The sequence below is a fragment of the Physcomitrium patens genome, chromosome 8, assembly GCF_059467195.1.
Source record: "Physcomitrium patens ecotype Gransden chromosome 8, ASM5946719v1, whole genome shotgun sequence".
Classification (NCBI taxonomy): domain Eukaryota; kingdom Viridiplantae; phylum Streptophyta; class Bryopsida; order Funariales; family Funariaceae; genus Physcomitrium; species Physcomitrium patens.
Genome location: NC_143417.1, coordinates 623115 through 684062, shown reverse-complemented (window position 1 = coordinate 684062; position 60948 = coordinate 623115). Strand labels below are relative to the sequence as shown.

Here is a 60948-nt window from a genome sequence, read left to right as displayed (position 1 = left end):
AGCTTCTTAATTGATTAAATGGCACACTTTCATATTTACAACATTGCAATACAATTAATAAAATAACTCAAAAAATCTCATACTTGAAAAAAAAATTATATGATTTTTATTTTTATTTTTTAGTATTAATTATCATCCAAATTTAAAATTTCATTTAAGAATAATTTTTCATCTATAAATCTAAGAATAATTTTTTATTTGTATATAAAAACTCATCTATTTAAAATAATTTTTTGTTTATTAAAACTCATATAATTTGACCTAGCTTCATTTATATAATATTTTATTTAATGGAATTCAATTTTATTATTAACTTCCATCCAAATAATTCATCCACAATAGATAACTAATAGACTTACAATATTATCTAAGTAAGAATCAAAGGTGGTTGGTACTTCTAAACCTATAGCTGCATCCACTTTTATAATTTAACATACCACGGTTGATTGCAAACTTCAAATTGAATTCAAGAAGTCTTATTAAAAAGAAGACTTGAAGATGCATCCATCTTCTAAATTTTGCCTTCAAATTTGGTTGTATGATTCTAATATTGCCTCTCAAAGTTAATGCTTTAATTTAGCAAGGTAGTAGACTTCTTTTTACAAAATTGAGTGCCATGACTTGTATTGTTCTCGTTGTGTTCAAGCTTCAATATACCAAAGCAATTGAACTAATAGAGGTGGGTTGGAACACGGGGAAAGACTGGTTATATGAATTGGGTCTATTAGTATCACAATTAACTGTACTTTAGCTATCTGAAATCAATTATCAAACTACAAAACACCAAGGCTTATTACTTCCATCTTAATTCAAATCATAATCCATTCTACGACTATCAGTTCAACAATACTTCCATATTCTTATCCGTTCATCTTCCACTTACTCTCTTTGTGGTTTATATATATTCAATTGCTGATCTCCAGCTTACATATTGTATTCAGTTTCTCAATTCATCACACAGAATTTAATATCTCGGCTTACGACTATCACAGTCTGGCACTCCAGACTAACTTTTCAGTATTCAGAAACTATCCATTACTCGTTAATAACAAAGAAACAAAAAGAGGTAGCACCAAGCTTGCCCTGGCTTACGACTATCTTAGTCTGGCCCTGATTTCTCTTTCCTCAACCTTTTTATCCTATCAAAAGATGGACCATCAGCCAGCGGATTTCAAAGGTTATGACCCTTTAAATTCTTAACCAATTATTCCACTAACAACCTACTGTTATCAACTAAACTGCCTAACCATCAATCTAATTCTTAAGGTTATCAATAACCAACTAGTAACTTACCAAAAAGTTTATTTATCTATTTTACAGCTTGGTTCTTAATTTTCGTTTAGTAAATCTAAGCTTGTTAGAATCCTAACTTTAAATGGCACCTTCTTTCAAAATCCCTTGGCTACTTGAATTGAGAGGTAATAGATCTTGTACCATAAGAATCAACACTCATACCATGCCATGGCTTTAATATAGTAGATTCTTATTTTTTTAGAAATTATACTTCATCAATTTTTTAGTAAAATAATTCTTATTGCCTTAAAACTTATAAAAAATGAAAAAGAGCCTTCTAAAATAGAACTACCAAATTATGAAGGCAAAATACCACCTTTCATTAAATTAGGAACTTTTTCTTCATATAAATTTTAAATTTTAAGATTTTTATGTCAAAAATATTGTAATAAAAATTAATACTTATAATTTAAATTTTAAAATTGATTCTAAAAATTAAAAAAAAAAAAAAAAAACTAAAACAACCATGCTGCTTACAAAATCTAAGAAAAATTTGGCATGGCTTTGCCCATCAATAAAAAGAAGAAGTAGAGAGACAATTTGACTACTCAATCCTATTATATAAGTATTTGAGGTTCTAAGAATGGTGTCTATATCTTCATTATTGAAATTCCATGAACTTAATTAAGATCTATAGTTTACAAGGCTTCCTAAATATAAATCCGAATTTAGGTATGGAAGTCTTTATAACTATCCAATAAATATGGTTTTAACAAAACTAACCCCACTTTTGTATTCAAAATACATTTTTATCTCAAGATTTCTTCCTTACTTGTCTTAATCGATTCCAAAATATGATACTTATGTAGTTTTTAAAAAATTATGACATAAAGCTAATTGAATATTTAAGTGCTAGAAGTTAATTATCAAATCGTATTATGATTTTATCAAAGAACTTATGGAAGTTGTACCACCAAATTAAACTTGAAATTTTCTAAAGAATCATGGCTTTTAAAAAATTATGATTCTACTAATCTTTCGAGATTCTAATAAATCTAAGAAGTTAGAAGAATACCAAAAGTTAATATTTTCCTTTGAGAATACAAGCTTGAACCTCGTCAATAGAAGAAGGGAGAAAAAAGAAGGAAGAAGAAAAATAATCAATAGAAATAAATAAAATAAGAAAGAATAAAAAATTAATATCAATGTAGTCATTCTCTAATAAAAAAGAATTTAATTTAAAGCCTTTAGGATTTACATATCTTCTAGGTTATTATAATTTCTAATTTCTTGTATTAATATTAATTTTCTTTTATTTAGAATTTTTTAAATTAAAATTCATTTAATATTTATAATTTGGCACTCTAAATACATCATTTTATTTTTAAAAAATTAATAAATTGATTTAATGATTTACAACCAATTTCAAAATCTTTGATCCTTTAAGACAATCTCAAGCATTGTTGATTAAATACATCCCAAGAACTCTTGTATTGGACCTTAAACTATAGAAGATCCTAGTGATACATATGATTAACTAAATTCAACTATACCAGAATAATAACTAGAATAAGGATGCAAGATGGCTCTTTTCAGTCTTTCATATAAAACTCTAAGGTTCTGGATTATAGAAAGTGATTTAGACTATATGGAGAATAGTAAGACATGGCGTTAGTAAAACCTTGATATAATCACCAATAGAAATACATAGACAATCCTTATACCTAATTACAAAGATAAAAACATCCAAATAATAATATTTGGACATGAAAATCAATTCAAAATATAAGAATTAGTTAAAGAAAGGAATCACAAGGATAAGAGACCTATAATACAAGGAATACAATACCTATGATAAAACACAAAGTATTTGGTAATAAACAATATCACAAAGAATAACTACAATGGTTGCACAAGTACAAGAGGTTGTAAAGTAAAACATGGCTGAATCTACTACACCGTCGATAGGAATATGAACCTCTATTGATCCATAAAAAAAAACTTCTACATCACCAATAAGTTTGTTAAGGATTGGATCAACATATGCTATAGTCATAGAAGACAAAAAATTTAATGTAAGTACACAATCAATAGATTAATATATCAAACAATATATTCTATGAAATCTACATAATTATAAAATTTGCTTTAAGAGGATTCATGGATTTTAATCTAAAAAATATCCTAGATCTAATTTATACAATCAAGGCATATAAAAAGAGAAATATAAGAATCTTAAAAATCCCTAAAAAAAGGGATCATATCTAATCCCTAAAAATGGACATTTACAAAATAAAGTTCATTTCAGGAAATATTATTGTTCAATTATATAATAAAAAAAGGACATAGATTATTTTTTCAAAAATAAGATTGCTATCTTAGTTTTAAAAAATCTATGTAGCAGCAATGGTATCCATACGGACAATGCAAGTCCTACTTTGTAAGATTATAGCACTTGTGGATATTGAAGAAAATATCTATAATGATTTAGGTAATAAAAATAAAAAGGCTTTATATAAATATATAGCAAAGAAAGATAAATCAACAAAGATATGATTCATTATATGAAGAACAACCATAGGAAATAAAAATAAATATGCCTTCTATATATGCCAATACATTACAAAAGCATGGAACAACTATACAATACTAAGGTTCAAGGTAGAACCAAATGGTTCTAATTACACATAAAAATTAATATTTCAAAGAAACATGCTTCAACTTGTTCCACAACAAGATCAATGCACAAACAATACCTACTAAAAAGACGGTAGCCTGTGCATGGTTTCATGGCATACCTTCTAGGACATTCTCTAATGGTTGATTATTTGATACATTTGGTGCCAAAATTATGAATACAACCTTAGATATGGCTAGTTTTACATTTGAGTGTATTATATTAAGCATAAAAGACCATGCTACAAGTGAAGATGGATGCTTAGGCTGAAGTAAAAAAATAAAAGAATAAGTATTCTTCCAAAAAATAAAATAATATGATATCTAAATTTCTCTCAATATGGATGTAAGAAATATAATTTTGCTTTGGCATATACTATCTATTTTGGAAACAAATCCCTCACTTAGAGTTCTTACTTCAATCATTAGCTAATAGCCTTCAAGAGATATAAAATATTCTATTAATAAGAATCACAAATCAAGGATCCAAAGCACAAAATTTATAGCCTTTGTAGGCTCTTTCTACACCCTGTTCTATGTCACAAGCATCAATATCATTATTAAGTTTCTCTACAGCAAGACCAATAGCTATTTCCCAAAAAGAGCTTTGGTCCAAATCAACGTATACAAAACAAGAAGTTGACCAACAAACCAAAGAATTAGCAAAAGATATCTTAATATAGATTATATAAGAAATAAACGAGGACTCGATAACTAGCATCTTGTCAAACCAAATTAATCTAAGGCATATTCCAACAAGCCCCATAGATGCCCTCAAGAGAAACAAAATCATACAAATTTCTTCTAACTTAAGCAAAGGAGTATACCAAAAAATCCATTCCAATAGAGAGATGATTCTATTAGGAATAAGAAGTAATCAAATCCTAAAGCATCTTAGATCCATTACTTCAAGGTAATAAGTAATTTTTAATCCCACATTGTGGTTAAAAAAGAATAGATACAAATCCCAAAGGACATGACAAAGGATCAGCCAAGAGGCCAATCTACATGGCGAATTTTCATTAGAAGACTAGAAAGATTATTAAATACAAGTTATAAGGGCATTAAAGTCAGGTTGATCTTGTTTGTAAAATTAAACACATAGACAAGGAATAGAAAATAAATTACATATGTAAGAGAAAAATGAAAGAAAAAAGAGTATATCTACTTAAACAAAATCTAGAGACTATCAATCAAAATCCTAAAAAGGTGAGTAGAGATTCTATTGGTATAGGAAGACAAGGGTGACAGAAGAAAGTAATAGGTAACAAAGAAGAAATGAAAGCTTTCAAACCTTGGACAGATGACAGAGCAAGAAGTAGGTATTAGCTAGTACTTTGGACCTACTATATTAGGTTAAGATTGTAAGCGCTTGTTAAGTTGGAAAGAGATACATTAAAGAAGTTGGAGGGAAGCATGCATAATAAATTTTTGCAGTGATGGAATCAACAACAAAAGATAAGGCTAGACTCTTGAGATGGCTAACAAAGATGCATTAGATTGAAGAGCAAAGGAGTTTACTTTTACTAGATATACCATGCTTGGATTTGATATTGAATATATCAAATCAATTTTTATAGAATGAAGGCTATTAGATTGAAGTTGTCATGTTGGAGTCTGAATCTAGATTAAACTTTTAAGCTTATTTCTAGAAGTTCCCAATTCATGTACAATAGGTCAAAAATTATCTTGTTAATCATATTGGGATAGAGTTTGATGAGTTGGTAGAATTTAAGTATGTTGTCGACAGAAGAACCAAAGTTGAATATGGAGGGAAAATAGAAACTAAGAACTAAGAGGTAGAAGAGGTGGAGGTGGGAGAAAACATGGATGCTACTGAATCTTTTGCCAAGTCTTCTAAGGAAGAGCCGAAGTCCTCGAATGAAACTATGACAAGTTTAGAATTCCTAGCATCTTGCTATTAGATGCAACCAGAGTATTGAGAGCAATTATAGTATTGGGACACTTACCTTGTCAACATAGTACCTTCTTTGAGATCATGACCAATTACCTAATAAATAATCAAAGTTCAAGTCTTGACAATAGAAGCTCGAAAGTTAAAAACAAACTATATATATTTTTTATATTTTCTTTTATTCTTTGTCTTCTCTACCAAGTTTAGGACTTAACAACTAAATTCTAATATTAAATATAATAGATAATAATTATTAATATATTTATTATAATAATTAATTAAATAAATTTATTTAAAATTATTTAAAATTTTTAACAATAATATGATATTTTTAGATAACTTAGAATATTTGATGTTAATATGTACTATTATTACTAATAATACAATAAAAAAAATTTACTTTTATAGAGACTAATAAAATAAAATAAAAATATTTTAAAGTAAAAAATATTTTTAATATTTTAAAGTAAATAATATTTTTAATATTTTAAAGTAAAAAATATTTTTAATATTTTAAAGTAAAAAATATTTTTAATATTTTAAAGTAAAAAATATTTTTAATATTTTATTATCATTAATAATATGACTTTTACTTTAAATTACATATATTAATTATTTATTGGTTTTTAAACTTACAAAGTATTACAAATTTAATGATATAAAAAAAGTAGTTGATTTGATTAAATTCTTTTGTACTTTTTTACCATCATCTTTAGAATGATAATGTAGATGGTAATAGGCATGTGGTAGAAAATCAAATGCCTTATATAAATGAGATCTAGGTATTAGATGATTTAACTAATTAATTATTTTAACCAACTATTGCTAATGAAAGTATTGCATATGTCTATGCTCTTAAAAAGAATCCACCTAGTAAAATAATTGATATTATTAGTTGATAAATCAATTGATATAAAATATATATAGTTTTGTTTTAAATCAATATAGATTATATTAATATCTTTGCTATATAGATTTCATCAAAAGAAACAAATAGTCAAGAGATTAGATGTTTTATATATTTTAATATTGTAGCAATCTTAGTGTATATATTTTTTAAGCAAAATTCTTGTTGTCAATCTTAACTAAAAATTCTTAAGTATCATGGAATTTAAATCTGAATTTACATGGATGTAATACATCTTTTAAATTTTTTAGAAAAATATTCTAATAAGGTTAATAATTAGATTATAAAAAAGGTGACATAATTGTATTGCTGACCTATAAAAAAAGATTGATCATTTTTTTACTAAATAAAAAATACAAATAAATATCATAGTTACGTGATTTGTATCACAAATTAACATTAAAAACTTGTTTAGTTGCTATTGAATGGTTTGTTGGACATTACAATTTTTACTTTGGTTTTGTTTTGATAAGGAAAATTTTGATTTGAAGTTAATTCTTAAACACATTATTTCTTCAAGTGTCAAAAAACATTAATGGCAATATGTTATTTTTGTTCCTTCTTTCCAATTTGTCCAACCTTCTACAACCATCTTGACGGTTGGTAAACCAATCCAATGTTGCCCACATTCACCATCCATCCAAAATCGACCTCATCAACCATTCATCCATCAAATTATATATCCATTCGACCTCCACTTAATTCAACCGATTCAACGCTGCCACTGCCGCCGCCTCGGTTGCGTTAGTCGCGCTTCACGAGATTCACACCTTCTTGCAAATTTTTTAGCCCAATTTTTATCGAGACAAGAGCTTGACAGCTAAAAAGCAAATATCTCCATCGACGGCAAAGAAAAGCATCGGAGAGTTTTGTTGAATGTAACACACTAAATCTCATGCAAAGATAGTCACCTTTGTAAAAGGTATCTAGTAAATCATCGTTTCTACAAGTAACCTGCAGATTAACTGATAGTGCCGCTTGACTCTTCGGGTCTCACAAGCGGCACACCGTAACAAACACAGTTATTCTCTTGTACTTAAGTTAATCAATGTTCAGTAAAAAAACATCTCTTGATCAAGTATCAGAGCGGAATTAACATCCCACAAGTGAGGATTGCTCCTAGGTTAGAATATTTCTAGTTTTTGCAGACTATAACAAAACGTGGTGACGCTCTACTTGCGTAGGAAATCGAGAGTATCTGTATCTCTTCATTCGAACCGGACAGCATGTCGAGTGATCAGTCTCCCATGATCACCATTAATGAGAGCAACAAATTAGAGGGCTCTGCAAATTATAGTGTGTGGAAATTGAGGATGAAGACATTGTTGAAAAGAGAGAATATGTGGGACTTAGTAGAAAGCAAAATGACACCAGTATCATTTCCAACAACCGTAGGCGCGTCAACATTTACTGCAGAGCAGTTTAAAATCCACAAACTTAAAGCTCACGCTCTACTAGTGATGGCTGTGAAGGATGAGTTCGTAGAAACCGTCTCCAAAACTGAAGACCCTTCTGATACATGGCAATCTTTGAAGAACATATTTGAGGCTGGAGATTCTTTTCAAAAATTACTTCTAATTACTCGCCTTCATAACATGCGTATGGAAGAGGGAGGCTCAGTCGAAGAGCACTTACGCAATGCTAGAGATTTAAGAGTAACCTAGTAGCCATAGGACACAGTTGCAGACGAAACTTTGGTATAATTGAATTTGAACGGACTTCCCCCCAACTATGAGGGAATAATTCAAAGTCTTACCATACTGGACAAACTACCCACTTTTTCATTGATTAGCTCGAAGTTATTGAACGAGTCACATCATCTTGCTCTGCGCAGAAATCGCTTAGGAGAAGAGCATGCACTGATCACATAATTCCAGGGTTATCCGAATCAAATTTTTGATCGTGAAAAACAACAGAGTCAAGAGAGAAGAGACCACAATACACACGGTTGCAGCAACCAATCATCAGGATTTCAGCATCGAACTGACAATCACGGATTTCGAGAGGAACCTCTCGTATTAGTCACCGAAAAACTTTTCAATGCTTTGTATGCGGGTCACCAGATCACCCAGCTCGAACCTATCCAAACAGGTATATAATGCGCAAAGAAGAAAATAACATCAATCTACTTACCAGCAAAGAACAAGAGATCTCTGATGCGGCTAAAGACATCAACGTTGCACTTACAGAAATAACTCATGAAATCAAAAAGAACCAACCTTGGTATCTTTATTCTAGAGCAACAAGGCACGTAACAGGCAACAAGGAGTTTCTGGAGCTTTACACACCAAACAAACAGGGCTCTGTAACAATGGCAGGAGGAAAAAAACATTGTGTAGAAGGATCAGGCAGTACTAAAATTTGTACGAAAGATGGAGAAATAAAGCTTAGAGAAGTTCTTTACGTGCCCAGTTTCAAGAAAAACCTAATTTCCTTACGTTGTTTAGCACAAATTGAGAAACTTATCGCTTTTTCTAATAATCAATGTTGGATTATGAGTAAACACAATAAACTAACACTAGCAAGTCACCAAGACGAAATGAATGGATTGTATAGAATCAAACTGTGCTTCCTTTGCACCAAATGACAACAAAGTATACATCACTGAAACGGCATCTATAATTATGATTAACACAAAACAGGCTGAATTGTGGCATCAGAGGCTTGGTCATTTGAGTTATGACAGCCTCCGACACATCTCATAGAAAGGATTGGTCGAAGATATACCACCAATCCCTATAATAAAAACAATTTGTGAACAATGTTTAACCGAGAAGCAGCATTATGAAAGATTCCCGAAGAAGTCAAATACTAGGACAGAAAGAATTCTTCAATTGCTGCACGCCGACTTGGTCGGACCTATGAAAACTCCATCACTGAATGACTTTAGGTAATGTGCAATCTTCACTGACGGCTTTTCACGATCTTGGGTATTTTTTATACGAGAGAAATCAGATATACTACGAGTATTCCATCAACTGAAACAGCTCACAGAAAACCAAACCGGACTGAAAATCAGTGGTTTGCGAACCGACCGCGTAGGAGAATTCATATCCTCCGCATTTTAATACTGTGAATCGCACGGTATTAAACGGAATTCTCCTCAACCTCATTCTCCAACACAGAATGGCATCGCCAATAGACAAAATCATAGTCTTTGAGCTGGCACGTAGCATACTCGCAGGTTGCAATCTTTGTGGCTACCTATGGAGTGAAGCCGTTAATACTACGAATTTTCTGATCAATCGGAGTCTGACCGTCGCCAACCATGGAGTCACATCAATTCGAAACGTACTATAAATCTAAACTGAACATTGATTTCTTAAAAGTCTTCGGCTGCCTTATCTACGTACATGTGCCAAAGACGGACGGAAGCAAACTCAGGACAAAGAAATGTTTGCTTATGGATTTCAATGAGCAAACAAAAGCATATCGCTTGTTTGATCCTTCAACTAGCAAAATTATACTATCTCGGGACATAGTGTGTGACTAATCAAAGGTTGGTTATGAGTATGCTATAAAAACTGCCAAAGCAACGGAACAAGTAATGTAACTGCTTACAAAGATCAGCGATCAGACTGAATCTTCAAACCAGAAAGCTGATCACAATTATCATCAGATAGAAGTACCAATATATGAAGATGAACTACCCCTTAGCGAAACTTTCCATCACAAAGACATTCCTAAATCAGAAGTTGTAAATTGACAATTCTAGACTTTGTACTTGATATCAGCGACCCTAGTCTAGAATCAAGAGTCACAAGCTAAAAACAAGAATAATGGTAAAACAAACAAGTTGAAAGCACGTCTTGTAGCAAGGGGATTTGAACAAACACAGAGAGTGGACTATTTTGACACTTATGCACCAGTTGTTAGATGGAGCACTATGAGAACAATTTTTACACTAGCATCACAAAAGAAGTGGAGTCTACAACAACTAGATGTGAAAACTGCATTCTTAAATGGAAAGAAAGATGAAGAGGTATATATGCACATCCCTCCTGGTTTTCAAAGTGCTACACAACGAGGTAAAGTTTGCAGATTAGTTCGTGCCTTATGCCGATTAAAGCAAGCACCATGAGCGTGGTATTCTTGAATTGACTCCCACTTCATGAATGAAGGATTAGTCAAAGCTTAGCAGATTATAATCTATACTACTCCATCAACAACAACTTATATACAATTGTACTTCTATATGTCAATGATTTTATTATTACTGGAGACAAAAATATTGAAATACAGAAGCTAACTACTCAACTACTACAAACTATTGAAATGACTGAACTTGGAGAGGCTACCATGTACCTTGGAGCAGAACTAAAGCAAAACAATTCTGGGATATGGTTCGATCAAGAAAATTATATTAACAAACTACTTCACAGATTTGATATGATCAATTGTAATCCAGCAAGGACACCAATGAGCTCTAGCCTTCATCTACAAGCTGACATGAATCAACCACTGATTGAGGAAACAAATTATCGATCTCTGATTGGTGGTCTCTTATATACATCCATGATCTCTAGACCGGATATCTGCTTCGCAGAGAACACACTTAGCCGTTATACTCAGCATCCACAAGTAGCTCACCTAACTGCTGCTAAACGGGTTCTGCGATACCTCAAGGGAACTGCAAATTCTGGAATCTTCTATCCGTATGATAACTACCTTACTCTTGTAAGTTATGCTGATGCAGATTATGGGAGAGACATCGATACTAGAAGACCGATTTCAGGTCTCATACACAAGCTTGGCAAATCACCCATAGAATGGTCAAGTAAAAGGCAAGCCACAGTTGCTCTCAGCACTACCGAAGCTGAATACCGGGTGCTCTCTGAAGCAGCAAAAGATGCCATTCACCTCAGACGTATGTTGCAGGAATTGAAAATCCTCTGTTCAAATCCATCACTTATACTAAGTGATAGTCAGAGTTGTATAAGGCTGGTTGACAACCCTATACTACACTCTCGTACTAAACACATAGAAATTCAGTTTCACTTCATTCGAGAAAGAAGTCTTGCAGGTGATATTGTTGTTGACTACGTACCGACCTCTGAACAGCAGGCTGACATAATAACGAACCCATTGGACACATTTACATATGGTTGTATGCGTGAAGCAATTAATATTACTCCTGTACCATCCTCAAACTAGGACCCAAAGTTAACCTCTCATGTATCGCTCTGCAGAACAACGAACTCTGAAACTTTTGAATTGTGCTCCTCTGAAGCCTATCACCTGTGACTTGCACTCTTCCCACGACGCATAAATTCCAGGTTGAAACCCTACCCAGACAGCGTAGAACTTCTGCAACCTTGACTCAAATCTGAACTCATTTCTTGTTTTTCGACTGCTTACAGATCCAGAGGGAGCCTCATCCATAGACTCATATCTTATCACAGAATTATGTACGTTTTCTAGTAAAATGGCGACAGAGGAGAAGACACTTGCGCAAGCTCGACGTACAGCCACCGCCACCATCCATAAGCCTAGTATGAACAGTTCACACTGCTACAAATGTCAACGATTTACTCCATCAAAAGAACTAATAACAGAAGACTGATAATGAACGAAGAAGACTTACAGCCTGCATATCTTCGAATTCTCGACGCCAATGATCCATAGTTGTTAGACGCAATGAGCTCTAGTGTGAGAAGGGAGTGTTGAATGTAACACACTAAATCTCATGCAAAGATAGTCACCTTAGTAAAAGGTATCTAGTAAATCATCGTTTCTACAAGTAACCTGCAGATTAACTGATAGTGCCGCTTGTGAGACCCGCTTGACTCTTCGGGTCTCACAAGCGGCACACCGTAACAGACACAGTTACTCTCTTGTACTTAAGTTGATCAATGTTCAGTAAAACACATCTCTTGATCAAGTAGTTTTATCAAGTTTGACAACGTCCAGCACACACAGACAAGATCTTGGTCTCAGTAAGCCAGTTTCCACCACGCAGGTCGCAACCACCTCGCCGGCGATGGGGTCGCCTCCGAGATCTTCCGATCATGCGCACCTTCGCCCTTGTTAGCTCATGAATGTAGACCTCATGGGACACTGCAGTATCGATGTGGGCGGAGCCGAACCCAAGGGCCGCAGCTTTTCGTGTGGTTCCTTCACCGACTTAACCACGCTGAGAATGTCTTCTTCCTTGCTTGCGGTTCCGACTGATTGACATTGCTGCATGCAAACAAGTCGAGAGCAACTCGTTGTTATCCACGCTTTGAGTGTTCTCCACCACTCGCAGCTTTGGTAGACTTGCACCATTTTCATCGCAAGCGAATTCTGCTGGAACGCTGGAGGGAGTAATACAACTATCAACAGCAATTGGTCTAGTTCGGCCTGAATCAATTGTGCGGAGTCGTCGATACAATTCGATCATGCCGCGACCGTTGTCTTCACTGGCGATGTGGTGAAGGAGACCGCGTTCATATCTGCAGTCGCACCCCATCTTCTGAATGGCTTTGATACTCATGTGCTTTCTGATTTATGGTGCTTATAAATCAGATGTTTATATCGAGGTGAAGATCCAAATTACATAATATCAATCTCACCCTTGGTCCATGTTGAATAGAATTAGATATATATATGTAAGGGTATATATATATATATATATATATATACTCACACTCACACATAATATACATGCTTCTAAATAAAAAAAAATTATCAGTACTCTAGTTTTTTGTAATAATCATCATTTTAAAATACTTTTACAAAACATTCAAAAAGGTAGATGGAATCACCAAGTCTATATTAAATAATTATATAAAATTATAAAGTGTCTTAATATTCATTTCATGTACATTGTTTCATATATGTAACAAGAATGTTTGGTAAAATACACACTTGAATTGCAATGGTAGATTACATCACAAAATTTCTAATACAGTTAGAGTCTCAGCAGATAAAAATTAAATACTTGATTTAAATTTTGATCCACCAAAACTGTCAAAATCCCTTGGATTTTGTTTACATAAAATTTGAATCTTATTGAATACCACAAGGATTACAAAGAAATATTTGAAATTAGAATGCCATTCTTATGAATCCTTTAAAATGAAATGCTATTTCTTACTTCAACATAAAAGTGTAACATCAAATCCATTTACAAAAAGATGTGCTTAGAACTACAAAGAAAAAAATAAAATATTGGAATGAGTTGCAAGATTTGAAGCATGATTAACGAAGTATGCAACTAATCAAATTATCTAATAATTTTTTGTTAATGTATTAAATTGCATACACATCTATTATTTTAACAATTCAAATTTTAAAAAATAATTATGTATACCCACACTTTTTGCAAGTACTAAAATAACTATCTTATATAACTGTGATAAGCTTTTAATCTCTTTCTTTAAAACAAATAATGTTTTATGTATGAAGTACTTAAATTGTTCAAGATTAAAATAATTTCTTTGACTTATTTCTCTAAATAACATGAGAGTATTACCAATACAATATTACTTGAACTTAAGCTTGCATCCACAGTTTTTTTTTTTTTTTTTTTTTTTTGTCATGTTATCTTAATTCAATAAAAGCACTGTTCTTCCTGAAAATTTTAAATTAACTGTTGAGAGTAATGAAATAAAATTTCAAACTATACAGCTTTTACATACATACACACACACACATATATACATTTTAAAATATAACAAGAAGAAAACAACCAACAAAGAAACTAACAAAGAAACTAACAAAGGAACACTAATCAAAATTCACAAGAACTATTTCCTTTCTCAACTATTCTTTACTATATATACACATATATATATATATATATACACACTCACGCATTTCCCTCATGGATTTGCAGAGGTGATGGATATAGCAAACATTGAAGAGGCAGTCAGAGGGGGATGGGGCTTCAATTTGAATATAAAATCCAGGGGTTGTCCTCGTGAGTTGCTCCCAGCGTCGACGATTCTTCACTATGTGGGTAGTTTTTTCTTTCTTCCAGCTTTGGCGGTAGGACCTGGAGATCGTGCAGTGCGAGCAGACAGTAGCAATGGCGATGCACGATCGCCCACGACGGCAGGAAACGGAGACCCACTGCAATACTGCAAGGCGAGATCACCGCAGGGCACGACACATGAGAGAGCTAGCTAGCTAGTGTCATTGGCATCGCTAGCGTGCGGCAACCAGCTGGTGCTGCTGCTGCTGGTGCAGTCGGAGGTGTGTGACCGATCCACTGCGGCACATTGGCTTACAACGATATGACCTGAACCTTGTCAGAGACAATGCTACCTCCTCTCAGGACCAGGACCAGGATCAGGACAACCACAAAAAAGGATATAATACTCGGGAGATGCCTGTTGTCAGTTCATGGTGCAGGACCCCGCACATGACTGCCCCGCTGCGACGAAGCCCTTTTCCAACACCTCCAACTCTCTGTGTAGTTTTTGAACGGTTCCAAGGGAGAGGGCTTTACAATCATGAGCTCGGATAAGGAACATGCTGCCTCATCGTCTTCTTCTTCGGCATGAAACTGGTGAAGTGGCTTTGTTGTTACGAGAGGCGGCAGCATCAGAGCGCCTGCTGGGGCAGGGATCAGTATCCGGCACGATGTTGGCCACCAAGAGCTTGAGGCCCTGAAGTGTCAGAAACTGACAGGAACCTGAAATGACACGGGGTGGTTTTTTGCTTGCTGTTGAGGCTCCCGTTCATCATGATGTGGAGGGAAGACTAGTGTATGGTGTCCAAGCGGAGTTAAGTTGTTAGAGAACAGTACTCACAGGAAATTGGTTACGAGAACGATGCGTGGGGTTGGTGTTAATGTTGGAGGTATCGGCTGTTGATTGTCAAAGGAATAAATGGCGACGTCCTACTCCGGTGTGGGACAGGGATCCACATCAGCACATGATCGGCTCGAACGAGTAGATGTGACTGCCAAGAAGGGATCACTTCTCGGTGTCAGAGACGCCTGAGGATGGGTGCAAGATTCTTACCGATGTGAAGAGCAGCTCAGCGGTGACATCTTGAAATTTGATGTGGAACGGGTTCTTGATACCAGAAAGAAACAAGAATTGTGCAAGCAAGCAAACGACAGACCGCACACTGTTTGGATCGTTGAAGCAGGCACTGTGTTGACCATAATCATGGCAGTTAGTGCATCAACGTGATGAAACAGAGATCTTTTGAAAAGGGTCGTGGAGATTCTTGAGGTGACGATAAATAGATGGAAACATGCAAAAACGTAGTTTAGATGGCGAGATCAACAGCCGCATAAACATCTCCATTGCTCTCTCTCTCTCTCTCGGACCCAGATTATATGTTTATTAAAGCATAGGTCCGAAGCTCAAAATCTATCAATTGCGCCATTCTTTTTCCGGGTGTTGGATGCAGAATAAAACCGACGTCGGAAGGTTTATCAATCAAAGAATGAGTTCGCACAGAGCAAAATCATCGCACGCTTGTGAATTGCTCAAAGAAATTTATTCTATTAGAAGTGATCACGGCGCGGGTGGCGGACCAGCAAACGAAGTCTTCAATCCACCTCGGCACCGACTGGACACCAAACGATTTCCGAAAAGAGAAGCTCTCACTCTTAATAGATTTAACGATCACAAAGCTAAAATACATTGAAGGAGCGGGCGAAATGCATTGACGATCGTCACACCTCCGCCACCTTTTCCCACTCCCTACTACGACTTGATGAAATTCCAGGGAAATTCCGGGGGGCTATAAATAATAATGGATCTTCTGGAGCGTCACTCGATAAACTCCCGTATGAACAGTCTTGGTGATCAAAAATTGCTGCCTTCGAAAGTCTGCGAGAATGCCCAATTCGCCGGCACTGCGTCGAAAGAGGCCACTTCTGCACGGTCGCTAGTGACAACCCTGAAGGACAGCGCCTGTCCCATGAGCGCAGCGTTGCGGATCTCCCATAGCTGTCCCCAGTTGCGCGACATGGCATTCCAGCCCGTGGAAGAACCCTTTATGTAGAGCTGCTGGACATCCCCGGCGCCGCCAACGTTCGTAACGAGAACCAGAATGAAGTAGGGATTCCCGGTGATGGTGAAGCGGATACCCCCACTCTTCTGGCATCGCACTCTGTGAGCAATTTCGCAAGTCAGCATTTGGTGCTTCACTTCGTTGTATCAAGGAGGAGATGAAGAATCTTACCGTGAGAATTCTTAGCAAACGTTTTTCAGATTCATACGTGGTGAATTTCTGGAGGTATGTAGATACCTCTATGACATGATAACATCGTTCCCCCATCAAAACCTTCCTGTGCATAGCTACCGGTTTCGTGTGCTAGAGAAATTTGCAAAGAGGGGATGATCACAGGAATAAAAGGCGAAAGTTTACCTCCTGTATTTTAGGGTGACGACGCCGCCCACTGGTTGAGCGATTCTGGTGAAGACGGGCTGGGAGAGGTCGAAGTGCTGCCTGGGGTAATCGCACCATCCTCCAGTCGAGCCAGTGGGGCAGAAGTTGGTGGCAGTGACAACCACAGACGAGCTGGTGACACAGTACCTGGAGCCACTGGAGTCGCAGACGAGTTCGAAGCAGGCGCCGCAAGTGAGGCCCGAGTTGAAAAGCGCCTGGCTCAATGCTGCCGTGTTAGTGCCGTAGCCTGTGCTGTAAAGATTGCCAAATCCGCAAGCTCCACCTGTGCATCAAATTGCGTGAGGAGATACGTCGTCAATGGAAAAAAGGAATCGGATCACAAATCATGGACGACCAGGAGACGGAATTGTCTACTCGAGCGGCAGAGTCTATATGCGCGAAGCAGCAAAGGTCGTGAATGCGCTAGGCAAAATATATCAATGGCTACAAGCTAAGCATCGGCCTTGCTCTTCAAGAATGTAGCGCTTCAACCTGAGGGAACACCTCACACTTGACATAGAAGTCGACGCATTGCATTCCAGACGAATCATCAAGCAACAAAGTTTTCTTCCTCAATCAATTTTTCTGCCATGAACAAACTCAGACCAACCACTCGCAAGATTATTCACAACACCCAAAGATACAATGTACGACGTCCCCAACCTGACAGCAGAAAGCTTCCCGAATTGACCGCCTTCCTCATGAGTTGTAGCAAAAAAAACTACAGATACGAGCGAGGCGAAATCCACGACACACCATAGTGTCGAAACACAAAACCACAAGACGACGACATTCAATTCCCGGGACTCAGCAATGCCCGCACATCCACCTTGAGTTCCAGATGCATCTGCGCCGCCATAGAAAGTCGCGTGGGCATCAGTCCAGTCCGTGGGCCCATAAAATGCCTTCACGCCTGGCATCCACATACACCATTGTAGCATAACTAGCAGCAGTAGCAACGGGACACCACCCTCACCAGCTTGGACAGCCATGATTTCTGCTGTGTCTGCGACCTGACCCCTTACCTGCAGACCATAATCCCCGAAAGAGATTCAGGAGAAAATAGATGCGTTTTTTCTCCTGTAAGCAGGAGCGAGAGGTTAGTAAAGTGTGATTCCGAGACACTGCGGAGAAGAGAAGCGGACTCTTGAAGCTGATTGTGCACACACACAGACAAGAGAGAGAGATTGATGCGTAGTGGCTGCACCTCGCCTCACTGCGAGTCTAATTAAGAAGCCTCTCCGCGCGGGCCCTGCCTGGCCCAGGGCAGCCGACGACGACGGCTGCGTGAATGGAAGAATGAACAGATGAATAGATGAATGTCGTCCACATCTCTGCGATGCAGTGCGGCTTCATTCGTTCATCCTTTGGGTCTCACCTGCTCTGGGGGACTTCGGGGGAATTCTTCTTCCGCTGAAGTTGTCTCTCTCTTTCACTCTATGAAAACTGTCTTTGGGGTTGAGTGTTGTTTATTACATGAGCCTTTGATGTCATACTTCTTTCCAAAAAATTTGCTACAATGTACACAAATTGAAGATATCTATATACCCACACATCAAAAATTACTTTTTCCCACTATTTTTGGAAGATGAAAATTATGTTTAGTAAAATATACTTGTGTGTGTAAGTATGTATTTATATGTATGTGTACACACAAAAATACATACACATGTTCACAAAGATATGTACAATAAATGCAAAGTCTTTAAAAAGGAATATTCTTCTTTAAACTTGGTTATCAACTTGATATGGAGTAATATTATTATATCAAAGACATGAATCTCAAAGAACTAAAAGATCAATAAACTCTTTTTTCACTCAAAAATACTAGAAATTCACTCAAAAATGGCATAATATTAAACTAAAATATTTATTATCAAAGACAAAAAGATTAAAAAGTGGTTAATAAGTATGAAATAGTATCTAACTAGGAACTATATGGCAACATTTTATCATGGACATACATATTTATTCCAATAATTATATATAAAATTAGGTAGAATTAAGTAAAATTAGATTAATTTTATAATATCTTCCAAAGAAGTTTTTTTAGACACTTTGTAAATGCTTCTTTGACTTTATACATATTTGTAGTTAATTGATAGGTTAGAAACTTGGTTACATATTAACTATATTAAAATTTTAATTATATGGCATACATATAAAAAACTTACCTTGCAATTTAAGACATGTATCTAAAAAAGTCAATACATATTGAAGGTCATATAGAACATCATTATATAGCTCTTAATTAGATAGTATATATAGAAGCAAGAAGGAAGACTTTTTCACTCTTGTCAATGTCTTTCTAGTCTTTAATCTTGTTTTAAGACTTTTTAGTCTTCTTGTCTTTGAAAATAGCCATTTTAGTTTAATATATTACCATCTTTGAGTGACTTTTTAATCTTTTTGAGTGACATAAAAGTATATTGAATTTTCTTTCTTTGAAATTCATATCTTTGACAATATGAGAAGAGTACTACTTCATTATTTTTGTCTTGTTTAGAAGTGAGTGAATTACTTCTTTTCTATTGTTGTGTTTTAAAGGTTGTGGACTATCGACCTTTAAACAAACAATTTAGTATTATAACATTGATTTTCTTTAAAGAAAGCAGATCACCTTTCTTTATGAAAATTTTTATTTGACATTAGAGATTTGGATTACTCTCTTCTAGTTTGATTTGTGAATTTATTAAATTATTTGAAATGACATGAAAAATCATGGAAGCTACATTTCGTAGAAGTGAGAATAAATTTGTAATTATTACAAATCTTCATGAACTTGTCAACGTTCTTAAGGTAGAAATTTTATGCATCATCAATGCCAACTAGAGAAGAACTATTCTTACACTTATGGACAAAGTCCAAAGTCTATACCAAAAAATCATGTGATTAAAAGAAGCAAGTAGATCAACCTCACAACCAAGTTTAAGAAATCTTGTTCTTCCAAGTACAAGAGAAGCAAGAATTAATATACTCAAGAAGCTTAATAGAATAAGATCAAAATTTTAAGGATTTTTACAACAAGTTAAGCTCTATTTAAACTTGCATCTTTTCCAATATTTCAATGGATTTATATCTCAAATTGGATTCATATATGAACTTCTTTCTAGAAATGCTATCATTTGATTTACATCTTTGATAGAAAAGAACTCTTGACTTTTTTATGATTTGAATTCATTCTTAGAAGTGTTTACAGCTAGATTTGAAAAAAGTGATTAAAAAAGATTAGTAGAGACTAAGCTCTTATCTTTATAACAAGAATCATGATTAGTCACAATATATATTACTAAATTCCAAAATCTTTCTTGCAACGTGGATTGCAATGATAAAGACTTTTTGAATCAACTTGAATAAAGATTGAAGGATAACATTAAAGATTTATTATTAGCAATATTAAAAGAATATTTTTTGAAATAATTTATTGCTCCAGTTATTACATGCAATAATCAAATATTTGAAAGGCATCAAGAATAAAGATTTGGTTAGAGAGCAACAAGTCTAGTATTGATGTCAACTTCTAAGCTTTCAAAAACCTATTCATCAAGGTCGAAACCAATAAAAATTCATATAATACATTTTAAACCTTTCATTGAGCAAGTCTTTAGAGTTTGTCATTATATCATAAAAAAGTTAACTACATTACTTAAAATTATCTAATAAAACAACACAATTACAAAATTAAGAGCGCAATTACCAAAGAAGACAATGTATTGGAAAAGAGATTTTTCTAGTTACAATAGAAACCATGTAATTGGAATCATGTACAATACCTAGTAAAGGTCATATTCTCACTTCAAATCTCTTATCTTCTTTTACAATAGATATGTATTTAGGATCCAAAAATCATAAATTCTTTATTTTATTAGATTTAGAAGCCTTGGCTTCTTTTATAGATGAAGACTTTGTTAAAAAACAAGAAATATTATTACTCAAGAAAACTAAATTTATACATGTAGAAGCCATAGACGGTTATTTTTTTGTCTTTTAGAGATATTATCCATAAGATTGTTCTTTTAGATATAATAATTAAAGATTATACTAGTGCGATAATATTTAGTGTAATAAGATCTTCTTTCAAATTAGTTATTTTAGAACTATCATGGTTAAAAAAGTATAATCATCAAATAAATTAGAATTCTTAAAACCTTAAGTTTTTTGTAGTTTAATCCAAAATTTTATTAATTAAGTAAAAATACATAAGTCTAATACATCCAAATTTTTAGTAATAGATGGAAGTGCTTTTATGCATGTGACAAAAATATGATCATCTTTTGCTATATATGCCATACTTATTTTTTTTTTATAGAAAGACATCAAGTGATATTTCTAATCAATATCAATATTTTTAGAATATTTTTGAAAAAAAATACAAATATTCTTTTTGAATATCAATCCTATGATTCTTTAATTGATTTGAAAGAAGGAACTCAACCACTATTTGGATCAATCTACAACTTATTGCAAAATGAATTGGTTGCATTAAAAAAAAAATAATAAAATAAAAAAAAAATGATGAGAATTTGGCCAAAAATTTCATACACTATTCAAAACTCTTTAATAAAAGCTCCTATCTTATTTATAAAGAAAAAAAATAAATCTTTATAGAGGTGCGTAGATTATTAAAAACTTAATAAGATCACCATGAAAAATAGATATCTCATACTTCTGATTTTAGGACTTCTTGACCAACTTAGTCAAGCAAAGATCTAAACAAAAATAGATCTATGAAGAGCATATAAATTGGTCCTTATTAAAAAAAGAAATGAATAGAAGATTATTTTTTAAACTAAGTATAGACATTTCAAATATAATGTCATGCCATTTGGACTTACAAATGTGCCAAATACGTTTCAATATCTCATAAATCACATTTTTTGTGAGTTTTTGATAATTTTATTGTCTGCTATTTAAACAACATTTTAATCAATTTTAAGAATATAAAAGAACATGAACTTTATATTTATTGTGTGTTACAAAAACTTAGAGATGTAAAATTATATACCAAGATCAAAAAGAATGTATTCCACACTACTTAAGTTGACTTCTTAGGATACATCATTTTTAACAAAGGACTAATAATGGATTTAAAGAAAGTCCAAACTATCATAGATTAGAAGTTTCAAAGAATAATAAAAGATGTACAATGATTTTTGGACCTTGTCAATTACTACCAAATCTTCATTAAGAACTCCTTTTAAGTTACAATCCCACCTATACGTTTGACTTGTAAAAACAAGCTTAGGTAGAATAAAGCTACCAAAATCTTATTTGATGCTTTGAAGAATGAATTTATTTATGCACCAATTTTGCATTGCATTGATTTTTTTAATGTATTTTTCATGGAAACAAATGCATCAAAATTTGCCTTGGGTACAATATTATCACAAATGGAAGTAGATAACAAACTCCATTTAGTAGCTTTTTATTCCAAGAAATTTTCAATAGTAGAGATCAATAACAAAATCCACAATAAAAAAGATTTGATTCTAAAATTATATATTGATGTAGAAAAAAAAAAAGATTTATTAGATGCACTTTATAGATATTCTCACCTTATACTAAAAAAATGAGATGCAGCTTTTTATCAATAAAGAGCAATTATATTGAAGCTTGAATAATTTCATTTTTAAGTAATAAAATCAACATTGACTATTGATTCAACCTTTATCAGGAAAATTCAATTAGATATGTCCTCTAATCTTTTTATTCATAGTATCAAGAATACTTCCTCTAAGTCTTATGATACTTTCAAGTTCGAGTTCAAAAACAATCTATTCTATTTTGAAGGTTGCCTATATATTTCAGAAGGAGAAGCATGTTTATATATTCTTCAAGTACATTATGACTTTTTAATAATAAGATATTTTTGATACAATAAGACTTTAGAGCTTACATCCAAAGATTTTTGGTGGCTACAAATATAGAAGGCTATGAAAGAATTTGTATATTCATATGACATTTATTCAAGATCAAAAACTTCTTCTCATTGATTTTATAGGTTTTTCCAACCATTGCCTATATTAGAAAAATCATGGTCTTTTATTTCTATGGATTTTATTACAAATCTTCCAAATTCAAGTTTATATGACTCTACATTCTTAATCATAGATAGCTTCATAAAAATGGTAAATTTTATATCATATACAAAATCTATTTCGGATGAAGAAATAGCTAAGTTTTTTTTTTATAACATCTATTACTATCATGGATTGTCAAATGATATTATATCAAATAGAAAAACACAATTTGTATCAAGATTTTGAAAAATTCTTTTTAAGATATTGAATGTAGATATAAGACTATCTTTGGCTTTTTATCCTCAAACTGAGGGATAAATAAAATAGGTGAATCAAGTTATAGAGCAGTATTTGAAATGTACCATCAACTATCATCAAGATGGTTGGATAATACTTTTATCATTGGTAAAATTGGTGTATAATAATTTGATATATTTTTTTATTTAACAAACATCTTTTTTTTATCAATTATAATTACTATCTATAACTTGATATTTTTTACTTTTTAAAAGTTAATAATCTTGTAGCAAAAGATTTGACAAATCATTCATTAGAGCTACAAGCAACAATAAAGGCGCAATTAAATTAAGTTTAAAAATAAATAAATAAATAAATAAAAAATACATATATCTATTGTAACAAACAACCATAATTCAATTTAGGTGACAAGATATGGTTACTTCATTGTAATATCAAGACTACTTGCTGTTGTGACAAGTTGGACTCTTATAAGCTTGAATCTTTTCCTATTTATAAAAAAATCAATCATATTGCTTATTAATTATATCTATTGGAATCTATGAAGATCCATCTCATATTCTACATATTTCTTTTTGAGCCATATAAGAGAATAAATATCTTAAGAAGAAAAAAAATACTATATTTTCCTATAAAAGTAGATAGTAATTAACAATTCAAAATAAAAGAAATCTTAGATTTCCAAAATAGATTAAAATATTTTATTCATTAGCATGGATATGATATTAGTGAACACTCATGGAAGTAAAAAAATAATCTTACAAATGTAGCAAAGAAGGTTGAAACTTTTCATTAATGATATCTATCAAAATTAAGATAAAAAATAGCAAATCCTCACTATAAAAGAAATAAGTTCCAAAAAAAATAGCATTCTACCTTCTACCTTAATTTGTAGCTTTTGTATATTTGTGACATAAAGAAGATGGAGAACCAATAACCAACAAATTCAACTCAAGAGTTATCATTTGTTGACTTATTGGATGAAATATTGCGATTGTTACAACCTTCAAGACAACGTAATCAAAATAAAGATCTTTAAGAACAACATATTCTTCCTTGAATAAATAGAAAGATATAATATATTTGGTATTACAAAAATCAAATAACAAAATGTTCTTTTTGTCCTAGTATGGAATATTATTAATGGGTGGGAGTACCTATCAACCATCTTTGAAGAGAACAAAGATTAGAGTATGTAGCAAATACAATTTATCACATCTTCAATTTTTTTAATATATAATGACTACTCCTCTTAGAACTTGTCTTTAGAAGGAAGGATAATATTCTGGACATATGACTTAAATGGCGTGCATATTTAAGACATATGTGTATTATATGTACACCATATTGTTAGCTTGTATGACAAGCTATCCAAATGTACAATGCATGGCTAACTTGTTGGCCAAGTTTCTAACCTATTATTCAATTATAAACATATATAAAGTCAAATATGTGTCTATGAAGCTTCTAAAAAGCTTTGCCACAAGATAATATTAAATCTACATACATTTACTTTCTACCTAGTATTTCTTATCTAAGTAAATATGTATGTTTGTGTTACATTGTCCTAATTGAGTTGAAGCTTAATATGCCAAGGCCACATTTGATTTCTAATCACTAAGCTGATTATACACATAGATTGCATGAAGTCAAAATCATTGAAAAGTTATCAATTAATTTTTATTCTTTTTTCAAATAATGTCAAGCTTGTAATTTTATATCATTATATTTTGATTAGTTGCATGATAAAGTAGGTGGAAATGCTGTTGCAAATTGTAATGATAGGTCACTTGAATTTTATACTCCATAAAGTTTATAAAGTTCATTCCAAATATATAAAATGTATTATATACAATATTATTTCCACTAAATTATGGGATTGATTTGTATCTTAAGGTAGAATTTATAGAAAGATATAACTTAACACAATAGAACCATATTGGTTTCACAATTTTTTTATAATTTTGCAAAAGTTATAACATATTAGGGAGTAACTAAGTAGAAGTAATACTATATATGCCTATGTCAAAGTTCATGCCTGTGTTTTAAGTTGTATTTTATCGATTGACATTGGAAATGTTAAAAATTCATACACATAAATATAGTTTTTAACTTAGGATATGTTTGCATAATGCAGAGAACAAGGCCAACAATCACAAATAAGAATAAATAAATGCATTAGTATTACAATAAAGAACTGAAAGCTTACTATGCAAAACTTTGCAGAATGAGTACCAATTTTTAAATATGAGGTTTAATGGTAGATGGTAAACTTGACATATCTACTTAATTTGCAAAACCCATCCACATGGATCTTATTGATTTGTTGGAGACCTCTATTGGTATAATAATCGACAAAGCCATTTACAAAAATGAACACTTCAAAAAACAAATCAAAGGTGCTGTTTCAGCTTTTAGGAAAAAAAGTTAGCTTGTGTCCATTTTTTTTGGTACCTCCTTATGATATGTATATATTGAAATAATATAAAACATAATTGATTTCAGGTTTGTTGATAGGGAACCCTCCAATTCTCGTATGAAAAGAAATTCACAAGATGTCCAAAAGGTCCTCAAATATGAAAAGGATTGAAGATAATATTCACTGTACTGACATCACATCCTCCCAATTCCCACTCACGCTTATCAAATCAAGAGTTCGAATCCTCTGAACATCAGGGCACGTTGCGGAGAGAGAAAGGCTCACCACATTCTCGCCTTCGTTGAATGTGCAAAGATAAGATCGCTGAATCGAATCCCCACGCCTGCTGATCTGAGGCTCAGGGAACGTCTTAACAGTAGCTCCGACTTCCCGCTCGACGACAAGCACGTTGTGAAAATCCCAATTCGGGATGAGACGGCAGCTTAGTCCGTCATAGCTACGATCATCAACGTCATAAGTTGCGGAATAGATCACTTCTCGGCTGGGGCGGCGATCGATGTGGGTCGATCGTGTCTCCGTCTCGATGTAGGGGAGTTTCGATTTGACGGGGTATACGCGAAAAGGAGTCTTCAATTTGCAGAAGGGGACGCTAGGGTGAACAGACACGCCAGTTGCAATTTTGTCGAACACACACCGCTGGGTGATTTTCACAGAAGCGTGATGGCGTCGCTGGCGGTGGAATTGATGCCTTTCGTACCCACATGCAGAAATTGAATCGATCATCCTATATTGATAGAGAGAGTGAGTTAAATCCCATTATTATTATTATTATTATTGTTGTTGTTGTTGTTTTTCCGGAATCGTGTTGTGGTCCGGGCGCCGAGGACGAGATGGATAGCGAGCGTTGCGGAGGCGGCCATACTTTTGGTCTGAGTGTCCTTCGCTTACATCCTTGCTTTCTTACAGAATGATTTGAATATTGGCAGCTGATGATGCTGACAATCGTGTAGGGATCGAAGGTTGGCGCTGGGCGGTGTGTGTGGCCTTGTTGGGGATGGAGGCCCCACTCAATCGAATCGTATTGCCATCGCGCAATCTTGTCTACCTCCTCACACTTCTGCAAATAATTGAATAACAAAACTGGTGAAATTGTGATTTCATTGATGGTTTAGGTATAGGGTTTAGGTTCACATTTTTTCATGGAATCAAACCCTTTTTATGTACATAACTATGCTATATACACACGCCATGTAAGCTTAAAACAAGTTTTTTATTGTTCATAACAATTTATTTATTTTAACAATAATTATCACGAAATGAGGTTCTTTAAGAAGCTTACCAACTCTTACTGTAAAAAAATTCAAGTCTGTCTAACCATTTAGAGTTGTGTTTACTATTGTTGTTATTGTCTTAAAGAGTATCTCAGTACTTTGATCTGTTGAAAAATAAGTTTGCAGACTTCTTTTTTTTTAAATATATATTTTGTGATTTTCATTTTGCAAAAAAATTAAATCATCTATACCACATGTAAAATACTTTAATAACTTTTATTTTCTGTATATCTTGTTCATATTAAGACTGATTGAAAATCATTCTATTCACAATATGATTAACTGCTGAAGCAATAAATGGAAACGTTTAAAATACAATGATATATATACACACACATATTAATATAATATGCATGTGTCAATTTTTACTACAAATAAAGCATACCTGTTTTTCAAAAATTCTTGGAATGAACATGTGTGTGTAGTTTAGACACTCACTCAATTTCTTAATCCTTTTAAACCATAAAGCCTTAAGACTCCTATATAAGTCAATGTCAAGATAAAGAATTAATCTATTTTATTATTTTTAATAATTATTTATTCAAACAAACTCAATGGTTATTTAGAAACACATCGTGATTTGCATGCAATGGTATTTCAACAAATGTTATTGAATTGTGCTATTTTTCAACAGAGGTACAAATGAAATCCCAACCCTTGTATTCAGTCATATAAAGAATTCTAGAATTTGATGGATGGTAGTCATTGTAAACAACTTGATTTTTAATGTTTTCAATGTATAAAAGAATTCAATATAAAATTACATGGTAAAATTCCAAGATCTCAATATGTTATAACATATACCTTCAATTAGCAGAACCTTAGTGTAGTCAAATCTTTCATTAATTTGTAATAATACATATATATATAAGAAAGAAACTTACATATAAGACAAAGAGACAAAGAGACAAAGAAGCCTTCTCATTGGCCAAAATCAAGAAATTGTTAACCATCAGAAAGTCCTGCATAATGTGCGAAAAGACCTCAAGTTTACCATATTTAAAGCAGATCATTTTACAGCTTTTTTGTGCCCAAGCGCAAGTTTCAGCTAAAATAAATAAATAATGAAATCCTAATACTTCAAACTCAAACTTATGATTTATATATCCACAGGTAGCACAGGGAATAGGGAAACTGGCACATTTTAAAAGAAAATGCTTGCAATGGAATAGAATGGGGTGTAATGAAATGTCATAATCTCATGCACTGGCAGGGCATGGCAGAGCATCAAGCCTCACAACCCATCACACAATGAATTCCCTGATAAGATAACGGACCCCTTGACAGCCATGAGAACACACAAATGACCCAGGATTCTCTTTCACAAAATGGAACTGTCTGTGTTTGGTTCTATGTATCTATCCCATTCTTCCTGCTTGTCTACATATTCTATATATATATATATATATATATTTATAAAAGGTTTATTTTTTTCTGGATTATGGATGAGGATTATTTTAATATACATGGAATGATAATGGAAGTGAGCCCATCAGGGCGGTTGATTTCACAGTACAAAGGGCCTCATGTTGGGTGTGTGTGTGTGATGAAGTGGGATCACTCATTTGGGGCTGGCTGGCTGTATTTGAAGCCCTAATTTGAGAGAGTGCTGTGAGTTTGCCACCAGTTTCAATGCACTCAGTGAGCCACATCTGCTCAAGAGCCCCCCCTTCTGATAGAGACACTCTTCCATTGGGACTCAGCCCATTCTCACTCACCACTGAGACAAAATATTAGCCAGGCTAAGATGGATGGATGGATGTCTGAACGAATGAATGAAGAGAAGATAATGGATGAATGAACATTCGCCGGGTAGAAGGCGATCTTCGTCTTCCTCCGTGGAATTCGAAGCTTGACCTAATTTGAAGCTGTCTCGGGATTTGAGAGATGCTTCTGTCTCGTTTTCACGGGATCATTTCGAGGATTGAGCAGTTGCGTATTTGTGTGGACTTTCGATGCATGAAGAAGAAACCGAGATGAAATTTGATCCTAACTGCGCGTGGGAACAGTCCCGTTGAGGTGCGCATTTACTGTAAGGGTTTAGGGTTTTGGATGGACACAGAAGTTTTGTTCTCTCTCAGGGAATTCGATGTGTTGATTAGAAATTTTGAGGTTTTTGTATAGTACGGGTTTATTTCTGGGTTTTCAGTTTATTGAGGTTCTAAGATTTTCGTGGCTAGTAGAATTTTCTTTCCCTTCGCTTAAAGGAAATAGCCGTTTGTCATAATACAATCTGGTTTTTGGTGAACGTGCAGAAAGGGTTGTGGCTCAAGCTGTCAAGCTGTAACTCCCATGAGCTATATCGTATGCGGTTTTGCGGAAAGAAGAAGCAATTGTTTTGCCTGCAGTACTTACATTGTGCGGATCCAATTTTTTTATTCGCTGCTTCCTGCGTTTCAATCTTGTTTAAATAATTATGGAATTTTAGCAAAGGGTGGAGATCAACACTCACGTGGAGAAGAACCTCATCCTAGAGAAGACCTCGAATCGAGGCTAGAAAAACAGTGTTAGAGCCAATCAAAGAGATGCTGATGCCCAAGTAACCTTCTCCCTGAGGTTTTTTATGCATGTCAACTGAATTCACCCTTAATAAACATTGCTTTTTCTTGGCTTCTTCACCTCGATGATACATACATCTTAGTCCTATGTATCTGAAGTTGTAATGTTATTCTGTGTTGCTCAATCGACGTCATCAACTATTCGTGACATACCACGTCCCAGTTTAAATGGTAGGCGGAACTTGTTGATAAGACCGTGGGATAACGTGGAGCTTGCTGCTCCAACTTATCTCATCGATCGGTACTGAGGTTCAATTTTCTTTCCATTCTTTCCAACCTGATTCGTTTGGTCAATTTTTCACAATTAAGATTGCTTGTCTGGCTCCCTTGAGCATGCTGTGTTAGTGGCTTCTGACAAGCACATGCTTGCGACTTACAACAACAATCGGCAGCAGATCAATGTGAAAAAAACACTTCAATTCAGTTTCTCTTTATGCAATACTAATAGAAGCTTACCGGGCTTTGTGTTTTTTTTCTTTTTCCGTCTTCAGTTTCTAACAAACAACATCACAAGTCACAATTGGATTCTCTTCATAATTGGAGGTCTATATTGTTGTGTAGGTTGGCTGCAATTGACTAGGGGAGATCCAGCGCACTGCCTTGCGATCCAGCGAGCTCTTATTACAGCATTCTTTTTTTTCTTTGACACGAACAACTTGTCCCGAAGACGACACCTGAATCTCGTGCCCTAGTCATGACCCTCGCTCCTCCAGCCAACCAGACGTCCGTTTCGTCCTTCGCGCATTCATCATTAATGCTTCAATTTGATTCCGTCACTCTCATAGATACGGTTTGTCGGCTCACCAATCATATCGCATGTATGGCAGAGTCGCTCTTGCATCACGAGCGTTATCATTTTGCATGATTTGGGATTTTCGGGGCAATGAGTTCTGGTAATGAGGAGACGGGGAGAGATGAAGCTTTTCTGTGTGTATAGTGCAGTTGCGGAGACCGAGGTTGCAACTTGTTTGGATTACGACGATGCCTGGATCGCTCGGAAGGGATTTATCAATTTGTCGCTGAACGATCCCCATAATGTTAGACGCCCACCACTTCGGAGGCAGCGCAGCTGCAGTATCCGGTGGTATCCGCTTGCCCGTCTACACTGTCAGATGCACTTTTTTCGTAGGGTGCCAAGTTAGGGGAATTTAGTGAAGACACCGCAGCTACTCAGGTGGGAAGTTTGAAGTAATATGTATTTAACAATTAACTCAATAAAAATTTCATACTGATCATTTTATTCAGGAACCAAAACATGAATGCACACTTCTTACTCCTTTGCCCTATCAGCAAAACACCGTCTCATCTACAACTCGAAGTTGTATGATGATTGCTTGAACGGACAGCCCTGGGAAGTTCTACAAACGAACGGAACGGGACAATCGGCAATAGATTCCTCCAGCGCTACCATGCATGCCACGTGAAATCTAAACTAACAGTGAACTAACTAGTTTCAGGGTGCTCAAGTGGAGTTTGTCCCATTCCATTTTTTTGAAGGACTTCTCAGATTGATGATGTGGACTTTGGAGCGTTGATGAATTTTCCTGTTAAGATTCACGTTCTCACTGATGTGCGCGGGAGCTGAATGAAGGATTCTTCCTCGTGGGGCTGATTACATTGCATTTCTTATCACTATATTTGTTGAAGTATGCTTACAAACCTGATCCAACGACACCCTCGCTGACGACTTGGTCTGTAAACCAGATGAAATGGAGACTAGATAAAGCATGCGTTATATGGTTTGTCACAATACTGAAAGTGTGATTTCCGATCAACAGGCTCGTAATTAAGATCAAGGGAAGTCATTTGATTCGGCTGCAGCATTCTTCAATGTACATGGCACATGGCTTCAACTTCAGAGTGCATGGGCTATCTAATGTATCGGACTGAAAACTCACGAGATATGGCGACAATGTGGGCCACATGTAGCACCCTAAGAACCATAAGACAAACGTTGTACAACCACCTACCATCCGATACTTCATGAACCAACAAGCACAGCTGTAGGAATTCGACGATGGTACGCTTCGAAATGCTCTGCGTACACTCGATTGCACCTAACCATTGCGGAGTACGTCTGCGATTCAAGCTGTTTGACAAGAGACGAGGATATGTCACTTCACCAAATACCGAGATCGGACCGCCACAACTTCGAACTCCCGACGCATAGATCTCACAAATCGCGATAACTCATTGTTCTTGTTCAACGATTCAACAAAACTCGCCGCTGCTTCCATCCGCGGTTTGCATTCAACCACTGCAGCACATACGAACTAGGTGAGCACACACAAACAACATTCCCTTGATCACACTAATGCACATTCTCACATGTTATGTGCCATAAATATTCGTGGAAACGTTATCAACTAGCACAAGAGAAGAAGGGCAAGGGTAAAGGAATGACTAGACTGCCGTATAGAAAAATCACTTACTCGTCCAAGAGCTGGTACTTTTATCCAAGCGGATGGAGAAACTGAACACTCGGTCAGGATCACGGGGATCCACATTCGTGAAGATGAACTTCACGGCTGTCACAGAACCCAATCTAACTTCAGTGAAGATAAGCACACTAACGATTGGTTCATTTTTTACTCATTCTGTAGCGTGAGATGCTAGTTTACAGAGACAAACACTGCATTCAAAGAAGGTTCCGAATCCCGAAGCCGACATCCGAGATAAGAATCTGTACATACCATCAGAGTACTCGCAACGTAAACTCAAGAGTCGTTTGTACCATCCAGTGGCTTCATGCAATGCCTTAACCTTTTGCTTTCTGTGATTGAGCTTATCTGTGATATCTGCAAACATAGGCTCCAAACTCTTAGTAACTTTCAGTTGATGCAGTCTTGACATCAACCCTCGCAGTGCATAGTTTACGCAAGCCATTTGAAATACAGAAGTGTCTTGAAATGCCAATAAGACATACTCAACCAGATTTATTTTTAGAAATCTTACCTGACATGCACTTGGAAATGAGTGCTTCTCGGTCTGCTTTCAGCTGAAACAGCTTCGATGTATGCTCATGGAGGTCTTCTAGATTTTTGTATATCTCATTAGTTTGTTGCTCGCACTTGAGGAGCTCCTCTTGTTGCGTATCTCTCACTGCATGTCAGTCACAGAGTAAAACTTCGCTTCAAAATACCGCACCGAAAATTTCCAACACCACAATGCAAAGCAAAAGTACCACTTCCTTCGACAGTTACCTATCTCGTCTCCAGCAAGAATACTGTATACTAGCCAAGCAAAATGAAAAAAAATAAAGAATAAAATAACGACATTAGAGATCAACCAAACCTTTTCTAATAAAGTGATCTTCGGCGTCTAGGGTCTTAAAACGGTCCATTACCTCCTTAGCATTCTCTGCAACAAACGTACAATACTTCTTCAGAATAATCGCATCACACTGAAATAGACGGCACATGTGTGACGATCCAATCGCAGCATCACTAAAGAAACCCTGCTCTGTCTGACGTCTCCAAATCACAATCTCCGATTTCGACGTGCTCTCGCCGGGCTCGATTGCAAAGACCTGTTGCGGTGAACAATCCACGATATCAAACAACCTCGAGCGATCCCCTTAGAAAACGAAGAAAAATTCTCCTCGGCCAACGAACCTTGCGCAGAGGCCCGAATGGAGGCAGCAGTTGCAGTAGAGTCACTCAAAACATCCTCAACCTGTGAGCTCCAAACAGTCATGCGCTTCACAAGCTCTCCAAGCTCATTTCCAAACTCCGCCCCATTCAGCACGGCACCACCTCCACCATTACTCCCGGTAGTCGAGCGCTCCATCGCTCTTTCACGGCCTCAACCGCTTTTCCTAGTTTTCCCGCCAACCTTAACCAAGACCAACGACTCAACCATACAGGAAATTTCCAAAAACTCAAAACACTTTCGATGCTAATAGGAATTTGGCAGACGATTCGTGCACTCATGTGTTGACAGAAGCAATCGGCGGTGAATTACAGGCACAGCGACAAACAACATTTGTGTGCAGGCAAGAGAGAAGCACAGCAGGGTTTGAATTTGAAGAAGACAGGAAGAAGGTAGGTATAAGCCTCCGCCCTCCTCCCCCGCGTTTTCGCGGCCTTGAGAGCCTCCTCGCAACAAATCGCCATGTTTCAAAATTTATAAGGGGGACCTTGATTGTGCCCATTGCTATTTTATATATTTAATATTGGTAATGCAGTAAAACTATGTAAAACTAATATTTGATTATATATATTGGCTGTTTTATATTTTTATTGTATGCTCAAACTAGTATCTTCTAAAAAAATCTTTGTCTTCTATTTTAAAAGTATTCACGTCATGAAAATTCAGTTAATTCTAAACAGGAAATATTAAAAAATATAAAAAAATGTATAAAAATAAACGTGTTGTCAAAACTTATAAACTTGTCAGAAACTTGTAAACTGAATCTCTGTCTCCACCACCACCACAAACGAAGCCAGTACCGTCATCCCGCAAATATATTAATTGCACTCTTAAACCACATTCATGACCAGAGTGTGAAACATTTTGGGTGCCTTCGAAAGACAATGCACTACCTAAGATCAGTGAGTAATTGGACTAGAAAAGCATTTACATGGTGCACCCGGTTTTGGGTTTTGGGTTTAGGGTTTAGCATTACACGGTGCCCATTATCCAGGATTGCATACTTGCTTTGCAAACACAAAAGACGGAAGAATAGCACTTCATTTGGAATTGGCACAATTATGAGATAAAACCTGAAATATAATGGTTGATTGTTGAGTGTAGGTGACGAAGAGAAGAGGCGGTGAATGACTGTTGGGTGTAGCTTGAAGGACATATTTCCAGCTCTGCACACCACATCAAGCTGTGGAAGCAGAGAGGACTGTTAGCTGATTGTGGTAGAAGAAAACATGCGAGTTGCAGAAATCTCATCTTCTTTCTCACTGCTGATGTTCGTATCTATCACGGCATTTTACAGAACACGTTCAAAACAGACACTTGAGAGCATGCTTGCAACATTTTGCGGCTTCTGAATGGATCATATACGTAATACTTCAGAAGTGAAATGGCTCCAGCGGAATCCTGAGCCCTAACAGAAATGTCTCGAGGTAACTGCAGTTGTCTCGGTGTTTCTACGGTCCTATTTGCGATCTTTGTGCATATGTAGTCAAGCTTACGTGTTCTTAATTGCGCCGATTTTTTTATTCTTATAATTATTATTTTAGAGGTGGGGGGGGGGGTGGTGGGGGTGTGATGCATAGGGTACCAAGGTCGTTGCGGCGAATGTGGACAAGAAGCACGTGAATGAAGAAATCTACAAAGGGTGAAAAGATCGCATGTGGGGTGATCAGCAGTCCAAAGGAGCATAGTCGTTGGCACTGCAATACGGGATTCCGGCTCTGGGGTAGCAATATAATCGACCTTCTCTCAATCTCTAGCCTCCCTTGCAAGACAAGAGACTCATCATTCCTCACGAGCTATTTGTCCGTGGAACTCGGACAACGTCAAAATAGACTAGTGCTTATAAAGGATGCCAAAGTAACAAGATGAACGCTGCCTTAGTCTTAATCACCAAGGCTTCTAATGCTGATCGAGAAGGGTCGAAATCTATGCTTCCAAGCTCGAGAATCCCAATCGTCATGTCCGCAGGGGTCGCTGCCAGGATTTCAACCTTGGCCGACCACCAAATTTCAAATACGCCAACAGATTTTGGCCTTGTCATTTCCACAAGAATAATTAGAACGGTTATCCTTAAACCAGGTTTCCACTGAATCGACCACCTTGTTGCACGGGTGATAGACAGCCTCGCATAGCTAACTTCAGCTAGGGGAGTGGGCAACTTCTCAAACAAAGGATCGCAGGTTCAAAAGTGCATCGTTCTTTGTCATAAATTGCTCTCAACGACCAACAAACAATTCGACACAGCCGACTTTCTGTCCGATCCCTAAACCCGAAAACAAAGTGCCTGCACTCATATTCATTGAACCGTTCGTTACTGCCAGTCACTGCAAGGACTTTAAGTAAGCTGCTTCCACAGAACACCCATACCCACCTCTACAGCCAGAAGGACATTACTGCCATGGGGTATTCGATCAATCCATCAAGCAGTGATCGCAATGTCACCCACTCCCCACTCATAGAGATACAAGAGAACGAGCATGTCAATGTCGCAAAACCTCTCAATGTAATTAAACACTGCACTATAAATAGATGGTCGTTCTGTAAGCATACATGCTGCATTTCGCTGTAAAGCAGTGCACACTGAGGCCTCATGCTATGCATAACCTAATACTATGCAGATGAGATTTTTGCACTTTTTTGAGGGACAGTTTGGGGATAGTCATTAAACATTTCGAGGGCTGCAACGGTGGGTGCCAGGGGCGACCGGTCAAAGAGCAAGTTCCATTGGTCCAAGATAACTCTCGGAATAGGAAGGTTCGAAGGGCTTAGTCCCTGAATTCCGGGCTACGTCACCCCATTTTTGGAGTCAGAAAAGTTAGTGCGACGGAGCTTCAACACGGCCAAACCCTATTAGGAAGTGTGCCTTCGGTCTCATTCTTCGAATTCTCTGATTTTTTTTTGATGCGATGAATGCTGAAGTATGGCGTTGAGGCGTCCTCTAGGTGCGTCAAGCGGGGAGGTGATGCGTGAAGATGCCATTCCCTGCGAACGCATTACGCGCATCTTTGCGACTGTGGCAGGGATAGGTGGCGTGTTCCTTGCATGGCCTCTTTGCCACATTCATTACGGTGAGTCACACCCACATTTTAGTTTCTCTCTCGGGTATTGCTTCCTGTATACCTTGTGAAACGTAAGTAAATGGCAGAAAAGGTTTTTAGGTCTGGACCTCAAGATATACTCCTTCCGTGTTCTTGCTAACAGTGTGAGCGGAATTTTGTTGTTGAGGACTCCGCATCTGTCTTAGACGAAGAGTGTTTTAGTGATAGCTCTTGGCATTTGCACAGCAGTATTGTCCTTCGTCGAAATTCTTATGCTTGTCAGTTCAGACCTTTTAAAGTATACGGCGTAGAGCGGGTTCATCATGTCGAGAGGGCCTTAAAAAGCAGAGTTCCCAGTTAAGTTTCTCTGGAATTTAGAAGGGGACCTCACCTCTGTCGTCTTTGCTTCGGATCGCAGAGTCAATAACTGTTGTCTTTTCATACAATAGTCCATCGAAGGTGGGAAAGCTGATTTCAGCTTTGATAATTGTTCACTTAATTTTCTTGTGGCAATTCTTTAGAGCGATTTTTTTCGCACATTGACACCCTTCATTAGCTTGAAAAAATTATGGAGTTGAGAAATGCATGGATGGAGGACACAAGTTTCCCAGCAGCTCCTGGTGTAGAGTTCAATTCTGCAGTAAATGTCGAGGCACACTCGTTGTTTGTGCGTTGAATACGATAATGAATTTTTTTCACCCATTGACACTTCCTCGACAATCTTTTACACCTTAAAAGCAGTTGGTTTCAGGAAGAGTTATTCACATCCGTTGTGAAAGAAAATGAGGTCTCAATTTTCACTTGGATTTACAGGTCCTCGAGTCACTTGGCCAAGAGTGTATAGGTGGCAAGTCTGTGGAGCTGTGGGTTGTGCCGTGTTCATGGGCACGTTTGCTCGGCTGTGGGAACCTGCCTGCGAGCCGCAGAATATAGCAGCATACGAAAGTCAGGCTTCGTAGTGATTATCGTCCTTCAACATCGTGACGTGTTGAGAGGATCTCTTTCTATCACATTTTCCTTCAATCCTTAGTCCTTTGCTTGAAACACTGCTATCCTGAAATCTTCTCCATCGTGTTATTGTCGTTTGTGTTTGTGTTTGTGTTTTTTTTTTTTCAGCGACGTCAGGAACCGTTGGTTTAGGTTGTTCCGTTTATATTTCTTCACGTTATACAAGCTAGCGTTTCTCATAAGTTATGACTTAGATCCTGCTTGCGCATTAGAAGCAAGGGTATCAAGTTCCTGGAAAGACTTCCATCAGAATTAAATATGACGGGGAGTTCGGAAGACGATTCTTTCTTCAACATACCACCAAATCCTTCAGTGCCTTTGGGGGACAATCTCCCGGTTCTGACACGGTCCGACTCAAGCATTGGAAATTGGAGTCCATATCTACGTGACTTGCATATCCTCAGCTTCAGTTTTCTCTTCACGTTTCTGGCGTACAGTGCTTTACAGAATTTGGAGAGCAGCATCCACGAGGTAGGTTTTCAACTATATCATTGGTTGTGCTGATGATTACGAAGGGCAGGGAACCATTACTTCTGGAGAATTATCAATTAATGATGATAATTTGCTGAATTTCTTTCTAATTTGTGTTTTTTATTTTATTTTATTTTATTTTTTATTTTTATCGTCACCGTCACATTATGATGAGTGGAAGTTCGTAGTTTTTACAGCTGCAATGAAGTACACTACTGACAAAGGCCCTTGAACTTGAAGGTCCACCTTTATATGTAATAACTGACTAGCTAGTTAAGGCTCTCTTGTGCAGGATGATGGACTAGGATCAACTTCGGTTGGAGTACTGTACCTGTCTTTGACCTTCTCATCTCTTGGGGCTCCGCTCTTTGTAGTATGGTTGGGGACTAAGCGTGCGTTGTTGGTCGGACTGTCTGGCTACTGGGTCTTCACTGCAGCGAATCTTTACCCCACATGGTGTGCTCAAAGTTGATATTTTTTCAATTCTCTCTCGCTCTTGTGTACCCCTTAGTAATCCTCTAGTGCATAGTTTACAACGGCGTTGCTCGAAATCTGCACTTTGTCTATCTGAAGCATACGATTATATCCTCGCTCATGTTTTACGGTCCTAAATGAGTAGGCTCTTGTACCAACAAATTCTTTATATAATAACTGGCTCTTGTGAGGTGATTCTGATTAGTTGTTGCTTGGAGATCGCAGGACTACCATGATTCCCGCTTCCTTGTTCTTAGGGTTCACAGCGTCTATTCTTTGGTGTGCTGAGGTGATCTTCAAGTCCTATAAGAATGCCCAAGTTGTGATGTTCTTTCGTACAAATTCTAGGGCTATTCGGTGAACTTTTGTAGATCTCAGGAGGTTGTCTTGTTCCTGCCCAATATTGAGTGGTTGCATTGATACGGTTTCATTTACGGTCACTTCGCAAGTTTGTAGTATTCACAGTAGATGAATTGAAGGCTATGCTTTGACGGCTATTAAGTTTGAGAAGGAAACGGGTTGTGATGTGGTGTATTTTAGGGCACGTACTTGACGTGTGCAGCAAAGAGGCATGCAATATCTTGTAACATTTCAGAAGAGACAGCGATTGGAACATTCAATGGCGAATTCTGGAGCCTTTTTGCATCAAATCAGGTACAAAATATGTTGTCTTCTACAACATTCAAAAGTTGAGTCTTTGAAGGTCTTGTTGTATACGATACTATTAGATTTCTATAGTTTACTGTATTTGACTTAAGTCATTCGCCACAGTGCTTGTGCAGACCTTGATTGTTTTCTACTGTTCTTCAAACCATGTTTTTGCGTACCAAATGCTAGATCTAATTATCAAATTGCTATAGATAACTTCTATTAAAGCCTTTCATTTGAATTTCATGTTTTTTCTTAGCTTTCAACAACCTACTTTGTATTCAGTGTTGTCTGATATGTGTGACAAATAGTTGGTCAACCTGTGCGCTACCAACCTTGAAATATTGCATGCTACTTTCTCTTTTCTCTTGGAAGAACTTGCTCAATATTACATGTTCTAGATTTGTTGTTTTGCTCAATATTACTGTATTGATCCGGTGGCAGTAACTGTTACAGGTGGTGGGCAACCTCGTCTCACTTGGTTTGCTGTATTATGGGAAGGTGAGGGACAAAAATTGTAGGTTGTTATATTCTGTCATTGATTACTATGAAAGAGCCTTTGTCGATGCACTGACTAGGAACTTTACCTCAGAATCTATGACTGTTTCTTATAAGATCCTCGTACATTCGGTTTCATTTTTCTTAAACTTCTTTTGTGGGTTGACAGGGCTCTTCCGGATCAGGAGATTCCTCATCTGGGACTACATTGCTTGTCATCGTCTTCCTAGGAAGTATGGCAGTAGGAACTACTCTTGCATTCTTCCTAACACCACAGTATTCAAGCTACTCTACTATTTCAGAGGACAGCCTGCCATTAACACCAGCAGGAAATAGGGATCTTGCTAAGAGGATGTTCGCTTTGTTACATGAGAAGAAGATGGTGATGCTCATCGGGATTCTAATATATACAGGCTTGCAACAAGCGTTCATTTGGTGCGTTGAATTATCTCTTGGTCGTAGCTCACACATGATATTGTTATGCAAAATCTTTGATGTTTCTAGCCAAAGAAATCATTGTTTGGGTAAGAAGACGTGTAGTATCTTGCGTATCTTGATTCGAACTTCAGTATTTACAATTGGTTATTTGTAAATAGTTTATTTCTAAATTGTATTAGTTACTGAATTTCGCATTTTCAGACGGTGCTGTGTGTCATACTCAAGATGACCATAATTGACCTGTTTTAGTATGCTACAGGGGAGATTTCACTAAAGACATCATCACCCCTGCATTTGGTGTGGCATGGGTGGGAGGTGTCATGGCCATTTATGGTGCATCTGATGCTATTGTAAGAAGTGATCCTCTTTAATTATGCAACGTTGTGAAAATGTTTTTCCTAGTAAGTAGCTTTGTCAATTTACAAATTGCTGTAAAATTAATTTTAATCATCAAATGACAGACTAATGACTAGGCTGTATATGTTTGATATGTTGCCGTGTTGGTGGAATTGTAAATAACAGATAATGTGTTCGCAGAGTTCTGTTGTTGCAGGTAGATTCTCAACAGGGGTACCAGCAATTGCTGCTATTACTTGTGTGGGGGCAATTGCTCAGGGCTTCGCTTTAACGCTACTCTGTTTTAAACAGCAGTAAGTCTTATGCCCGCTTATGTATTGCAAAAATTGTTTGTTACATAAGCTTCATAGTTCCTTTCATGGAATTGTATCATGCTTTATTTGGACTACGATAATGGTGATGAACTAGCAGATCTATCAGTGTTCAAACAATGGATTCTTTCTACGTACCTGTTTTTAAGTATCCTTGCGGAAAAGTGGAACGATTTCTCTAATTTGAATCCTTATTTTCTTGTTCTCCCAGGTTCGGGGGAGGAGGCATTGACCTTTTACTTCTGAGTGGCTTAGCCATAGCTTGGGGTGTAGGTGATGCTACATTCAATACTCAAATTAGTGCCCTGCTGGGAATCTTCTATCCTGACGACACTGTAAGGCAACCTCATCCACAATTTTTGTTTTCGTTTTTGTTCTTCTTTTGCTTGCAACTTCATTTTTAGATAATAACAATGATAATAAAAATATATGCTTGTAATTTTCTCTGCAAGTTGATGTCAGCTGTTTTTGAGCATCATACGTACGTTTGCTGATGATACAGGAAGCAGCCTTCGCACAATGGAAGATATGGCAAAGTGCTGCAACGTCTGCTGCCTTCTTTGCTAGCCCACGTACCGACTTCTTCATTAAACTATATGTATTACTGGCTGTACTCGTTCTGTCTATGGTTGCTCTCCTCTTTGTCATCATGCGGCAGAATGGATCGGGTGCCCGAAGGTAACGATCTCTTAATATCTATGTAATGTGGATGGTTGAATGAACTATAGTTCCACTAATACAGTTATGACTGTGGGCCCTTATGGGAGGAGCCTGTTCGCTCCCACCTCCATCCTAGTAGAAGATTTGTGTAACAGAACTACGTTGTGATCACAAAGAACTTCGTCAGGAAAAAAGAATCCTTATTCTAGTCATGTTCCTAGTCACTGCTCTCCAAAGTTGGAGGCAGTAGCTGCCTGGAATGGATAGGTGCGAAGCATAATCTGTAATACCGCATGTGAAGCCCATGGCTCACTTTTTCTGGTACACGGATTCTCCTTGTTTGGTGTTTTCAAGCACGTGTTACGGCCTTCGCGTCTTCAAACGATATGTTACACAGAAACTGGTGTCTTATGTTTGTTAAAATTTATCATTTTTTTCTCGATGGCACACATGACTTGTATTTGATGGACTTGGCATTTCCAGCCAAGATTATCAGAAAGATCTCTGGGCCTGCAGCTGGAGCAAACTGCACAAGCCTTGAAAAGGGAGGATGTCGCACTGTGCTGCCTATCCCAAGATGCGTGACATTATTTTGTAAATTCTCCGAATGATTTTTATCCGTCTGGCCTCACGCATCAATGGTCGATGTACTACCAAGGGGCTTTAAGAAATCAGTAGAGCGGTAAAGATATTGAAGAAGGATTTCATGGCGGAGACATCGTGCCAACGCACTGGCCGGGGTAGAAAACAAACATAGAAGTTAAATTGATAGCTTAATTACTTTTTTGTTTACTTTGCAACGTGCTCTTGAAACCTAACTACGCTCAAAAGCATAATGGGCATATTTCGATAACTAATTACTTAGTGGATGGCACCTCCTGTACTTTTTGCTGTGTGCGGATTTTTGGCAATTTACATGAGCAAGCAAGAGTATTCTACCCAGTTCAGAAATGTCCTCCTATTGCTAATCCCAAGGCTTCTGAAACACTGCATCGAACAAATTTGTTGTGTAATTAAGATTGTAAGTTTAAAAACTTAGTATTTCTACATACATACATACATACATACATACATACATACATACATACATACATACATACATACATACATACATACATACATATATTCACACAATCACTGAGAGGAGTGTTAAATCTATCTGTTGTCATATTAAAATTTGAAGATGCATTCTTGTCACTTGTGAGCTTACACGCACTTTCCCATCATAAATTGTTATTAATTCATTCTTCAGTACTGATACAATCAATTAAAGAAGCATTCTTTGTTGATATTAGAAATTGTAGATTGTTAACTTTAATATAATTATATAAATACACGTATGTAAATGTAAATATTTAATTACAAATATATAGACACGATTATTCATCGATATATACTTTCTTCTTATGCAACACTTATTTCTTTGCACAACAAAATGAAACAGTTAATTGTTTGAGATGTTCCAAAATCTATCTATAATTGTGTAGTTGGATTCTTTTATCATGCCAATCTGATACTTGCCAGTGTTCATTATTCTTGTTTAGTTATTAAAATAATTTCTAAATTTCAGTGGTGGCAAGTCCTCCACTTCACTTTCGTCTTGTTAGATAAAGTCAAAAGGACTTCAAATATTTTAATGTTCATGTTACTTCGTTTAAGAAATTGATAAATTTTTTATTTCGGAATGCACTAGAAAAACGGACGCTGGAAAACCTTGGTGTCTTACGTTGTAACTACATAGTTCATGCGCATTAGACAAAATGTTTCACTTTCAAGACTGTGTTTCTGATGGGACTGTTTTTAACTGTCCATTCCAAAACTGGTTTTTCAGCTTCAAATTCTTTCGAGTTTTATCGGTTATGTTTGTTAATATTATCTCAAATTATAAAACATTTGTTCTCACAGATTAATTAGTTAAGCTACAGCGATGAGTGTTTTACAGACTGAAATGGAAAATGAAGTCTTCGGCGACATGGGCTATGAACATCGAAGACAAGAAGGTGGATAGTGGGGCTCATAATCTTATCGGGCAAAAGACAACCACCCCAGAGAAGCCGCATCTCTTTCCTTAAACATAAGAATGATGTGGAATCAACGATTCATAGGTCATCGAGGTGTACTTAAAAAAATATTTACTCAAATTTACAAGGCGACCGACAATCTCAAGTCCAAGTTATACAAATCTACACCATCAACTGCGTCTACACCGTTTCAGATTCGGTGTGAAAACGGAAGTCACTGATATATTCTGCAGTAGTAGTTAGAAGGGTTTCTGTGAGTTCTACAATTTGGGTATAGCACTAAATACGAGATCCAGAATTAAACAGCGGCTGTGGTCTACCTCGACAAACACAGCTGAAGCAGTTAGCAATGTGTCGAGCCGCAGGTGGCGCTGGTGGTGCACCTCTTCGGCTGGAGTGCAACCATCCTACTCCTGGCTTGGAACAAAACATTTGCGTGTCATTGTTCCACTATTGTTGTGAAGACTGGTTTCATCGACCGAATTGTTCCTTGGGAGATGCTACCCGAGTCCTGAGCATTCATTCTCACAAGTTAGCATGATGCAGATAACAAGAATGGCAGTTACAAGGCGTGAAGCACAGTGCATATACTCTTTCAGAGATTCATCGGCTTCTGAGATTGCTGTGGCATTCTGTGCTATCTGATTTAAAGCCCATTGTGAGCAGTAGAATTTTACAACACTTGGTAGATCAATGTAAACTTGAGGAAGAGGTTTCGTGAAGGTGGTAGTACCTTGGATAGACCCCAGGGCTTCAAGAGTCTGAAAGGCCGGCTATTTCGTGCCAGTATACCTTTCGTAACGGGTGATACAAGAGAATCGGTTGGACTCGTGTAGCTGCATAACAAAACAATTCATACTGCTAGTATTGTGACATAGTGTCATAGCTTTGAATTCGGACTGCACACGAAGAATTCAAGACGTGGACAAAGGAAACGGATTCTCAGGCGTGAGCATGAACAAGTGACAGGAAGGAAATTCAAGTCAAGAAATAAGGAGCGCAGTGAATGGGGGAGGTCCGCACCGCTCTGATGGGTTCAGCGGGCTCGCGTTGAGAGGAACCTTGACCGGGCTCGGGGCTAGTTTAGGCTTCATGCTCGCTTTCGTCGGGCTCCCTCCCTGAAGCAAGAGAGTCACAGGGGCGGGCATTTTAAAGGACTTCGCGTGCATCCGCTGCCGGTCCTTGGGGCTCAGTGCGGCCATAGCACTGCTACGCTTGAGGTTCCCAAGCAGCGGCGCATTGTCAAGATCAACATGATTCTCCACAGGCACCTCGTTCTCCATCCCTTCTCACTCTTTTTCAGCGACCAATCTCCACAATTGACACAATTACCCGTCACAACGAACTCGCCCACATTCAACAATGCTCGAACCTCGCTACCTAATACATCCCACGCTAAACTAAGAGACCCAGCTCAAGAACCGAGGAAATCCACCTCTCCGACACTCAAAATCTCAAATCAAGCAACCATTCTCCACCAATCCACCGTGGTGCCACAGTAAGCCTTGAACGCGACACAGAACCAAGCCTTGCACTACACCCATACAACTTCTAAGACATATTGCGCATCGCTCAGGGCACCGGTGAAGGCCACATAGAGGTTGATGGAGAGAGCATGAGACAAGCTATACAGTGGAGAGCATATATCGCGAAGACGGCATAGATTAAAAGAGGAATCGGCACAGCAAGAGGAAGCTTGGGAGATGGATTATCGTTGCAACGCCCACCAAGTGAACGTTCAACGGACATGGTGACGACGAGGACGACGACGGCGGGTGACCCGTTGACTTCCTCGGGCCACGTCAGCTGTGTCCCTCCTTGGGTGGCATATCCACCCGGGGTTTCGAGGGGTGGGATGGGGGCTAACCTGTAACGGCATCAAGTGGAGAAGAGTCCACACTATTGCGACTATGACGGCAATAATAAAAGCTTCCTTCACTAATCTTGAGTCTAATCAGCTCAGTAATCAACTTCCTCTTCCTAAGTGAAATGCAATGGCGTCTACACTGCTCTTGTGGAGAGCTTTTCCCCTGCTCTTCTTACGGAGTGGCATTTTTAACAGCACATGTTTACTGTAATTGTTGTAAGATTGGTGATTCTTACATCAAGCTTGTGGACTAAAGGTCATACGGGATATAAACAACGCGGGTCTTGTCTGCATGAGCAAATAGGCAACATGTATCAACCGTTACCATCGCCACAATTCATGGTCCAGAGTGGACAAGGAGAGATCCCGTAGAGTTGAAATCCTACGGAAACTAACAGGTTTGCAGCGAAGCGATTCAGGCATGATGGGTCAAAGGGCAAGATGGAACAGGTGACGAGGAATTGATGAGACGCAACCGAAGGAGGTAGCATCTTCGTCGCGATACCCACGCAGAGGCTTTTTCTACCGACAAGCAGTAGCGGATACAAAGTAAAGTTTTATCTCATCCGGGCGCAGGTTAATAGCATATGATTGTGAAGGTTAAGATCTAGCAACTCGCATTGGAGAGTCTGAAGATGTCTTTACTCGAATTTATTCTCCCGTGCAAGTAGAAACCTTTTAAAAAGGGAGAAACACGTTGACCACGTTTGTGCAGAGGTTGCACTTAGTAGAACTGTTGGATGCAGTGCTGCGGGTTAAAGGAGTTGGTGAACGTATGTGTAAATGTGCAGCATGTTCAGTGAATTTCGTTAGCACGAATTACAGCGTGGTGTTCGACGTGTGCCACATTGGAGCCAGCAACCAAATGGCGTGCTGCGATGCACTCGATGTATTCGTGTGTCCCTATGCTAAGGAGGGATTTTTAAGCGATGCAGACGTGGTATAGACGGTTTGGGGCGCCCTTCCACGCTAGAGACATCACCAAACCAGACCAGTAGCACCATGGATATGTCTTGCACTTTCTTCATCGTTTTGTTATCTCTTTTTTCACGAGTTAAATGTCGGTGGTGACGAACATAGTTATCAGTACGAAGCGCTTGTTCTTTTCCTCCTTGTAAAGGAGGCTGTAGTTTGGAGGATAAAGGCAAATACAAATAGCGGATGCTGCAACAGATAGTCTGAAACAGGTTTTGGAGGAGGTTACGGTTCGAAGATTGCGCTTCACCCTGATAGAAGCGGCGTGTCAGTTTTCTACGTAAAATCAATCGGCATATTTATTATCACTGAATTACCGAATTCAACGGCGCTCATTTCAGGGGTATGCTCGCGAGGCTTGAGAAAAGCCAGCCCAGACAACGGAGATGTCTTGTGACGACGTTTGCGGCGATCTCTAATTTGCTTCATTGAGTTTTTTTTTTTTAAATAAAAATGTGTTAGTTTCTCATTTAATCGTGAGTACTATCCAGTTATGCACTTCTCAAGACTGAAAAAAGGTTATATGAAGATAACATCTCCTGAGGTCGATGGCTTTGATGCAAAGCCACGACGGAGGTGGCCAACACGCTGGATGCTCAAGCTCTGAGCCAATAAATTAAGGGCTTTGCGCTCTTCCAACTTTGCCCGGACAACATAGAAGACCGCCATCTGAACCGTCTTTATGCATAATTTTATTTAAACTGTACGTTATCGCTGGGTCGTTTATGGTGATGTGAGAGGACTGAGTGCACAGAGGAATGAAGTATCGGTCAAATTATGACACACAGTCTACACTCTGCTAAACAGTTTGCGACTTAGAGTATCCGCTCCCACTTCTTGCAGGAAAAATAGGCATCAAAGGGTCGCAGGGCTGAAATTAGTTAACAAGCTTAGTATTGTATGCGGAAAGTGATCTCAGAGGAACAGAACGGGTCGGCGCCCGATTATGCTCATCCCTCCCAAGTGAAACTTACCGAGATGAGGAGGTTGTATCTATTAAAACCTCAACTCGCATTGTGAATATATTCCGTCCTAGTAAACATTCCCTCCGGTGTCTGCCAATCTATTTACTCCCACGTCTCACGTGACTCTAATCACTCCCTGAAACTGAGGATCTAACCAGTTCTGAGCGCTGATCTTGCGTCCCAGTCTGCTCCTGGCGACGTTCTCCCTCACGGAGACGATCACTGGCCTCCTGGAATAACTCTGCCTGCACAGATCAACGGAGGGACACCAACTTCATTCAAAAACCTCTAACACCATAGAGGGTGCAACTTGATGTCTAAATCAATAGTTCCATCGAAGGTACAACCGCGTAATGTAGATAGTAGGGCAACTCAAAAAGAACAGTTCAGATAGGGGAGCAACGTCACGAGGTAAACGGGAAGCTCTTTTCCACGTCAAATTACCATTGCAAGTGGTTCCAGCCTTGAACTTGAGGTTGCATTTCTGGGGAAGTTTCAGGGCGAGATCGGAACGCGCGGTGTTGCTCGTGGATGCAGAGCACAGGCAATCCTGGCCGTTGTTGGCCACGTAGCTCGAGAGTTGCGTGCAGCAAGTTGCGGAAGGCATGATGTCCGATTGCGTCGCCGGCAAGCAGGCTAGCAGACTGGTGGTCGCGGCGCAGGCAGCCTCGGTTTCATGGAGCATGGAGCTAAGGCATAGGAAGACCAATACTAGCACTGTAACTGCAGAGCTCGTTTTCATCGCCATTGTCCACAAATGGAAAAAAGTCAGAAAACTAGCTTGATAAGCAACAGAAAAACGATTGGAGCTCTGCTGCAACGAAGAGATCAGGAAACCCAGCTGTAGTGTTGGATCTTAGCAAAGGAGGGATAGTGGCTTATATCAAGCTGCTGCTGGAATGGACATTATTATTAATTCCTCTTCTTCAGGGACACTGATGGCACGGCGTTGATGTAATCGTAGTCAGGGACGCTTTTTTACATTATTGAGTTTCCATTATTTTGGTCCGTTGTGCCGTACTCGCAGTTCGAGGCTTGGAGTGAAGAAAAGGCTGGAAGCGTAGATGAAGAAGGAAGACCTCTCTTCTGGACCTCCATGTCAGAAGAGTCATTGTTGCTAGTTTGGAGGAAGGGCCATTTGTCAATTCTATTGATGCACTAGACAACCGTGCAATGTGACTTGGGCCTGATTTTTTAAATTTACAGATGGTACATCTCTCCATCGAGTATTATCAAGGTACAGCAAAGATCATATTGTTTTCAGTTACGATTCAGCTAATTGATGGTTTCAAAGTGAATCGTATGTACTGATCCACGCAATAAACACCGATATGTAGCAAAACTCTGAGCATACTGAAAGGCCAAAGGGGAAAGCAGGGTGTGAACATCATCGACGATGATCAGTTTGCTGTGTGAAAGCCTAGAGTGCAACATGTTTTCACAAGGTACGCCGAATACAGCAGTAATCAACGACTCCTGGATAAAGACAGGAGATGACAAAAATGTGCTCCATGGTTTGTGCTGTAGCTGAGTTCTACTTCGCAATGTCAAATCTCAATCAGTAGAAAAAAACTGAAAAAATATGTCGGCGAAAAACCCTTCTTGAGAATACCAGAAGCTCTGAGTTCTCAAGGGTCCAACATAAGCTACAGAAATCAAAATTGAAAATTGAAAATCAGAATTGTCCAAGTGCATAGAGTATGAAATCGTGATTAATGTAAAACATCAATGCTACAATACTAGTCCAGTATTGAAATCTGTCCTGTACCTTTCATCAAAAAACGAAAGATTAACCTACAAAGGGCTCCAAATCATGTCACATTATCACCTTGATACCCATCTTCATGTAGGTCTATGCATATTATATAGATAAAACCAGTATTGAAGTTACCTGGATCGTACTTTGAAACCCAACCTCTCTATAAGATGACTCTCACAAGGCACCCAAAATATTGTCTGATAACAAACACAAAACCCAATTATATTTTTCTACTCAAGAACTAATCCAGTATCTTTGCTCATTTAAACCACAATAATTAATTATCCTTAGTAGCTTACCGCTGGAAAGACAAACACACCCACTGCTAACCATATTTGTCTATGAATCAAGTGGGCTTTTAACAATTCTTGTGATTAGTTCTTCTTAAGATTGAATTTATTTACTAGCAATCATAATTATATTTGGCAAGTTATAGAGTATTTCAAAAAGAGAAATTAATATATTATAGATTATAAAATTTGATAAATAAATAATAAATAAATAAAATATATAAAATAATAGATAATGGCATAATTTTCAAGAAAAAACAGCATTGAAGATTTATCTTTGAAGAATAAATAATAAAAATAGAAAATATTTTAATATTTTAAAATATAAGTTTCTTATTTTAAAGATTATATATATATATATATATATATATATATGTTGGATGGTATTTGTAACAAAAAATCAAGTAAAAGAATATATTAAAAGATTTTAAGATGTATAAAATAAATCCAGTATATATATATATATATATATATATATATATATATATATATAGATACACAATATATATAAATTTATATATTTTAGAATAAAAAATTGGATAATAATATCAAAAATAGTTTTTATAAAGAAATATTAAATAAATAGATTATTATTCAATCTTAAAACATATTATTAAAGATATCTGTTATAAGACAAAAAAATAGCTAGAAATTACATAAGATAAAAATTAAATAATAAAAGATAAAAATTAAATAATAAAAGATAAAAATTAAATAATAAAAGATAAAAATTAAATAATAAAAATTAAAAATTAAATAATAAAAGATAAAAATTAAATAATAAAAAATAAAAAACTATAGACATAAACTAATACTTTAACAAGTTTGTAAGATGTTTATATCTTCTATATATGTGTAAATTCCACCAATGGATCTTAATTGTTAGAATTGTTAAAAATATGATTTTTAATTATTTTGATATAAAATAACAATATTAGAGATTCTATTTTATTATTTTTATATCTACAAGAATTTAAAAGGGCTTATAAGTTAAACAAGTCTTTTTAGAATTTTTTTTATAAAAATAGATTCTCAGCAAGACTTTGAGACAATTATCTTTGTTGATTTAATATATTATTTTAGTTGTGAAAATTAAAATTTAGTTATTGAAACCAATATCTTTATTGGCCTTCTATGTAAATTTATCACTCATTCAAAACCTATAAATATTAGTTAATAGATATAAAAAAAACATGATTTTTTTATATATCTTTTTAATTATTTATGTAGAAAATATTTTCTTGTTTAATTAAAATTAATCATATTACTATAAAAATTAATAAATACAATAAAAAATATTTAATTGATATTTAAATTATAAATATATTATAAATATTTTTATATTTTATTTAGAATTTATTTAGAAAGTTTTAGAACATATTATCAAGACTTTTGTAAAATTGGTTTTTACCACCTTGAGAAGCCATTATGAAGAAGTTGAATAAGATTTGAAGGCCATACAAGGTTTTGGAGCTAATTGGATGTTTTGAACATCATTTTAAAGTAAAAAAATTAGTAAAAAATAGTTTTTCTAGTAGAAATTAAGAAGACAAGCATCTAGTATAGTAAGTATAAGAAGAGAGGTGCATATGTCCTAAATAGATTGTAGCACCTTAGATGTAGGTAAGAAGATAAGATTAAAACCTTTTAGCTTCTTTATAACACCAATTTATGTTACTTTTGAGCCTTGATGAGGCTCAAATCATTAATCAATTAAGCAAGTTGTCCTTGTAATAAAATATATTCACTTAATTCTTCTATCTTTTACTTCCTATCTTTAAACTTTCATAACTTATTCATAATTACTTGGATTTACATGTATGTTATGTTATTAGAAAGATTAGAAATTAATTATTAAAAATATATTTTTATTAAATAAAAATATAGTGAACAAAATACAACTAATTTTTGGAATGTGTAATTGTTTGTTTGCAATTCTTTTACTTATTTTGTATTTTATATATGTTTTATTTTTTATTTTTTATTTTTTATTTTTGATTGCATCTCTCATTTTATACCAATAATTATAAAAAACTCTTAATTGAGGCTATCTTAAAATTTAGATTGAGAGGTGAATTATACTTTATTAATATACCAAGCATTATCTATTATTACATATAAGTTTTATTGCCAATTATAAATTTATCATTTATATTTAATTTAGTTCTTTTATAATATAAATTTTAAAATTAAACCAATTTTTTTAATATGTAGTATATTTATATATTATTTTCTATTTCTATTAAGATATTTTGTATAACATAAGAATAACTAATTAAATAATATAGAATATAAATCTTTTTGTATAGTAATTTATACAAATAGGTTTAAAGGACATGAATCAATAAATAATTTATAATAAAATATATCTATGTTCTATTGAACAAAACATAAATACTTATAAGATTATAAATTAATATGATTATTTTCAAATACAAAAGACTTATGACTATTTAATTAAAACTTAAACACAATATAAGTATTAATAAAACTAATATTGGCCTTAGTGTTATCTCAATATATACTAGCTAGAAAGATGGTCTTATGAAACTTTCTTAGAAATAGCAAAATATTTGGCATAAGCATGAAGTTATAAGCTACTTTTAGAATAATTTTTTTAATATTAGTAGTAATAGAAATAGCAATGCAATATAATTTAATAGAATCTATATTAATATGTTCTTAGATAATAAATAGACTAAGCCTTTGATATTTTAACTTCTTATAGGACCAATTGATTTTAAAATTGGAATAGAATAACTATATCTTATATATGTAATAACTTTTTGCATAAATTACAAAATATACCATTTTGATAATCCATCATTATAAAAGTAAAATTTGAAGAATTTGAGACTAATTTTTTTGTAATAAGTTCTATTGGAATAAATAACTAATATTACTTTATAATAGATAGAAGTTGTAGAATTTTATAGAGTTGATGATGTAGAGTCTTTACTTAGGAATAAATGTTATAGAATTAGACAAATGATTTGACTTATTTTTACATTTGAGGCCACTAAAAGTTTCTCAAAATAAGTTATAAAATTTTATTATATACAAATATCCTATTTTTAGAAATTTATATTATACTTATAATACAAGTAATTATATTTGACCTTTTTAAATATATAAATATCTTTTATAATTAAAAATAATTTATTAATACTTAATTTTTTAGAATTATCATAATAATTATATATCACATAAAAAATAATAAGGCTTATTGAGATATTGGAACAAATATTTTTACAAAAATTAATGTCAATTAGAATTGTTACTTTGATGGCTTAAAATAGATTTTTTTCTAATTTTAAAAAATAATTTAATATTAATCATATATTACATTCTTTTTCTTTTTGTTTAAGATAATAATATCTAGATAAGATATTTAATAAATCTTATTATTTTCTAAGATGAAATGTAATATTAAAAACAAATTTTTACAAAGATATTTTCTGATAATTTTAGTAACAGTTTAAGACATATACTTTAGTGAAATATTTAGAATTTTTGTGATTAGTATAAATTACAATTAGATGAAATGTACCTTTTGGATAATAATACTAATTTTGGAATGATTCTACAATAGAAAAAAGTTTTTTTTTTTTTTTTTTTTTTTTTTTTTAAATCTTGTGATTAATCTTAATTCCTAAAAATATTCTTGAATAAAATACAATAGAATGAAGTCTATCATCTATATCTATTTATCATAGAATTTTACTTAATTTAAAGTTTTATGTATTTATTTTATAAAATATAGCTTTAAAAAATCTATATAACTTAAGAATGAAGATAAAAATCATTTTTAAACATTCAAATTCTACTTCTACAAATTTGTACTATTCTAATTTGTCTTTGAAAGTTAATTATTTAAAGAGTGCAATAACTTAATTTTTTTTATAATAAATCTAATAAAATTTTAAAAATTTCAAAAAATATTAGATATTATGTACTTTTATTGGATTTATTTAATGTATGATGATTTGTATATTTTTATAATATTTTTATAATCTATCATTTAAAATGATCAATTCTAAAAAATCTACTTATATTGCACAAAATACACATTTTCCTATCTTAATATATAATCTTTCATCTTTAAGTTTTTATAATATATTATAAATATATTAATTATATTTTTATATTCTTAAAATAAGTATTAAATTATCTAAATATCTACAAATATATTATTTTTTTAATATTAGAAAATAGCTAAAATATTTATAAGACCAAAAAGCATGATATTATATTTAAAATTAATATATTTTATAATTTTTTTATTTTATTTATCTTTTTTTAAAAATATACTAAATTTTAGGTTATTTGTAAATTTATCATAGTATAGATCTCAGTTTTATTTTATTAATTAAGAAAATTTAATATCAAAAAAAAATTGATGATCAATTTTTTAAGTATAAAATTACTTATACATATAAGAATCCATCTATTTTTTACAAAAAGAGTTAAAACATCTACAAGAAATTTTGAATTGGATGAGAAGAAGATATTGAATAAATTAAATTTATTTATTAATAAATTATAAAATAAAATAATCTTGTATCAATATTTTTACAACTAAAAAATTTATTTATAAAATCATTACTTTTAATATTATTTGATAGATATTTTTAATATATTTTCATGATTTTGTTTCATTATTTATAAAAAGAAATTAATATAAAATTATTAGATAATGTGAGATTCAATTCTACATCATGTAGGAAAAAAATGAGTTCTACCTCATCTTTTCTTCTGATGACTTCTTAGTTTAATTTTAAATAAAAGATAAGTAAAAAATATATTTCCATTTCAACCGATTATGAGCTTCAAATGTTGTAATTTCTCGCCTTTTTTCTAAGATATAGATATTCTACAAGATGTTATTATACCCTTTATTTATAAATTTATATGTGTATTTTACAATAAATATACTGAAAAGTTTTCACACTGTAAAATTTTAAATTATCTGGTTTATTTGAACTTTTTAGTTTTGCACAAAAAGTGACTTGATGATACATAACACATATGATTTTATGATACATTGATAAAGGAACTCAAATTATTACAAGTATTTTTGAATAAAACATGAAACTCAAACATCAATATAAACCATATTTCAAAACATAAGAGCAATACAGTTAAGGGCAGTGTTTGAAAACAATAACAAATTATGATATTGTCAAAGACACGTGCAGTGGTAAATGGTTTTTAAATTTTTCAAACTTCTCTTTCCATAGTTTCATTTACTCCATTCTAGGCGAATTTTATTATATATATATATAAAAATATATATATATATATGTATATATATATCTAAGTATAAACATATATATATATATATATATCTAAGTATAAACATATATATATATATATATATCTAAGTATAAACATATATATATGTAACAAAGTTTTGTTACTGGGTTCACCTGAGCCGGTGAAAACTGTTTCCCAGTTCTCGTGCTGGACACAAACGCGACGTCGGAAGGGTTTGCGCAAGCTGCAACTGCAACTCTGAAAATGGTATGGATCCGAGTGCACACAAGGAATCTGCAAAGCGGTGGCAGGGGCCATTGCGCATCATGCACTGCCTGATCCGGGACGCAAAAAGCTGCCCCTCACCGCGAAGGCCACAGCAACTCGCGTGAATCGCTGGATGTTTCAACGGAACAAAGAAGACCGTGAGCTGGGCCCTGCTGAAAGCGTCGCATCTTCCTCTTGACCTGGTGGTGAACAGGCTCTACATCCGCTGCGACTGTTGCATCGACAAAGACTTGTGCGACGACTTCTTCCATGTGACTGGTGGTTACTCCCGCACTCAATCATGCAGCGAGCCTCCACCGCTGCTGGCCATGTCTCGAAGCTCGGGGAGGACTATCTGATTTGCTCCCTCCAGGATTTTGATCAGCGCATTAGCGTATTTCCCGTCCTTGGTGGAGAAAAGCGTGTAGGCTACCCCGGTGGCGCCGCCACGTCCAGTGCGTCCAATGCGATGGACGTAGTGGTCGATCCCGCTCGGGAAGTCGTAGTTCACCACCACTCTGCCAATGGGAAGGCAACGTCAGCTGTCGGTTCATGAATAGATCTGCGAAGCGGCAAGGGATGTCGTCAAAAACGAGTCAGCAGATTTCGCTATCTCAGAGTCTGGAACGGAACATTGTGTCATGCACCTGATGTCTTTGACATCGAGTCCCCGAGCAGCTACATCCGTTGCAACAAGGACCGGAGTTCTGCCGTTCCGGAAATGAGACAACACAGATTCCCGTTCATCCTGAGACTTGTCGCCATGGATTGCAGCCGCTCCAAATTCATGGCCCAGACAGCGTGTAAGGGTATCGCATGCTCGCTTTGTTGAACAGAAGATGATGATTCTGGACCCTTTTTCCTGCGACCGTAGCATCTCCACCAATCGTCGTTGCTTCTCACAGGACTCCACTACTTCGACATGCTGCCAGCACAAGATACACGAAACTCGTACGAGAAAACAAAAAAAAAGAAACAAAAACAAAAAAAGAAACTGTCGCACGTTACATTCCACAGGATAAACCTCATCGCATTCCCAAGACAAGCTTTTCTTAAGAATTTGGAAATGACTGAAATTTTCAGGAAAAACCAATCTCTTCAGTTTGTTTGCCTGGGTAATAGCCTTGTTTGCAGTGAACTCGTCCACATTGCCGATGCTGACTTGGACTGGATTTGAGAGAAAGTCGGCTGCCATTCTGCGCACTTTTCTGGGCCAAGTTGCTGTGTACATGAGTGTCTGTCTTTGGGGGGATGTGTTCTCTACTATTTTGCGGATTTGGGGCTCAAAACCCATGTCCAGCATACGATCAGCTTCGTCAAGGACCAGATACGATACTTGCTTTAGACTCACTTTCCTTCCTTCCAAAAAGTCGTTCAAGCGTCCTGGGGTTGCTATGGCAATGTCCACTCCACGTTCAATGTCTCGGAGCTGAGGACCCTTCGGAGCACCACCATATAAACACTGCATTCACACGAGGAATAAAAAGCTGAAGTTTTCTCAGATTTTTTCTAAAATACAATGTCTTAACGCAACGTGATCTGAGACAAGCTTGTCACACGATGATCGACCGTTTGAGTTGTGGTGTTATTCATCGACAGTGACAGCTGTTCGTTGGAGAAAACTGATCATCTACAGAAGACGCACCGTGCCAACTATATCTGAAGATGTCCCAAACTTCGCACATTCGTCATGTATCTGCATCACCAACTCGCGCGTAGGAGCCAACACGAGCGCGGTCGGTCCCTTTCGTGAATTGTTTCGGTGGGATGCCAGGTGTAGAAAAGCAGGCACGAGGTATCCCAGAGTCTTCCCAGATCCTGTCTTTGCGACTGCTACCACATCTTTGCTTTGCATTGCGATTGGCCATGATTGAGCTTGAATGGGCGTGGGAGATGAAAAGCCAGCCTTCTGAAGCTGCCAAATTCAGCGCATGAATTCTCAGCTATCAATGTTTAGTGACATGAAAGTTCGTCACAAAAACGTTAAGGAACTGATCAAATCCAGTCTCAAACACTCAATTGCACGACCCTGTTTCAAGCAATTTGTGTTTTCCGGTGGTATGCAGCTGCATACACAGGTGATTCCCACCGCCGGTTTACCTCTCCAAGCAATGCTATCGGAAACTCAGCCGCCTCGAACGACAAAAGCGGCGCGGGGACATTCTCTCCCTGAGACAATTTCACATTCCAGATCAAATCCTAGATCAAAAAACCCAACGCCATCTAACCACATATGCTGTTTTCACTCTGAATCAATCATGCACAAGGTTCTACAACCAACCAGGACAGTGACTTCGTGTTGTTTTTTGTAGGCCTCAATAGCAGCGGCAAATGTAGCCTGCTGAATTTCTTTCGGCTCAGAGCTTCGTGACGGCGGAGGAGCAGCAGGTAGTTCGTGAAGCGAACCTGGGCCTATTGGAGGCAAAGGCAAGGGCTTTTCGTACTGCGTGATATTAGACTCAGGGTTCCAGTAAAAAATGTGTCCTGTGGCCTCGGCGATCAAAGCTATCCATGGCTGCGGCAAGTAAGCATCAGGGGGAGCGTACCGAGAGGTCGACCCCGTCACAAGAGTGGATTCTACCATCCTTGAAACTTCGCAAAATATGCACTGTAGACTCAAAATCACGGTAATCAGCACCCACAAAACTAATCTGCGAACATGGTTCAGCACACGAGAAACTTTGCACGTGTCGCGACAATAACAATACGCTCATATAACTTTGGAGTATCACGAGAACGATGTCTTCCTGAATGTGCTAAAAACGCTCAGAATGCCTCTCAATTTCTTGCTATCTCACAGCCACTGCAGCTTTGTGGCCCTCGCAGCAGATTCTCTTCTGCCCTGCAGGACGCTCAACCGATTGATCGCCAGAAGACGCACCCGATCGTTTTCAAGTTAATGTTTCCCCTGAGTAAGCAGTTGTGCAGCTCTGAACGCAACTGGTAACATGCCACAGATCACGATTCAAACGAAGGTTTTCATTCTTTCATATATCTGGAGGCGGAAGTGGCCGGCCAGCTGCTAGATCACGAAATTGACAGATCCTGAACCCCACCGCCGCCGACTCTGCAGGCTGTTTCTCGAACAATGATTGCAGGCAATGAGTTGATTGCACTTTCTACTCCTCAAAGTGATGCTTCAGCCGAATCAGCTGGCCAGTTCAATGGGTCGCAGAACTTCCCATCGCTCTGTAGTGTCACCTCGAACAAGTACCTGATCATCTGAGGAGGTCGTCATCACAGTTGATGAGGCACTCCCCGCCAATGGCCACATGAACCCATGGAATTGGGAAGATCGTGTTGGATGCTACTCTCAACAACATTCATCTCTCCCGTGAACTGCGCCTGTTTGGAGCAATGACATATTGGGGAACTCGTTCCCAAGTCTGTATCGTAAGTGTATATGATACGCTTCCACATCGTCTTTTAATTGAACAGTATGTTTCACTTTGTGTTTTACCTTAGCTTTCTATATGGTATCAGAACATGGTCTTGAAATACACAGCTTAGAGCAGATTAGCTATTAACAGCGGTCGTGGTATGTCCTCAGATTCAGAGATTATAAGTAGAGAGACGATAGACCCACACCAGAGACAATGAGTCATCCAGCTACACATGCTTTGCCAATTCCCACAGTGGGTAGCATCTCAGTCAGTCATGTAACTAGTCAGACCACAAGACCAAAAACATACTACCTTACAGTCCTAGAAAACTATGGTATCCACGCCTTCAAGACAACTATGGTATCCAGGCCTTCAGAATGCAAAATGTCTTAGAACAAGATGGACTCTAATACTACTGCATCACAACACCTAGCCACCCCATGTCAAAAGAAAAAAAGAGAGGTAGAGAGCAAGCTCAAAGTGCACTTAAAAGTAAAGGCAAAGGTAGCACAACCCTTAAGCTCCTTAGATGCAATCCAGAACCATATGAGTGTTAGACCTCATTAAAACCTCGTTATGATTTAGATAGTAACTCCCAAAAAGTCTCTTTGATTGATAGATTCTTCAATAACAAAAAGATGAACAACATGGATAAGTATTTTATGGATATGAAAGATACCATTGATCTACTTGACGAAATGAGAGTCCTTCTTCCAAAAGAGGTAGTAACTTTTTATACACAAAAGGATTTATCTATAGAATTTTATGTCAAAAAACAAATGATCTTCAATAAGATGAAATTGGCTTTTTATAAAGAGCTAGGAGCAAGGCTACTAGAAGAAAAAAACTTCCAAAAAGTTGGACTCATAATTGGAGTATAATACATAGTTTTGTTTGCAAAAAGAAATAGAACAAAACAAAACTAAACAAGAAGATGCAAAATCAAACTTTACTAAGAGAGAAGGTTCAAAGCCATACCTGACTAGATGGTCCAAAAGGCCCTAACTAGTCTTATTTATATTTTTTTCTACTACCCTTGACTTTCTAAAATATTTCTAGATGATCGACATTACTTATATAACTGCCTTAAACTCCTTTTAGAAGATTCTATGGTGGATCCTATCTAAATAACCATCCTAAATTCTTCTTAAAATATTCTATAGTGAGTCCTACCTAATCCACTAATCTAGTCCTAATTCTAAAAACTTCCATAAGTCCTCAAACATGGTTCCAACTATCTATTTCTATGTATCAACAATATAAATATCTTATCTATAACTTGTTACAATTAATCCCTCTCTATTAATGCAAAACATCCTCGTTTTGCTCCCGATGGTATTTCCAAATTGTCTTTTGGCAATAGGTGAGATTCTGTGTAGGTTCTCACATTGCATTATAGATGGGATAACCTTTCTAAAGAACTTTGTACTGAAGTTGTAGATATCCACTACCATGTCAAAAGTAGCAATGCTCCAAAATACTATCTACTTCATATTCTTGTTAGTTATCAACTACAACTAGTGATAGTAGTGGTTGGTGTCAATCCAAAAAGTGCTTTGGCTCGGTATGAAATTCATTTAGTTGCAAAACATGAAAGATTAGATGGATCCAAATATGTAGTAGAAGCTTGAAGTGGTATGCGACATCAAAAATGATTACAAAAATAGGAAAAAGTCCAAGCCATCGAGGTGCAAATTTATAGATTTGAGTTGATGCAACAAGTGGCAAGTTGGCATTAGAGAATAACACTTGAGCACCTTCTCAAGAAATCTTATGTTGCTGGTAGTTATCCGCATATTGCTTCTGTCAATTTTATGTAATAAAGAAATGGTGCCGTACTTCTTGTAAGGCCATTGTAAGTTATTATGTAAACTCTCTAATTGTTGGATTTTTGGTATCAATGGGACAATAGAGAGCTATTGGCATAATTGGATATTGACCAATGTTAAAGAAAAATGGTGAATGACTAGTGCTTACTTGAATAGTATCATTGTAAGCAAACTCCAAGGATGTCAAGTATTCATTCCACTCATTATAATGAGCTACCACAAATGATTATAGCATATCTTCTAAGGTCTGATTTTCATGCTCTATTTGTCCATCTGTTTGGAGATGGAAGGTTGTAGACATTACAAGTTGAGTGCCTAGTAGCTTGAACAAGGCTTGCCAAAAAACTTCTTTTAAAGCTTGAATCTCAATCTCAAACAATGATACAAGATAATCCATGGTGACAAAAGATAATATTAAAGAAGTTCCATGTAAGCACTAGAATATCAATATCTAAGTGCACCACGCCTAAATGAAGTTGTTTTAAGAGTCAATTGACAAAGATAGCAACCACAATGTGATTATGAAGCATTTGTGGCAAATACGTAATAAGATCCATAGTCACTTGCTTCCAATATGTCGTAAGTAGTAGAATTCACTCTAATAGTTCAAAAGACAATATGTTACATGCTTTATTATGTTGACATGACTCACAATAGTGTACAAAAGTTCAAACATCTCAATCCAAACCTACCCAAAATCGTGTCCTTAAGATGCGTTCTAGAATCTTTTCTTGCTATAGATGTCTAGATATTGGAATATCATGTCTTTTTTGAAATATATGCATCCAAAGTATAATATTATTAAATACATAAATTTGCTTCTTAAAATAGAGCAAGCCATAACCAGGATTATAATCTTGATACTATATATTATCTACTTTCAACTAATTGCTAATCATCTTAAAATAAACATCTCGATGCATAGCTTCTTTTATTTTGTCTCTTTGGTTAGATTTGAAATGATACTACTAATGGTAATAACTTTTGCCTTGTTTTTCGATTCAACCTTCAATTCTAGTCCTCGTAATAAGCTATCTTGTACAATATATTGTTGCTCTTGCTTGTACTCAAGTTAGATATCAAGAAGCTACAATTATTCTTCTTAACAATGATGTTGTGATTTTATATTTTTCAGATGCAAATCATGTAGTAAGGATCAATAGTTACTC

The 60948-nt window shown here is 36.0% G+C and overlaps 8 protein-coding genes and 1 long non-coding RNA gene across 15 annotated transcripts; 4 read left to right on the top strand and 5 right to left on the bottom strand.

Moving 5' to 3' along the window:
• Positions 1-7656: 7656 nt before the first annotated feature.
• Positions 7657-12707, top strand: LOC141045686 (secreted RxLR effector protein 161-like). Of its 2 annotated transcripts, none has more exons than XR_012218022.2 (3): positions 7657-11229; positions 11428-12007; positions 12092-12707. XR_012218022.2 is itself a non-coding variant. In XM_073535692.2 (3 exons), exons 1-2 carry the CDS (start codon positions 11007-11009, stop codon positions 11998-12000), a joined length of 672 nt encoding a protein of 223 aa, XP_073391793.1. In that variant the 5' UTR covers positions 7657-11006; the 3' UTR covers positions 12001-12007; positions 12092-12705. The 2 variants fall into 2 exon arrangements, 1 of the variants encoding a protein (XP_073391793.1); XM_073535692.2 differs by having other exon boundaries at positions 7657-11598; positions 11921-12007; positions 12092-12705.
• Positions 12708-16154: 3447 nt separating this feature from the next.
• Positions 16155-18284, bottom strand: LOC112285508 (expansin-A10). 2 transcript variants are annotated; one of them, XM_024526408.3, is made up of 3 exons: positions 17896-18284; positions 17046-17349; positions 16155-16787 (listed from the first exon to the last, which is right to left on the bottom strand). In XM_024526408.3, exons 1-3 carry the CDS (start codon positions 18056-18058, stop codon positions 16481-16483), a joined length of 774 nt encoding a protein of 257 aa, XP_024382176.1. In that variant the 5' UTR covers positions 18059-18284; the 3' UTR covers positions 16155-16480. The 2 variants fall into 2 exon arrangements, with proteins under 2 accessions (XP_024382176.1, XP_024382178.1); XM_024526410.3 differs by lacking the exon at positions 17896-18284 and adding an exon at positions 17730-17889.
• Positions 18285-31399: 13115 nt separating this feature from the next.
• Positions 31400-33733, bottom strand: LOC112285947 (uncharacterized). Of its 2 annotated transcripts, none has more exons than XM_073535671.2 (6): positions 33228-33733; positions 32908-32973; positions 32569-32715; positions 32307-32411; positions 32046-32141; positions 31400-31870 (listed from the first exon to the last, which is right to left on the bottom strand). In XM_073535671.2, the coding sequence occupies exons 1-6, from the start codon at positions 33400-33402 to the stop codon at positions 31728-31730; spliced, it is 732 nt and encodes a 243-aa protein (XP_073391772.1). In that variant the 5' UTR covers positions 33403-33733; the 3' UTR covers positions 31400-31727. The 2 variants fall into 2 exon arrangements, with proteins under 2 accessions (XP_073391772.1, XP_024383136.2); XM_024527368.3 differs by having other exon boundaries at positions 32908-33142; positions 33228-33363.
• A 1124-nt stretch (positions 33734-34857) lies between these two features.
• LOC141045680 (uncharacterized) lies at positions 34858-37415 on the top strand. 3 transcript variants are annotated; one of them, XM_090252272.1, is made up of 4 exons: positions 34858-35767; positions 35962-36332; positions 36721-36761; positions 37116-37415. In XM_090252272.1, exons 2-4 carry the CDS (start codon positions 36185-36187, stop codon positions 37233-37235), a joined length of 309 nt encoding a protein of 102 aa, XP_090108398.1. In that variant the 5' UTR covers positions 34858-35767; positions 35962-36184; the 3' UTR covers positions 37236-37415. The 3 variants fall into 3 exon arrangements, with proteins under 3 accessions (XP_090108398.1, XP_090108397.1, XP_073391774.1); XM_090252271.1 differs by having other exon boundaries at positions 34858-36332; XM_073535673.2 differs by lacking the exon at positions 36721-36761 and having other exon boundaries at positions 35245-36332.
• A 141-nt stretch (positions 37416-37556) lies between these two features.
• Positions 37557-41523, top strand: LOC112285746 (UNC93-like protein 3). The gene is made up of 10 exons (XM_024526829.3): positions 37557-37781; positions 38074-38237; positions 38481-38544; positions 38796-38909; positions 39360-39404; positions 39571-39836; positions 40099-40189; positions 40377-40489; positions 40719-40842; positions 41010-41523. The coding sequence occupies exons 1-10, from the start codon at positions 37569-37571 to the stop codon at positions 41187-41189; spliced, it is 1374 nt and encodes a 457-aa protein (XP_024382597.1). The 5' UTR covers positions 37557-37568; the 3' UTR covers positions 41190-41523.
• A 1759-nt stretch (positions 41524-43282) lies between these two features.
• On the bottom strand, positions 43283-44896 carry LOC112285546 (uncharacterized). The gene is made up of 3 exons (XM_024526452.3): positions 44212-44896; positions 43922-44024; positions 43283-43699 (listed from the first exon to the last, which is right to left on the bottom strand). Exons 1-3 carry the CDS (start codon positions 44469-44471, stop codon positions 43628-43630), a joined length of 435 nt encoding a protein of 144 aa, XP_024382220.1. The 5' UTR covers positions 44472-44896; the 3' UTR covers positions 43283-43627.
• Positions 44897-46907: 2011 nt separating this feature from the next.
• LOC112285602 (uncharacterized) lies at positions 46908-47878 on the bottom strand. The gene is made up of 2 exons (XM_024526549.3): positions 47440-47878; positions 46908-47240 (listed from the first exon to the last, which is right to left on the bottom strand). Exons 1-2 carry the CDS (start codon positions 47741-47743, stop codon positions 47215-47217), a joined length of 330 nt encoding a protein of 109 aa, XP_024382317.1. The 5' UTR covers positions 47744-47878; the 3' UTR covers positions 46908-47214.
• Positions 47879-54197: 6319 nt separating this feature from the next.
• LOC112285945 (DEAD-box ATP-dependent RNA helicase 14) lies at positions 54198-57151 on the bottom strand. Of its 2 annotated transcripts, none has more exons than XM_024527363.3 (5): positions 56849-57151; positions 56668-56736; positions 56213-56482; positions 55215-56029; positions 54198-55085 (listed from the first exon to the last, which is right to left on the bottom strand). In XM_024527363.3, the coding sequence occupies exons 1-5, from the start codon at positions 57149-57151 to the stop codon at positions 54863-54865; spliced, it is 1680 nt and encodes a 559-aa protein (XP_024383131.2). In that variant the 3' UTR covers positions 54198-54862. The 2 variants fall into 2 exon arrangements, with proteins under 2 accessions (XP_024383131.2, XP_073391790.1); XM_073535689.2 differs by having other exon boundaries at positions 54942-55129.
• A 601-nt stretch (positions 57152-57752) lies between these two features.
• On the top strand, positions 57753-58605 carry LOC149988407 (uncharacterized). Its single transcript, XR_016504344.1, has 2 exons — positions 57753-57960; positions 58118-58605. It is a non-coding gene; the product is annotated as an uncharacterized LOC149988407 (long non-coding RNA).
• Positions 58606-60948: the final 2343 nt, after the last annotated feature.

Bases quoted from the DNA above. Each gene is read 5' to 3' on its own strand.
- LOC112285602 (XM_024526549.3), bottom strand. From the start codon at position 47,743: ATGGCGATGAAAACGAGCTCTGCAGTTACAGTGCTAGTATTGGTCTTC. The intron at 47,241-47,439 runs GTAATTTGACGT...TGATCTGTGCAG, and splicing joins GGCTGGAACCACTTGCAATG to GCAGAGTTATTCCAGGAGGC.
- LOC141045686 (XM_073535692.2), top strand. From the start codon at position 11,007: ATGACTGAACTTGGAGAGGCTACCATGTACCTTGGAGCAGAACTAAAG. The intron at 11,599-11,920 runs GTATGTTGCAGG...ATCGCTCTGCAG, and splicing joins AGATGCCATTCACCTCAGAC to AACAACGAACTCTGAAACTT.
- LOC112285546 (XM_024526452.3), bottom strand. From the start codon at position 44,471: ATGGAGAACGAGGTGCCTGTGGAGAATCATGTTGATCTTGACAATGCG. The intron at 44,025-44,211 runs GTGCGGACCTCC...TTTGTTATGCAG, and splicing joins CCGCTGAACCCATCAGAGCG to CTACACGAGTCCAACCGATT. The intron at 43,700-43,921 runs GTACTACCACCT...ATGAATGCTCAG, and splicing joins AGCCCTGGGGTCTATCCAAG to GACTCGGGTAGCATCTCCCA.
- LOC112285947 (XM_073535671.2), bottom strand. From the start codon at position 33,402: ATGGAGCGCTCGACTACCGGGAGTAATGGTGGAGGTGGTGCCGTGCTG. The intron at 32,412-32,568 runs GTAAGATTTCTA...CTATGTTTGCAG, and splicing joins CATTTCCAAGTGCATGTCAG to ATATCACAGATAAGCTCAAT. The intron at 31,871-32,045 runs GTAAGTGATTTT...TATGTGCTGCAG, and splicing joins AAGTACCAGCTCTTGGACGA to TGGTTGAATGCAAACCGCGG.
- LOC112285508 (XM_024526408.3), bottom strand. From the start codon at position 18,058: ATGGCTGTCCAAGCTGGTGAGGGTGGTGTCCCGTTGCTACTGCTGCTA. The intron at 17,350-17,895 runs GTGGATGTGCGG...TTTGATGCACAG, and splicing joins AGATGCATCTGGAACTCAAG to GTGGAGCTTGCGGATTTGGC. The intron at 16,788-17,045 runs GTAAACTTTCGC...AATTGCTCACAG, and splicing joins GTCACCCTAAAATACAGGAG to AGTGCGATGCCAGAAGAGTG.
- LOC112285945 (XM_024527363.3), bottom strand. From the start codon at position 57,151: ATGGTAGAATCCACTCTTGTGACGGGGTCGACCTCTCGGTACGCTCCC. The intron at 56,030-56,212 runs GTGCGTCTTCTG...GTGTGAATGCAG, and splicing joins CTTCAGATATAGTTGGCACG to TGTTTATATGGTGGTGCTCC. The intron at 55,086-55,214 runs GTGCATGACACA...TCCCATTGGCAG, and splicing joins CTCGATGTCAAAGACATCAG to AGTGGTGGTGAACTACGACT.
- LOC112285746 (XM_024526829.3), top strand. From the start codon at position 37,569: ATGACGGGGAGTTCGGAAGACGATTCTTTCTTCAACATACCACCAAAT. The intron at 38,545-38,795 runs GTGATCTTCAAG...GGTGTATTTTAG, and splicing joins CTATTCTTTGGTGTGCTGAG to GGCACGTACTTGACGTGTGC. The intron at 40,843-41,009 runs GTAAGGCAACCT...CTGATGATACAG, and splicing joins TCTTCTATCCTGACGACACT to GAAGCAGCCTTCGCACAATG.
- LOC141045680 (XM_090252272.1), top strand. From the start codon at position 36,185: ATGGCGTTGAGGCGTCCTCTAGGTGCGTCAAGCGGGGAGGTGATGCGT. The intron at 36,333-36,720 runs GTGAGTCACACC...TTCGGATCGCAG, and splicing joins TCTTTGCCACATTCATTACG to AGTCAATAACTGTTGTCTTT. The intron at 36,762-37,115 runs GTGGGAAAGCTG...TTGGATTTACAG, and splicing joins CATACAATAGTCCATCGAAG to GTCCTCGAGTCACTTGGCCA.